This window comes from Salmo trutta, chromosome 2, assembly GCF_901001165.1.
Source record: "Salmo trutta chromosome 2, fSalTru1.1, whole genome shotgun sequence".
NCBI lineage: Eukaryota > Metazoa > Chordata > Actinopteri > Salmoniformes > Salmonidae > Salmo > Salmo trutta.
In genome coordinates, this window is record NC_042958.1 from 15,536,486 (window position 1) to 15,608,150 (window position 71,665).

At 45.4% G+C, this 71,665-nt stretch overlaps 2 protein-coding genes across 7 annotated transcripts in view; both read left to right on the plus strand.

The window, feature by feature from the left end:
• Window positions 1-4,822: 4,822 nt before the first annotated feature.
• On the plus strand, window positions 4,823-42,291 carry LOC115152006 (phosphatidylinositol 5-phosphate 4-kinase type-2 alpha). Of its 5 annotated transcripts, none has more exons than XM_029696443.1 (11): window positions 4,823-5,828; window positions 33,033-33,130; window positions 33,258-33,354; window positions 34,067-34,219; window positions 34,300-34,446; window positions 34,555-34,593; window positions 37,618-37,722; window positions 39,549-39,662; window positions 39,816-40,053; window positions 40,478-40,581; window positions 40,695-42,291. In XM_029696443.1, the coding sequence occupies exons 1-11, from the start codon at window positions 5,688-5,690 to the stop codon at window positions 40,773-40,775; spliced, it is 1,317 nt and encodes a 438-aa protein (XP_029552303.1). In that variant the 5' UTR covers window positions 4,823-5,687; the 3' UTR covers window positions 40,776-42,291. The 5 variants fall into 5 exon arrangements, with proteins under 5 accessions (XP_029552303.1, XP_029552293.1, XP_029552321.1 ...); XM_029696433.1 differs by having other exon boundaries at window positions 4,824-5,828; window positions 37,618-37,731; XM_029696451.1 differs by lacking the exon at window positions 4,823-5,828 and adding an exon at window positions 25,170-25,497 and having other exon boundaries at window positions 37,618-37,731.
• Window positions 42,292-66,555: 24,264 nt separating this feature from the next.
• Window positions 66,556-71,665, plus strand: part of mllt10 (MLLT10 histone lysine methyltransferase DOT1L cofactor) — a gene marked incomplete at its 3' end in the record, with an annotated part of 66,661 nt that continues 61,551 nt past the window's right edge. For both annotated transcript variants that reach the window (XM_029696480.1, XM_029696501.1), the window contains 1 exon segment: window positions 66,556-66,576. In XM_029696480.1, coding sequence (XP_029552340.1) covers window positions 66,559-66,576 — 18 coding nt within the window.

Here is a 71,665-nt window from a genome sequence, read left to right on the forward strand (position 1 = left end):
TGGTTCCATCGTACCGGGAAAACTCAAGAATTTGATGTATTTGACCCAGATTTGAAACCCACACTACGGGCAAAGACACACTCATGTCTGCCTGTTCCTCAGCGTCGCAGGCGAACGGCGAGGGCCTGCATGGCTCTGACAAGGGTGTGTGTGTGCACAGACTGCAGCGGCTCCAGGAGGGCGGTTATGACCCCGTGGGACAGGATGCTGCCGTGCAGGAATTCCTGTTCGGCCATGTTGGTGAGAATGACCACAGCGTGAGCCACCATACCGGGAATCATATGATGGAGCTTCTGAACTAAGCCAATGACACTTATTTAATGAAATAAAATGAAGAGATAACGGGGGTGGACATACACACACACTTAGCCCTTGCAGCTCTGAGGCACCCTGGAGATGGCCTTGACAACGTGTGTCTGAATGTCCAGCATGTTGGGAGTGGTGATGAACTGCAGTAACCTCTGGAGACCTCCAGTCTCATGGATCAGCTGGAGGCGGTCTCTGTCCTACAAACAGATGGAGACCACCTGTAGAGCTGCTACATGCAGATCACTGAACAACTACAAGACACAAACACAAGGAATGAGTCAAATTCTTTAAAATACTTGAGCTTTGCTTGATTTTGTTTACCTGGTAGAATGAATTCAATAGAAAGATCAAACTACAAGTTCGATCAAGAGCATGTTAAATACTTCACAACTACAGTACTTTCAAGTATGTGATAAATATAAATATATGACCTACACAGACCTTGTTGCAGAGGAACTCCAGCAGCCTGTCAAAGCCATGCTTCTCCCTGAAGGTGACATGTGTGTTATTATCCATGGTTACGCTTGCCGGGGTCCTCAGGCAAACTGCTGAATGACCGGGAAATCAGATCTCAACAGCTACAGGAGAGGAAATCGCCATTCATCTCATGCACAGACACGCGGCTGGGGAGGTCCTACACACATGTAAAATGGGGCTTTAGCTCAACAGGCTAATATAGTCTCGTGGCGAGCAGGAGACTTGAGTTCAAGCCCCATCGGTCACACACACAAAACACACACCTGCACCAGGTTGTAGATAGACTCCTCAGAGTTCCTCTTGACATCAGGGTCAGGGATGGATAGCAGCTGTATGACCGGCTCTAGTACTTCCTGGTCCGAGATCTGGACCTTACAGTTGAAGCCACCAACAGGGAGGCCAGGCACAACTCACAGACCACCACATCCTCTGGCACAGGAACACACACATATAAACACACACACACACACACACACACACACACACACACACACACACACACACACACACACACAGAAAGATACACACAGATACAGACAGATACAATGAATTGTGAAATGTCACAATGATTTAATGACTGGTGGAAACATATGATTGATACTCAAGAAGATATGAGAGCCACGCCGCCACCAAACGCTCAACCAGAGCATACTTTCAGGTGACAGCTTTCCGATGACAGAAGGAATGACATCCAGTTTCTTCAGAATTTTTTTTACATCACATTTCAAACAGAGCAGAATCCGAAATGACCTAATGTTTCTGGCAACAATCTTGTCTTCAGCCACAATTCACCATTGTGTACAGTGTGACCGACCCTAAATAACTGATTTCGTTACTGCATTGTGTTACTAATCCTATATCAGTAGTTGTTACTATCCTACTGCAGTAGCTAGAGAAGGGTTCCTTACTGTTGGCAGCCATGACCCCCAGGGCCATGAAGGCGTTGTGGTGGACCAGCTTGTCTTCGTGGGATATGAGATGAGACAGAGGCTCCACTGTCCCCAGCCCCAGCAGAGAGCTCCTGTTTTCATCACCTACCACCATGGGGAGACAGAGAGACAGGGAGATAGATGGTGGAGAGAGAGATTGAGAAAGAGCAAGAGTGAGAAAGAGATAGATAGATAGATAGATAGATAGATAGATAGATAGATAGATAGATAGATAGATAGATAGATAGATAGATAGATAGATAGATAGATAGATAGATAGATAGATAGATAGATAGATAGATAGATAGATAGATAGATAGATAGATAGATAGATAGGGCTTTATGCTCAATAGGTAAGCTGCTCCCAAGCTTTGGTCCAGGCTCAAATTAATATATCGCTTTCATTGCACAGCTTTCCACAGTCCAGTTTTTTCAGATAATGTGATTATTTCAATGAAGAAAGGATACCATATTGCTAAGACGTTAGTTCTCTCAGCAACATCAAGGGTAAAAACACCTTTCCCTGCAAATTTGTGGATGGCTTAGCAAGCTTTAGCCAAAACCTCTTCAGGGGAATTGAGCATGAGGACCACAGGGGCTGCCTTCTTACTCTTGATCGGCAGGGTGTCAAACTAGCAAACTAGAGAGGGGAAGAAGAGAGAGACTATTCAATTTGCTTTGGCAATGTAAACATATGTTTCCCATGCCAATAAAGCCCTTTGAATTTAATTGATAGAGGCAGAGATTAAGTTGCTTGACTTCTCATTAAATTGACCCCCGCCACCACATATCTTAATCTTCTTACCAGATCCTTAGATGGAGGCTCACTCTCTTTCTAAATTTTCTTCCCATCCTGAAAATACAAACAACATATTTTTCAGAAAACTTATTTACCCATTTATAACATGCTGTCAATGTTTACATGGGTGTCAACTTTGGCATGCACTGGCTGAACTTAGCTTGTTAACTAACGCGTTAACTAACCTGCATGCTAAGGTTGTAAGAGAGCTTGCTAACACAATTACCCAGGACGTCCAAATGAGGTTGCTTTTAGGAAATTTATGATGACCTTCCTGATTACCATTTGAATAATTAACCGTTTCTTACCTGTTGTTCAAGTCCGCCGACGATCAGTACCTAGCTATCTTGCATACAGGTTTTCAGCTAGTCTGTTAGCTAGCTAGCAAATGATGTTTTGGAAAGCAAGTTTGACATTTTGTTCCAAGACGACGAATGCCACATAGTTTTAGTCATAGAGATCCTATCTAATTCTTAGTTCAATGTTTTTTTGTGTGTGTGGTCTAAACTGGAAGCCAGAAGTTGGAAGATTTTCATGAAATGAAGGAAAGCCTTTGGTTTAGAATGTGCCACACTCTTTTATGTGAATAATAAAGATTTGGATTTTAATTCCTAATTATATGGATTGGACCACTAGCCAAAACATAAACAATAAAATGCATCCCATGACATTTTCACATGCAAGTTGCACTTGAAGTGGTGCGCATGGAATGTGCAACAAAAACGATAGAGTAGGTAGGTCCTTTATTTGGTTGATGATGACCATCATACAAAATAAAGATAGACTATATTTCATCAGTTAATTACTGCAAATCACATACTGTGGCTTTTTATCAACTGGTTGTTCTGGTAATTTGCCAACATCCTCAGCAAGATGTTAGCTTTGCATGCCTTCGCAACACAAAGAACAATTTACATTTCATAATATTTGCCCTGTGGCCTTATTTTGCATGCACAGCTTGTACAGTTAACACTGCTAACACAAAATAACAATTTGCAAAGCTTACCTGCATTTTTAGTGGCTTGGAGACTAATTTTGCATTAAAATAACAACCTGAACATTTTACGAACTGTTTGGTTAGGGATTATTGGTTTACCTTCATATAGGGCAATATACATGTGTGTCATTTTGCTGTTTTGTATTTATTTTACTGTCTGCCTGTCTGAATGTCACCCACACCCACTTTCAATTATATTCTATTCAGTAGTAATGGTGTGGCTGTGCCTTTAAGAGTTGGCTTGCCTGTCTCCCACAGCAGCAGAAGAGGCTCCTGGCATGAGGAGGGTGAGTCATAAACCAAATGAGCTCCACATCATCACCAGCAGACAGAGCGGGGCTTCCTCCACCACAACGACGCCCTGACACAGCACCGCGGCTGGAAACAGCACACTCTGCACTGCTCTGCACCAAAACACCCAAACGACCTCTAAAAGCATTAAAGCACCTCTGGCCATGCGGGACACTGTCATTGTCAGCGGCCTGCCTGCCCTGAGTGATACAGATTAATCTCAAATAAAGGTTCAAGATTAGGGGATGGGGGTGTGCAGATATTTTATAGCTTTTCACTATGTATTATTAAGGTTTGCAAAAGGACATGCATACAGTAGCCTACATAGACACACACACACACACATGCACACGGCTGAAAATATTACTTTAAAATAAAAAGGACCAGCATTTATCAATGTCCTTTTTCTAAAATGTGTCACATTTTGTATGAATACAGTATTTTATTTGACAGAAGGGAATCACACTAAAGAGAGGGCGAGAGAGAGACCATACTTGAGGAGGTTGGACTGCAGTGTGTTGGTGCGTTCAAGAACACTGTGAACTATGGAGAAAAAAAGGGCTCATGCCGCGTTCACGTCATGTAAGTTATTTGCGTGGAGCTTCCTGTTGGTTGATTCTGATACATCCCAAGTGGGAAACTCGGGTATCATTGTGCTTTCAAGACAACTGGGAACTTGGGAAAAAACGAGGACAAATCATGACGTCAGTGACATTCAGGTCAGAATGTCGGAGCTGTAGGAAGATGCCAGTGTTTCTGAAGTCGGAGGATTCCTAGTTCCGTGTTCTAAGTGGTCTTTAACGCAACATTAGCAGAGTGAAAGACTGAATAGAATGGGAACGTTCCAGGCCGCCTACATGACGCATATTATCATATCGTTAAGTCATATTGCTGGGGTTCTTGCAATGATAAACATTACCTCCGTATTTTTAGATATCTGATACAGATCTGTAATCACTAAAATCTACATAAATGCAGAACTGGATTCAACAATGTGGTCAATAGCGCAAGGCGTCTGCCAATTTAGGCTACCTGGAACGCTACTATTGTCCAATCTGTCTGCACGAGGGAATGTCGCTCTGGCTGTCATCCTTCCCTCGAGCTGTCAGTTGACAGTACAACACCGAGCCGAAAGCATCGTAGGAAAGAACAGTTTTGATAAAACGTAGATTTGAGATTTCTCCTCTTTGGCACTGGAACGGTTGGGCCACTGTCATATTTCGAGGCTGACCAACGAACGCGTAGGAGGGAGAAAAACCAAAAGGACTGAATAGCTAGCTAGTTAGCAAGCTAACGACCGTTAGCTTTGGCCAGTGCTGCCACTGCTCTGCTAAAGCGTTAGGTCGGAGTATGCAGTACCAGTAGGCAGGCGAGCTGCGTTGGCATTTTAGTGTAGTTCGTTGGAAAAATTATTGCTAAGGCTGCATTAACATTTTTATTTTATTTGACCATTGCGGTGTTAGCTTCCTAAATGTTTTGCCTGGATGCGTCCAGTCAGTTGCTTGGTTAGCCAGAGAGCAATGCTAAGTGACGACGTCGACTCGGTGAGGCTGTCGTGTCGGGGGTGAGGAGTTTGAGGAAGGAAGAGGTGACTTACGATGTTGGGGGGAAGTGTTGGGTTAATGAGCTAGTGGTGCGTTAGCTGACAGTGAAGGAAATAACGTTAATATTTTACAATACATTATCAACGACCGTCATATCGTTAACCAGCTAACTAAAAGCTAATGCAAATTAGAGAGGCTAGGTAATACAGAAAATACTGTTGTTTTCGGCTTGCTCGCAAGCTAAATGCAGAGGGAGGGTGATCATTGAGTGGCTACTCTCCCAGCTCCATAAATAACTGTCACTGACTGAGTGATATCCAGCCTATTTCACGAAACTAAAGATGGCTACAGCGAGCAGCATTGCCGCATCTATTGCGAGCAAGACGAAGACGAAGAAGAAACACTTTGTGGCTCAGAAAGTGAAGCTTTTCCGAGCCAGTGACCCTCTGCTCAGCGTCCTTATGTGGGGAGTCAACCATTCGGTAAGTCGGTCCATTGGGGTTGGTTGGTGGTGGGCAAATCGATGTTTCATGGCCCTGTAACGCTACTACTAAGTTAAACCTAAAGCTCAGCTAGCTAACAATAGTGTCATCTATGTGTCAGAATGTGGTTGACTGGCAAATCAGGGATGACGGCTAGCAGTGGTTATCGTCCTGTTAATGCAAATCAGCATCTGGTCACATTAGGCTTGATTTTGAATTGAAGTTTAACGTTAGTTGGTTTTCAATAGAGCTTTGGCAGAAATGCAATACTAACTAGGTAGCTAAGTGGGCATTCTCATGGTGTTGGGCTAGATTGTCAACCATATCATGAGTAATTTCTCCTACTCCACGTATTAAGACATACCACACTGCCTGGGGTAAATATGAATTGCTGATAGACTAATATTATGATAACTGTTCTATTTTGCATTCTCAATGTGACACTAAGTAGCTTACCCTCAGTGTTTTAATGTGTTTTTACTGTGTGTGTGTGTGTGTGTGTGTGTGTGTGTGTGTGGGATAAGCTCTCCGAGCTCCCAGTGTCATGAGAGAGCAGATATTTCCATGTCAGAGAGCTTATCATCACTCTCTGTCCCTTCCTCTATGTCATTCACTGTACACAGAAGGAAGTCTCAGTCAGAGCCATGTAGCTTAAGATTGGCTCACTGTCCCCATGTTTCATTACATAAAATACTAATTAGCATTTTTACTAGAATGTTATTATTTTGGATACAACGTTGAAGTTCTCAACCTCAAATGGAGTTTGCTTAATTCTTTACCATATGTCTGTTGAATAGTGTCTATGCAAAGAGTGAATGATCACCATATTCTGGGTATGTCAGCATTACAGTAGATTCTCTCTGCAATGCTACACTGGCTGTTTAAAATAATTGACATTTTTACTCACTGTATGCCATGTAAACATAAACTGAGGAGTTTTATATAGTGAGTAGAGGTTATTCAGTAGATGGACATGAAATTATTACTCCAGCCTAGCCAACAGAGTAAACCAGAGATTACATTAAACAGAAAAGAAGCCCAAGAATAAACCTTGGCTGTGTTACTGTAAAGGCGTCCGCATGCTTCTCAGCCGGAACAGTTTGGTAGAGTTTGTGCATATATTATGACATTTTGTGACATTTTTGTTTGTTTTGGACTTAAGTGATTTTTTTTTTTGACTGTTCGGACTGAAATTGTTCAGGACGCAAGCCAAAGTTTGGCGCCGAAGTCTACGCCCCTTCGTCGATGATTGGTCAACAGTAGGGATTCTTCAATAAAGTCTTTGTTGTCATTCAACGAGAGACGATTCATCATCATGCACATTTTTTTATTAAAAGATACTTCACCAAACACCTTAGTTAGATGTAGAGGTCGACCGATTATGATTTTTCAACACCTATACCGATTATTGGAGGACCCAAAAAAAGCTGATACCGATTAATCGGCCGCTTTGTTTTATTTATTTATTTGTAATAATGGCAATTACAACAATACTTAATGAACACTTATTTTAACTTAATATAATACATCAATAAAATCAATTTAGCCTCAAATAAATAATGAAACATGTTCAATTTGGTTTAAATAATGCAAAAACAAAGTGTTGGAGAAGAAAGTAAAAGTGCAATATGTGCCATGTAAAAAAGCTAACGTTTAAGTTCCTTGCTCAGAACATGAGAACATATGAAAGCTGGTGGTTCCTTAACATGAGTCTTCAATATTCCCAGGTAAGATGTTTTAGGTTGTTATTATAGGAATTATAGGACTATTTCTCTCTATACGATTTGTATTTCATATACCTTTGACTATTGGATGTTCTTATAGGCACTTTAGTATTGCCAGTGTAACAGTATAGCTTCCGTCCCGCTCCTCGCTCCTACCTGGGCTTGAACCAGGAACACAACGACAACAGCCACCCTTGAAGCAGCGTTACCCATGTAGAGGAAGGGGAAACAAATACTCCAAGTCTCAGAGCGAGTGACGTTTGAAACGCTATTAGCGCGCACCTGGCTAACTAGCTAGCCATTTTACATCGGTTACACCAGCCTCATCTTGGGAGTTGACACGCTTGAAGTCATAAACAGCGCAATGCATTGCGAAGGGCTGCTGGCAAAACGTACGAAAGTGCTATTTTGAATGAATGCTTACGAGCCTGCTGCTGCCTACCACCGCTCAGTCAGACTGCTCTATCAAATCATAGACTTAATTCTAATATAATAACACACAGAAATACGAGCCTTAGGTCATTAATATGGTCGAATCCGGAAACTATCATCTCGAAAACAAAACGTTATTCCTGTTACATTGCACAACCCTCAGTGTTATGTCATAATTACGTAAAATTCTGGCAAATTAGTTCGCAACGAGCCAGGCGGCCCAAACTGTTGCATATACCCTGACTGCGTGCAATGAACGCAAAATGACACAATTTCACCTGGTTAATATTGCCTGCTAACCTGGATTTCTTTTAGCTAAATATGCAGGTTTAAAAATATATACTTCTGTGTATTGATTTTAAGGCATTGATGTTTATGGTTAGGTACAGTCGTGCAACGATTGTGCTTTTTTGGCAAATGCGCTTTTGTTCAATCATCCCCCGTTTGGCGAAGTCGGCTGTCTTTGTTAGGAAGAAATAGTCTTCACAGTTCGCAACGAGCCAGGCGGCCCAAACTGCTGCATATACCCTGACTCTGTTTGCAAGAGAAGTGACACATTTTCCCTAGTTAAAATAAATTCATGTTAGCAGGCAATATTAACTAAATATGTAGGTTTAAAAATATATACTTGTGTATTGATTTTAAGAAAGGCATTGATGTTTATGGTTGGAGCAACGTGTACCTAAGCGATTATATGCAACGCAGGACAGGCTAGATAAACTAGTAATATCATCAACCATGTGTAGTTAACTAGTGATTATGATTGATTGATTGTTTTCTTTAAGATAAGTTTAATGCTAGCTAGCAACTTACCTTGGCTTCTTACTGCATTCGCGTAACCTCGTGGAGTGCAATGTAAAGCAGGTGGTTAGAGCGTTGGACTAGTTAACCGTAAGGTTGCAAGATTGAACCCCTGAGCTAACAAGGTAAAAATCTGTCATTCTGCCCCTGAACAAGGCAGTTAAGCCAACGTTCCTAGGCCGTCATTGAAAATAAGAATGTGTTCTTAACTGACTTGCCTAGTTTAATAAAGGTGTGTGTGTGTGTGTGTGTGTGTGTGTGTGTGTGTGTGTGTGTGTGTGTGTGTGTGTGTGTGTGTGTGTGTGTGTGTGTGTGTAAAATATATATATATTTATATATATATTAAAAAAAATTGGCGGCCAAAAATACCGATTTCCGATTGTTATGAAAACTTGAAATCGGCCCTAATTAATCGGCCATTCCGAATAATCGGTCGACCTCTAGTTAGATGTAGAATTGCGCAACTAAGATCTCTTCAGCAAAAACGTCAATGAATGACCAATTTATTAAGTTATCTAAAATTAATTCTGACTATTTTGAGGAAGTTTATACTGGCTACAGTGTCGCAAAATGGACAACCAGTACTATTGCTACTTTTTTCTCATTTTTCAAACAGTAATATTTTTTCATTTTTTTCTTTATTTCAAAAAATGTTTCACCCCGTTTTCTCCCCAATTTTGTGATATCCAATTGGTAGTTAGTCTTGTCCCATCGCTGCAACTCCCATACGAACTTGGGAGAGCCGAAGGTCGAGAGCCATTTGTCCTCCAAAACACGACCCTGCCAAGCCGCGCTGCTTCTTGACACACTGCTCGCTTAACCCGGAAGCCAGCCGCACCAATGTGTCAGAGGAAACACTGACAGCTGACGACCGACGTTAGCGTGCATGCGCCCGGCCACCACAAGGAATCGCTAGAGCGCGATGGGATAAGGACATCCCAGCTGCAACACAGCCCGGGATCTAACCCTGATCTGTAGTGAAGACTCTAGCACTACGATGCAGTGCCTAACACCGCTCCGCCATTCGGGAGGCCCCAAACAAAGGCCTTTTTAAGGGAGAATGCAAGCACACTCCTTCAGTTCAGCTAGCTGAGTTGGGCTAGGCGCCAGCCAAACGGAAGCATGCTCACGCCTTAACAGTGAAGTGTTGGCCAGACATGGTGGTCTCGCTATCTCTCTAGTGGTGTATGTGGTGGTCCTCTACTGTTCCAGACAGATGTTGAGCCCCCCCCACCCCGCTCAGTTGTTCTCCCTCATTCACGCTGCATCAGAGGCTGGTCAGCCCAGCTCAAACTTCTATAATAAAACAGTCTCTTTTGGTGCAGGGTTACTAATGTGAATGAGAAGAGGGGACACACACACACACACACACACACACACACACACACACACACACACACACACACACACTTTCTCTCATGGAAAGAGCCTTGATTGTGCTATGCTCTCCACTGCACAGGGCCGAAGGGCAATTACATGGTAATGGAATTATGCTGAGACTCAGATTTTTCTCTTTAAAATGTATACCAAACAAAAAACATCGATTTTAAAAGTTTAACCACCCATAGAATTTATGCACAAGGACTACTTTTAACAATTTACACAGAACATTTTATGGAAACACATTTACAGGAAGAACTGTACAGATACGGGGCAGCAGGTAGCCAAGTGGTTAGTGTTGGGCCAGTTAACGAAAGGTTGCTAGATCGAATCCCTGAGCTGACAAGGTAAAAATCTATAATTTTGCCCCTGAACAAGGCAGTTAACCCACTAGGCCGTCATTGTAAATAAGAATTTGTTTTTAACTGACTTGCCTAGTTAAATAAAAAAAGAATATTACAAAAATAAATTTGGTAACAGAATAGAACTGAGGGAGATTTTACCGTAAGTCTGTTACCAAACCTTGCATCTGTATAGTTTTTCCAGTAAATGTTTTAATTTTATTTACTGTGTAAATTGTTCAAAGTAGTCATTGTGCATAGAGTTGTATGGTATGTGAAATATTTTTTGTGAAAAATCTGCGTTTCAGCATAATTCTGTTACCATGGAATTGCCCCTAACTAATATCGTTGTTAAGCCAGGGAGGGGAACCAAGGGAGGTTACACAATAAGTGTGTCATGACCACAACAGCCTAGCCTAGATGGTATTCTATCCCACTGGTAGTTTACTGCATCAGGCTTGTGTGACGTTGTGACCACACCTGTGACAGGAATACTTCAATTAGCTCCCAGAGAGTTAATGCCCTAGGCTTTAGCTCAGTGGGCTAATGTTGTCCACTTTAGTCACACAGACAGTATCTGTGTTTGATTCCTGGCCAATGTGGCGTAGCCTGCATGTTCAAACTGCTCTTTTTGCATTTCCTGACAGGGTGACGGATAACCATGTTTTATGCCTGAAGCTGCTTGATTTACAGTTTAACTCCTCATGGTCGCAATGACTTAATCTTTCTTGCAGACTTGCAACAAGCTCTAAATTGGTCAGTTAGTGAGGGTGATAGTTAGAAATAGAAAGCCTGCTGATTGTGTTTGAGCTGATGTCTATGCCCCAGGTTTGAGTAGGGTTCAGATGTAATGTCTGCTAGTGACGGAATAATGGAATGGAGAGAGGGGAGGCCTGACAATGTGGTCCACCAGTAGAACTGTGCAGAGGCAAGACACACACACACTGAGGCAGGCAACTAAACAGAACCCTTATCTGCTCAGAGACACATGAATCAAACCCATCCACTCACTAGCACATCCTGGAAACTCACCAGCTCACTGCATTCCTGCAGCTCTAGTATCATGGGAAACCAGTGACAGGACTAGACAATTCAACTGTTAGTCACTAGACGGCCATGGTAGAAAGGACAGAGAGAAGTCACTAGACTACCTGGCTAGAGAGCTTTTCTTGATTTGCGGCAGCACCTCTACTGTAGTTGTTTGAGCACAAATTGCATTTGTGATTTTTAAAGTCCTAGCCTCCGCTGTGCCTCGGTCCTTCCAGCTGTGTGATTGGTAGAAGTGCATGAGTGACAGCAGCTAGACATCTCGGTCTATAATCCTTAATCTCCTTGTGTGGCGAGAGAACTAACTCAGTCTGACAGCCAAAGCCTCACAGACATCCCTACTGTCTTAAGGCCTTGAGGATATAGGACTTAGCTTAGAGAGAGACACTGACTGTTGACACGCAGCTCAGCCGTACAACAGGGACCTGTAGTGCTCCATCCATGGACAGGAGCGCTCTAGAATGTCAGTACAAATCTCTGGCGAATCATCATACATACAGCGGTTGGCTCTAATGGGCACGTTGTAGACATGTACTATTTCAGTGATAATTTGATGTGTAGTATCATTCTACATTATAAATCAGTGAAAGACTAGAGGAATGTACAGTCAGTCAGTAACCAAGCAGACGAAGTGAGAGAATGGATGTGGAGTGCTGTAACGCTTGGAATGATAAAAATCAAATCACATACACATATTTAGCAGATGTTATTGCGGGTGTAGCGAAACATGATCAAAGTATTCCCCCTCTCTCTGAGCCAGTGACTGTCTGGGTCTGTGTGTTGCATAAGAGGCTGTTTCTATTAATAGCCACAGGAGTGACCTGCAACTAATATGTGGTGAATATGGGTGAAGAACAGAATAGATGGGATCTCACAAAGTACCTGGAGTCCCCGGGGACCAGACAAGCACATCCACTGTGTGTGTGTGTGTGTGTGTGTGTGTGTGTGTGTGTGTGTGTGTGTGTGTGTGCATGCGGTCTCTCAGACACGCTTCTGCAGCATATGACTGTAGCTTGCCATACAACAGAAGTAAATATTATGCGTCATGTCTGAGGAGACGATGACATTGCATGATATTGATGTAAACTGAATATAGCTTAAACTGGCGATCAGCAGTTGTAACAATAACAATGCGTTCTCCCATGTTTTGGTAAGAAGCTGAGGGATGGGGCTGGAGAAATGTAACCTTTTGAACTAAGCTCATGAGGCATTTATAAGTCTTCATACATATAATTAATTTAAGTCTAAAAATGGACGCAGCATCTGCTGATTGCCACATTAAGCCACCAACAGTAGATATTGAAGCTGCAGCACACGTGTGCCCTCGTTGTCCTGCGTTGTCCTATCAATGTGTGTACAGTAGCCCCCACGAGAAGAGACGCGAATAGAGTGCATGTGTACATTCCCTATCATAGCTCAGCCCTAGTGGTGTGTGCTCATTAACCCTCTGCTGTGAAGGGGAAACAAGGGAGTAATGAGAGAGATGGCGGAGAGAATGAGGTGAGAGGAGCCTGCTAAATTAGCAATGTTTTAATAAGAACAGCTACTGCAGGGCTGCTGACCCTGAAACAGAAAGGGTTCCTTCCTTATAGCCTCACAGGATTAGCCTAGCTAGCAGTTAGCTTAGTTTAGCCGGCAGGACCCTCATACTCCCCTAGCCAATACAGACCTTTCTCCTCACTCACATCATATCAGCCAGGAACTAATAAAACAGATGTACTCTATTGCTAATATGATTTATACCTCTAATGAGTAATCTAGTTAATCATGGAGTGATAAGAGCAGGGCAGGTTCCTTGTATTCAAGTTGTTAACATTGTGATGGGGCTCCCGAGTAACGCAGCGGTCTAAGGCATTGCATCTCAGTGCTAGAGGCGTCACTACAGAGCCTGGTTTGATTCCAGGCTGTATTACAACCGGCCGTGATTCCCATAGGGCGGCGCACACCCGGGTTAGGGTTTGGCCGGAGTAGGGCGTCATTGTAAATAAGAATTTGTTCAACTTGCCTAGTTAAATAAAGGTAATAAAAATAATAAACAGGTCATGTTGAATGGTGATTGTCTATAGGGCCTATGCTGTCTACAGCCTGTGACGATGAATAGGCTAATGTACAGTAGAGGCTGATGAGGTAGTGGTCCCATTGTTTAAAGGCCAACCAGGTCCCCTGGTTTCTATACAGTTGTAATCTGCGACCTTTTAGAGCCTCATTATCTTGGCTACTCCCTAAACATGTCTGGTGAATTGACCATTCAAGTTTCTCTGCATGTGACATTTTAGCCACGTGTTTTTTCCCCACACACTCAAAGAAATCATACCACCAACAAAGCTTTAAAGTTAGACTCATCCATATGACATCATCATAGACTGCGAGGCCCGGGTTTTAGTTAGGTGGTGGGTGTGGCAGGGAGAGCGGTTGGCACGGCTGAATTTTAGAGGCCCCCCATCTTGGCGGTGTAGACATGTTTGCATTTCAAACACTTAGGAGGCCTGCCCAAGACTTTTCTATGCAGAAAACAAACAAATTCTAATCATTGGTGCATACCTTAACCTGAACCATGACAGTAGTGTCACAAATGCCCCTGATTTCCTTTAAAAGTACTATATGAATAGGGTACTGACCATGAAATGGTGTGTTAGTGGGGTGTGTATATCTTATGTAACTGAGGGTGTAATTAGTATGATAGTGTGAAATTGTTCCTGATTTGATTTATTGCAGGCAGTCAGAGAGAATTAGGCTATACCCCCATGAAAAGGCTAGTACTAATACAGTACAACCACACACAGGGTTAATCATTTAATATATTACATTTGTAAAGTGCTTTTCATTATACAGAATAATCTCATTGCATAAAATAAAAAACAACTATACACGGAAACTGACATAAAGAACACCACTGATGCGACAAGAGACAAGGACACCAAGGAGCACAGCTATCAACAGAAAGCCTTCCTAAAGAACAAGGTCTTCAGGCCCCTTTTTAAGGAGCCCCGAGTCTGTGGTGCCTTCAGGTAGGGCTGGGCGATATGGCCTAAAAATCATATCTACATTTTTAGGGGGGGGGACTATTCAAGATATCTCGATTTTCAAACAGTCAGCAATAATCCTAATGAATTCAGGGCTTGTGAAGATATACCTAAGTTAAACGTAAGCCTTCCACAACCATAAGACCCAGGGAGGTTGGGTTAAAATGTGGAAGACACATTTCAGTTGAATGCATTGTTGTATAACTGACTAGGTATCCCCCTTTCCTTTCCCTGTTCACTAGACAATTATTTAATCAAAATAGTTGACCCTGCTTTTTTGCAATCACTGATCTGGGTTTCAAGTCTGTTCATGAAAATGCACTTTTTTGTTACAAATGTAACCATTTAGTGGTTAAGAGCGTTGGTTCAATAAACAAAAAGTTGCTGGTTCGAATCCCTGAGCCAACTAGGTAAAAAAAGCTGATGTTCCTTGAGCAAGGCACTTAACCCTAATTGCTCTGGATATGAGCATCTGCTAAATAACAAATACAAAATACAAACATTATGCACATTCAGTAATAATTACTCATTTCTTGTGACAGGCATTTGGCTATAGAAAATGAACACAGGTCTAATATAAACATTATCTCAAGCATAAGCCCACATGCTAGTGAGTAGCCAGCTAACCTGTATATGTCAAGTTTAGCCAACTTGGATCTTTTTGCTAGCTAACAAGGCAGAACAGTGGTTGTTATGAACGCACCATACTGTCTGTCTCCAACTGTTTGAACAGCATGTTAGCCTGTCCACTTTGTTCAGATGTTGAAATAAAGTATCCTTCCTTATTTATCAGAATGAGAACGAGTTGCCAATTCCTTATTTTGTGTTTTATGCTTATTGCGCGTTTATAAAACAGACTAGTCAGCTAGTATAACAGTCTTTGGCTAAAATGCTGCTAGCGGTACTTGGTACCGCAATGCCGCACACAACAAACTGACCTTTCATTTTCCAGACTCAGTGTTCATTGATACTTTCGTTTTAGTAGTGTCAGTAGAAAGGTCAACTTCTCCTCTATTACAGTAAAATAATGTCTCCATGTGTTTCTGTGTCCATATGACCCATTCTGTTGGACCAAACCTCAAATGCAAATAGCGCGTTGAAACCGCATGTCAGAGAGGAAGACGTGATCTCTCATCTTTGTTGTTGTCAGTGGCATGGAGAAGGGCTTGGTGTGTGTAAACCAGAGAAAGAGGCGACGCGTGAGCTTTCACTCTGGCAAATAACTGTCAAATATGCCCAATGGGTTTATTTTGGACCTAAGCTTGTCTCCTGACTTCCTGCCTTTGGGAGAAAGACTCCCATTGTTCAGGCGGAGACATGTGCATCTCGTCATTATATACAGATTTCTGGTGTAAATGGGAAGGTGCACAGAAGGAGCAAAGGAAACGAGACCAAAAAGACAAGTGAACATAAACGCTTAACATTTTTTAAAATACTTTATTCTTGCGATGCAGGCATTTGGAATATTGCGCAAAAACATTCATTTGAATGAATTCGATATATCGCCCAGCCCTACCTTCAGGTGGTCTGGGAGGGCATTCTAGACGCTGAGGGTGGTCGAGCTGTAAGCCCATTTCGCCAAGCAGCCCAGCTTGTTTCAGGGGGCGTGGAGAAGCAGGTTGTCGCTTGACTTGAGGCTGCAGGTGGGCTTACGGGATTTAGGGAGACCGATAATTGAATTCTACACTAAACGCAGTGATGCGTGTTTCTCTTCACATGATGGTGACTGAAATGAGACTAACATGCTGAATTGTTAACCACCACAAGGCCTGGGTTGTCTGTCTGTTTTTGAGATGTTACGGTTGGGGGGTGCAGAAGACAGATTGAACAGGATTTACCCTATTGGATTCATCACATCAAACTATTTTGTTCCAAGACACACAGTGGTGGAAATACTGCTAACTAGCCTAACTGTGCATTCTGCATCCTTTCATGTGATATGCCTGATTTGTACACAATTGACTCATGAAATGTGCTGGATCTCCATGTGCTTAATATATCCACTAGCCTTGACAGGTGTCATCCAGGTTTAGAGCAGTATATCTCTGTTAGTGCTACTAGGAGAGATTACATACCAGGTACACTTACTAAATCTGTCCCTTTTAAAAGTCAAACATCAAATCAGTCACTAAGCAGTAAGCACCAACTGCTATTGTAGGCCTATGTACTGTGACTGTACCATAGAAATGTCTAGCCTACATGCTCTGTTTGAGTATAGACTGGTTGTACTTGTTAAATCTACCATACATGTAACAACATGTTATCTTGACTTAAGTACCAGTGATCTGTCAGCAGGTACACCAGCCAGCTGTCAGTCAGTCAGTCAGGGCGGTGTGTGTGTGTGTCTGTCTGTCAGTCGGTCAGTCAGGGCGGTGTGTCTGTCTGTCAGTCAGGGCGGTGTGTCTGTCTGTCAGTCAGGGCGGTGTGTCTGTCTGTCAGTCAGGGCGGTGTGTCTGTCTGTCAGTCAGGGCGGTGTGTCTGTCTGTCAGTCAGGGCGGTGTGTCTGTCTGTCAGTCAGGGCGGTGTGTCTGTCTGTCAGTCAGGGCGGTGTGTCTGTCTGTCAGTCAGGGCGGTGTGTCTGTCTGTCAGTCAGGGCGGTGTGTCTGTCTGTCAGTCAGGGCGGTGTGTCTGTCTGTCAGTCAGGGCGGTGTGTCTGTCTGTCAGTCAGGGCGGTGTGTCTGTCTGTCTGTCAGTCAGGGCGGTGTGTCTGTCTGTCTGTCAGTCAGGGCGGTGTGTCTGTCTGTCTGTCAGTCAGGGCGGTGTGTCTGTCTGTCTGTCAGTCAGGGCGGTGTGTCTGTCTGTCTGTCAGTCAGGGCGGTGTGTCTGTCTGTCTGTCAGTCAGGGCGGTGTGTCTCTGTCTGTCTGTCGGTCAGTCAGGGCGGTGTGTCTCTGTCTGTCTGTCGGTCAGTCAGGGCGGTGTGTCTGTCTGTCTGTCGGTCAGTCAGGGCGGTGTGTCTGTCTGTCAGTCAGGGCGGTGTGTCTGTCGGTCTGTCAGGGCGGTGTGTCTCTGTCTGTCTGTCGGTCTGTCAGGGCGGTGTGTCTCTGTCTGTCAGTCGGTCTGTCAGGGCGGTGTGTCTCTGTCTGTCAGTCGGTCTGTCAGGGCGGTGTGTCTCTGTCTGTCTGTCGGTCAGTCAGGGCGGTGTGTCTGTCTGTCGGTCAGTCAGGGCGGTGTGTCTGTCTGTCTGTCGGTCAGTCAGGGCGGTGTGTCTGTCTGTCAGTCAGGGCGGTGTGTCTCTGTCTGTCAGTCGGTCTGTCAGGGCGGTGTGTCTCTGTCTGTCAGTCGGTCTGTCAGGGCGGTGTGTCTCTGTCTGTCAGTCGGTCTGTCAGGGCGGTGTGTCTGTCTGTCTGTCGGTCAGTCAGGGCGGTGTGTCTGTCTGTCTGTCGGTCAGTCAGGGCGGTGTGTCTGTCTGTCAGTCAGGGCGGTGTGTCTGTCGGTCTGTCAGGGCGGTGTGTCTCTGTCTGTCAGTCGGTCTGTCAGGGCGGTGTGTCTCTGTCTGTCAGTCGGTCTGTCAGGGCGGTGTGTCTCTGTCTGTCTGTCGGTCAGTCAGGGCGGTGTGTCTGTCTGTCGGTCAGTCAGGGCGGTGTGTCTGTCTGTCTGTCGGTCAGTCAGGGCGGTGTGTCTGTCTGTCAGTCAGGGCGGTGTGTCTCTGTCTGTCAGTCGGTCTGTCAGGGCGGTGTGTCTCTGTCTGTCAGTCGGTCTGTCAGGGCGGTGTGTCTCTGTCTGTCAGTCGGTCTGTCAGGGCGGTGTGTCTGTCTGTCTGTCGGTCAGTCAGGGCGGTGTGTCTGTCTGTCAGTCAGGGCGGTGTGTCTGTCTGTCAGTCAGGGCGGTGTGTCTGTCTGTCAGTCAGGGCGGTGTGTCTGTCTGTCAGTCAGGGCGGTGTGTCGGTCTGTCAGTCAGGGCGGTGTGTCTGTCGGTCTGTCAGTCAGGGCGGTGTGTCTGTCGGTCTGTCAGTCAGGGCGGTGTGTCTGTCGGTCTGTCAGTCAGGGCGGTGTGTCTGTCGGTCTGTCGGTCAGTCAGGGCGGTGTGTCTGTCGGTCTGTCGGTCAGTCAGGGCGGTGTGTCTGTCGGTCTGTCGGTCAGTCAGGGCGGTGTGTCTGTCGGTCTGTCGGTCAGTCAGGGCGGTGTGTCTGTCGGTCTGTCGGTCAGTCAGGGCGGTGTGTCTGTCGGTCTGTCGGTCAGTCAGGGCGGTGTGTCTGTCGGTCTGTCGGTCAGTCAGGGCGGTGTGTCTGTCGGTCTGTCGGTCAGTCAGGGCGGTGTGTCTGTCGGTCTGTCGGTCAGTCAGGGCGGTGTGTCTGTCGGTCTGTCGGTCAGTCAGGGCGGTGTGTCTGTCGGTCTGTCGGTCAGTCAGGGCGGTGTGTCTGTCGGTCTGTCGGTCAGTCAGGGCGGTGTGTCTGTCGGTCAGTCAGGGCGGTGTGTCTGTCGGTCTGTCGGTCAGTCAGGGCGGTGTGTCTGTCGGTCTGTCGGTCAGTCAGGGCGGTGTGTCTGTCGGTCTGTCGGTCAGTCAGGGCGGTGTGTCTGTCGGTCTGTCGGTCAGTCAGGGCGGTGTGTCTGTCGGTCAGTCGGTCAGGACGGTGTGTCTGTCGGTCAGTCGGTCAGGACGGTGTGTCTGTCGGTCAGTCGGTCAGGACGGTGTGTCTGTCAGTCAGTCGGTCAGGGCGGTGTGTCTGTCAGTCAGTCGGTCAGGGCGGTGTGTCTGTCAGTCAGTCGGTCAGGGCGGTGTGTCTGTCAGTCAGTCGGTCAGGGCGGTGTGTCTGTCAGTCAGTCGGTCAGGGCGGTGTGTCTGTCAGTCAGTCGGTCAGGGCGGTGTGTCTGTCAGTCAGTCGGTCAGGGCGGTGTGTCTGTCTGTCTGTCGGTCAGGGCGGTGTGTCTGTCTGTCTGTCGGTCAGGGCGGTGTGTCTGTCTGTCTGTCGGTCAGGGCGGTGTGTCTGTCTGTCTGTCGGTCAGGGCGGTGTGTCTGTCTGTCTGTCGGTCAGTCAGGGCGGTGTGTCTGTCTGTCGGTCGGTCAGTCAGGGCGGTGTGTCTGTCTGTCGGTCAGGGCGGTGTGTCTGTCTGTCGGTCAGGGCGGTGTGTCTGTCTGTCGGTCAGGGCGGTGTGTCTGTCTGTCGGTCAGGGCGGTGTGTCTGTCTGTCGGTCAGGGCGGTGTGTCTGTCTGTCGGTCAGGGCGGTGTGTCTGTCTGTCGGTCAGGGCGGTGTGTCTGTCTGTCTGTCGGTCAGGGCGGTGTGTCTGTCTGTCGGTCAGGGCGGTGTGTCTGTCTGTCGGTCAGGGCGGTGTGTCTGTCAGTCTGTCGGTCAGGGCGGTGTGTCTGTCTGTCAGTCGGTCAGGGCGGTGTGTCTGTCTGTCTGTCGGTCAGGGCGGTGTGTCTGTCAGTCTGTCGGTCAGGGCGGTGTGTCTGTCGGTCAGTCGGTCAGGGCGGTGTGTCTGTCTGTCTGTCGGTCAGGGCGGTGTGTCTGTCTGTCTGTCGGTCAGGGCGGTGTGTCTGTCAGTCTGTCGGTCAGGGCGGTGTGTCTGTCAGTCTGTCGGTCAGGGCGGTGTGTCTGTCTGTCAGTCGGTCAGGGCGGTGTGTCTGTCTGTCTGTCGGTCAGTCGGTCAGGGCGGTGTGTCTGTCTGTCTGTCGGTCAGGGCGGTGTGTCTGTCAGTCTGTCGGTCAGGGCGGTGTGTCTGTCAGTCAGTCGGTCAGGGCGGTGTGTCTGTCTGTCAGTCGGTCAGGGCGGTGTGTCTGTCTGTCGGTCAGTCGGTCAGGGCGGTGTGTCTGTCTGTCTGTCGGTCAGGGGGCGGTGGTCTGTCCTGTCCTGTCGTCAGTCGGTCGGGGGCGGTGTGTCTGTCTGTCTGTCGGTCAGTCGGTCAGGGCGGTGTGTCTCTGTCTGTCGGTCAGTCGATCAGGGCGGTGTGTCTGTCTGTCTGTCGGTCAGTCGGTCAGGGCGGTGTGTCTGTCTGTCTGTCGGTCAGGGCGGTGTGTCTGTCTGTCTGTCGGTCAGTCGGTCAGGGCGGTGTGTGTCTGTCTGTCGGTCAGTCGGTCAGGGCGGTGTGTGTCTGTCTGTCTGTCGGTCAGTCGGTCAGGGCGGTGTGTGTCTGTCTGTCTGTCGGTCAGTCGGTCAGGGCGGTGTGTCTCTGTCTGTCGGTCAGTCGGTCAGGGCGGTGTGTCTGTCTGTCTGTCGGTCAGTCGGTCAGGGCGGTGTGTCTGTCTCTGTCGGTCAGTCGGTCAGGGCGGTGTGTCTGTCTGTCTGTCAGTCGGTCAGGGCGGTGTGTCTGTCTGTCTCTGTCGGTCAGTCGGTCAGGGCGGTGTGTCTGTCAGTCAGTCGGTCAGGGCGGTGTGTCTGTCAGTCAGTCGGTCAGGGCGGTGTGTCTGTCAGTCAGTCGGTCAGGGCGGTGTGTCTGTCGGTCAGTCGGTCAGGCGTGTGTCTGGGTCGGTGTCTGTCAGTCAGGTCGGTCAGGGCGGTGTGTCTGTCTGTCTGTCGGTCAGGGCGGTGTGTCTGTCTGTCTGTCGGTCAGGGCGGTGTGTCTGTCTGTCTGTCGGTCAGTCAGGGCGGTGTGTCTGTCTGTCTGTCGGTCAGTCAGGGCGGTGTGTCTGTCTGTCGGTCGGTCAGTCAGGGCGGTGTGTCTGTCTGTCGGTCAGGGCGGTGTGTCTCTCTGTCGGTCAGGGCGGTGTGTCTGTCTGTCGGTCAGGGCGGTGTGTCTGTCTGTCGGTCAGGGCGGTGTGTCTGTCTGTCGGTCAGGGCGGTGTGTCTGTCTGTCGGTCAGGGCGGTGTGTCTGTCTGTCGGTCAGGGCGGTGTGTCTGTCTGTCGGTCAGGGCGGTGTGTCTGTCTGTCTGTCGGTCAGGGCGGTGTGTCTGTCAGTCTGTCGGTCAGGGCGGTGTGTCTGTCAGTCTGTCGGTCAGGGCGGTGTGTCTGTCTGTCAGTCGGTCAGGGCGGTGTGTCTGTCTGTCTGTCGGTCAGGGCGGTGTGTCTGTCAGTCTGTCGGTCAGGACGGTGTGTCTGTCAGTCTGTCGGTCAGGGCGGTGTGTCTGTCTGTCAGTCGGTCAGGGCGGTGTGTCTGTCTGTCTGTCGGTCAGTCGGTCAGGGCGGTGTGTCAGTCTGTCGGTCAGGGCGGTGTGTCTGTCAGTCTGTCGGTCAGGGCGGTGTGTCTGTCAGTCTGTCGGTCAGGGCGGTGTGTCTGTCTGTCAGTCGGTCAGGGCGGTGTGTCTGTCTGTCGGTCAGTCGGTCAGGGCGGTGTGTCTGTCTGTCGGTCAGTCGGTCAGGGCGGTGTGTGTGTCTGTCTGTCTGTCGTTCAGTCGGTCAGGGCGGGGTGTCTGTCTGTCGGTCAGTCGGTCAGGGCGGTGTGTCTCTGTCTGTCGGTCAGTCGGTCAGGGCGGTGTGTCTGTCTGTCTGTCGGTCAGTCGGTCAGGGCGGTGTGTCTGTCTGTCTGTCGGTCAGTCGGTCAGGGCGGTGTGTCTGTCTGTCTGTCGGTCAGTCGGTCAGGGCGGTGTGTCTGTCTGTCGGTCAGTCGGTCAGGGCGGTGTGTCTGTCTGTCGGTCAGTCGGTCAGTCGGTCAGGGCGGTGTGTCTGTCTGTCGGTCAGTCGGTCAGGGCGGTGTGTCTGTCAGTCAGTCAGTCGGTCAGGGCGGTGTGTCTGTCAGTCAGTCGGTCAGGGCGGTGTGTCTGTCAGTCAGTCGGTCAGGGCGGTGTGTCTGTCAGTCAGTCGGTCAGGGCGGTGTGTCTGTCTGTCGGTCAGTCGGTCAGGGCGGTGTGTCTGTCTGTCGGTCAGTCGGTCAGGGCGGTGTGTCTGTCTGTCTGTCTGTCGGTCAGGGCGGTGTGTCTGTCTGTCTGTCGGTCAGTCGGTCAGGGCGGTGTGTCTGTCTGTCTGTCGGTCAGTCGGTCAGGGCGGTGTGTCTCTGTCTGTCGGTCAGTCGGTCAGGGCGGTGTGTCTGTCTGTCTGTCGGTCAGGTCGGTCAGGGCGGTGTGTCTGTCTGTCTGTCGGTCAGTCGGTCAGGGCGGTGTGTCTGTCTGTCTGTCGGTCAGTCGGTCAGGGCGGTGTGTCTGTCTGTCGGTCAGTCGGTCAGTCGGTCAGGGCGGTGTGTCTGTCGGTCAGTCGGTCAGGGCGGTGTGTCTGTCTGTCAGTCGGTCAGGGCGGTGTGTCTGTCTGTCAGTCGGTCAGGGCGGTGTGTCTGTCTGTCAGTCGGTCAGGGCGGTGTGTCTGTCTGTCTGTCGGTCAGTCGGTCAGGGCGGTGTGTCTGTCTGTCTGTCGGTCAGGGCGGTGTGTCTCTGTCTGTCGGTCAGTCGGTCAGGGCGGTGTGTCTGTCTGTCTGTCGGTCAGTCGGTCAGGGCGGTGTGTCTGTCTGTCTGTCTGTCGGTCAGTCGGTCAGGGCGGTGTGTCTGTCTGTCTGTCGGTCAGTCGGTCAGGGCGGTGTGTCTGTGTCTGTCGGTCAGTCGGTCAGGGCGGTGTGTCTGTGTCTGTCGGTCAGTCGGTCAGGGCGGTGTGTCTGTCTGTCTGTCGGTCAGTCGGTCAGGGCGGTGTGTCTGTCTCTGTCGGTCAGGTCGGTCAGGGCGGTGGTGTCTGTCTGTCTGTCGGTCAGTCGGTCAGGGCGGTGTGTCTGTCTGTCTGTCGGTCAGTCGGTCAGGGCGGTGTGTCTGTCGGTCAGTCGGTCAGTCGGTCAGGGTGGTGTGTCTGTCGGTCTGTCGGTCGGTCGGGGCGGTGTGTCTGTCTGTCTGTCGGTCGGTCGGGGCGGTGTGTCTGTCGGTCGGTCTGTCGGGGCGGTGTGTCTGTCGGTCGGTCTGTCGGGGCGGTGTGTCTGTCGGTCGGTCGGGGGGCGGTGTGTCTGTCGGTCGGTCGGGGGGCGGTGTGTCTGTCGGTCAGTCGGGGGGCGTTGTGTCTGTCGGTCGGTCGGGGGGCGGTGTGTCTGTCTGTCGGTCAGTCGGGGGGCGGTGTGTCTGTCTGTCGGTCAGTCGGGGGGCGGTGTGTGTGTCTGTCGGTCAGTCGGGGGGCGTGTGTGTGTGTCTGTCGGTCAGTCGGGGGGGCGGGGTGTGTGTGTCTGTCGGGGGGCGGTGTGTGTGTGTCTGTCGGTCAGGGCGGTGTGTGTGTGTCTGTCGGTCAGGGCGGTGTGTGTGTGTCTGTCGGTCAGGGCGGTGTGTGTTTGTCTGTCGGTCAGGGCGGTGTGTGTTTGTCTGTTGGTCAGGGCGGGGTGTGTGTGTCTGTCGGTCAGGGCGGTGTGTGTGTGTCTGTCGGTCAGGGCGGTGTGTGTGTGTCTGTCGGTCAGGGCGGTGTGTGTGTGTCTGTCTGTCGGTCAGTCGGTCAGGGCGGTGTGTCTGTCTGTCTGTCGGTCAGTCGGTCGGGGCGGTGTGTCTGTCTGTCGGTCAGTCGGGGGGCGGTGTGTGTGTGTCTGTCGGGGGGCGGTGTGTGTGTGTCTGTCGGTCAGGGCGGTGTGTGTGTGTCTGTCGGTCAGGGCGGTGTGTGTGTGTCTGTCGGTCAGGGCGGTGTGTGTGTGTCTGTCGGTCAGGGCGGTGTGTGTGTGTCTGTCGGTCAGGGCGGTGTGTGTGTGTCTGTCGGTCAGGGCGGTGTGTCTGTGTGTGTCTGTCGGTCAGGGCGGTGTGTCTGTCTGTGTGTCTGTCGGTCAGGGCGGTGTGTCTCTGTCTGTCGGTCGGTCAGGGAGCGGTGTGCGTCTGTCTGTCTGTCGGTCGGTCGGTCAGTGAGCGGTGTGCGTCTGTCTGTCTCTGTCTGTCGGTCGGTCAGGGAGCGGTGTGCGTCTGTCTGTCGGTCGGTCAGGGAGCGGTGTGCGTCTGTCTGTCTGTCTGTCGGTCGGTCAGGGAGCGGTGTGCGTCTGTCTGTCTGTCTGTCGGTCAGGGAGCGGTGTGCGTCTCTGTCTGTCTGTCTGTCGGTCGGTCAGTCAGGGAGCGGTGTGCCTGAGAACGGTCGGTCTGTCTGTCTGAGAACGGTCGGTCTGTCTGTCTGAGAACGGTCGGTCTGTCTGTCTGAGAACGGTCGGTCGGTCTGTCTGTCTGAGAACGGTCGGTCGGTCTGTCTGTCTGTGAACGGTCGGTCGGTCGGTCTGTCTGTCTGAGAACGGTCGGTCGGTCTGTCTGTCTGTGAACGGTCGGTCGGTCGGTCTGTCTGTCTGTGAACGGTCGGTCGGTCGGTCTGTCTGTCTGTGAACGGTCGGTCGGTCGGTCTGTCTGTCTGTGAACGGTCGGTCGGTCTGTCTGTCTGTGAACGGTCGGTCGGTCGGTCGGTCGGTCGGTCTGAGAACGGTCGGTCGGTCGGTCGGTCGGTCTGAGAACGGTCGGTCGGTCGGTCTGTCTGTCTGAGAACGGTCGGTCGGTCGGTCTGAGAACGGTCGGTTCGGTCGTCGGTTGAGAACGGTTCGGTCGTCTGATCTGAGAACGGTCGGTCTGTCGTCTGGTCTGAGACGGTCGGTCTGTCTGTCTGTCTGAGAACGGTCGGTCGGTCTGTCTGTCTGAGAACGGTCGGTCGGTCTGTCTGTCTGTCTGAGAACGGTCGGTCGGTCTGTCTGTCTGTCTGAGAACGGTCGGTCTGTCTGTCTGTCTGTCTGAGAACGGTCGGTCGGTCTGTCTGTCTGTCTGTCTGAGAACGGTCGGTCGGTCTGTCTGTCTGTCTGAGAACGGTCGGTCTGTCTGAGAACGGTCGGTCTGTCTGAGAACTGTCTGTCTGTCTGAGAACGGTGTTATGAGAAATTAGGCTCCCTGTGCTGAGTTCCTCTCCCACTTCCTGTCCACTGGGGCCACGGAGCACGCTCACTCTGCTCCGAGGCGGAAACCCCAGACTCCGTCACTAAGGCAACGAAGAACAGGAAGTGGAACTGTGAAAGTTGGCCAGGCTGAGATAGAGAGAGAGCGCGCTGCAGAGAGATAAGAGCCATCATCAAAGGAGAAGGAGATTAAACACAACATAAACATGAGAGCTCCACTCTGCACCACTCAGCTTCACTCTGAGGTGATAAGAACAGGCCAAGGAACACAGTGACTAGAATAATAGGATGCATCCCAAATGGCACCCTATTCCCTTTATAGTGCCCTACTCTTGGACCCTGGTTTAAAGTGTACTATAAAGGGAATAGGGTGCCATTTGGAACATCTCCTGTTGGGGTATTCAAAACCTGGAGGTCCGGGTAATGCTGTTCTAAGTGGTTCTCTTCATTTTGGGCTAAATCCTGCCTGCCTGACTATATGAATGCTCCATGATATAATTAGACAGAGAAACTAGTAATCCTGCTTCCTTCAGGGGAGATGTTTATATTCTGTCACCGTCAACCCCCAGAATACATTGCTGCCTGCCTCTGTGCTGTCCTCCTGGTTGGCCGTGTGTGTGTGTGTGTGAGTGAGAGGGGGGGGACTGACAGACTACTTTCACAGAGGTCATGTCTCTCATCTCCCCTGTGATGACAAGGGAGAGCACCACCTGCTTTGCATGTGTATCTGATCAGTTACAGGAATGAGAATGGAAGTGTAGGTGTGTGTGTGTAGGGGCATTGTCGTCTTTCCTGCCTTTGTAATGTGTGAAATAGAGGTTTGTGATGTGGGGACTTCTTCTTCTGATGTACACAGGATGCTGACAGTCTCTGAGTGACGTTGTTACCTGGCACCCCACATCACTGACAGTCTCTGAGTGACGTTGTTACCTGGCACCCCACATCACTGACAGTGTCTGAGTAACGTTGTTACCTGGCACCCCACATCACTGACAGTCTCTCTCTCTCTCTCTCACTCACTCACTCACTCACTCACATCTATCAAGTTCCTGCCCCCTCCTGAAGTCCACTAGCTTCCTTACCTTGTCTCCTTTCCTCCTGTGCCAAGCTGCAGTCTCTCTCTCTCTTGCATGCTCTCTTCCCGGATGTTATCACACCTCATTTGGTCTAGAGGCGGAGGAGAGTCCTGCTGAGACCATATTCTACACCATCTGTTGTTGGATCCTTCAGCATTAGGCGAGAGATGCAGGCTTCAATCCCACATGACAGGGGCATATTGGCCCACCGCCTATTGAAACAGAATGATATGAAAAGATGATACCGATACTTTTAGTTTATATTGGATTACAACATAAACGCTTAGCTATTGCACATTTTTTTGATCAAGTTCTCACAGAAATGGCAGACTATAGAATCAACTCTGGGCAATTCCACGGCAACAGAATTGCACTGTGTACTACTCCCTTCACAGAACAGCGCAAACTGGCTCTAACCAGAATAGAAAGAGGAGTGGAAGGCCCCGGTGCACAACTGAGCAAGAGGACAAGTACATTAGTGTCTAGTTTTGAGAAACAGACGCCTCACAAGTCCTCAACTGGCAGCTTCGTTAAATAGTACCCGCGAAACACCAGTCTCAACGTCAACAGTGAAGAGGCGACTCCAGGATAATGTCCAGTGTCTGTTATTTTGCCCATCTTAATCTTTTCTTTTTATTTACCAGTCTGAGTTATGGCTTTTTCTTTGCAACTCTGCCTAGAAGGCCAGCATCCCAGAGTCGCCTCTTCACTCCATTGCTCCAGATACTCAACTAGTCTAAAGAAGGCCAGTTTTATTGCTGCTTAAGTCAGAACAACAGTTTTCAGCTGTGCAAACATAGTTGAAAAAGGGTTTTCTAATGATCAATTAGCCATTTAAAATGATAAACTTGGATTATCTAACACAACGTGCCATTGGAACACAGTAGTGATGGTTGCTGATAATGGGCCTCTGTACGCCTATGTAGATATTCCATAAAAAATCAACCGTTTCTAGCTATAATAGTCATTTAAAACATTAACAATGTCTACACTGTATTTCTAATCAATATGATGTTATTTTAGTGGACAAAAAAATTAGCTTTTCTTTTAAAAACAAGGACATTTCTAAGTGACCCCAAACTTTGGAACGGTAGTGTGTGTGTGAGATACATATACACAGACAGAGAATGATTTATTTCAGCTTTAATTTCTTTCATCACATTCCCAGTGGGTCAGACGCTTTGCTCGCACACGCTTGCAAATCCTTTGCATAAATTGCCTACATTACTACAAATATTAATAGCTAATTATGGAAATTAAGAAACTGGATTTTTTAAATATATATATATATATATATATATATATATATATATATATATATATATATATATTTAAAAAATCCAGTTTTTTAAATATAATGTAATTTTTATTTTTTTAATTGATAGCTATAGATAATACAAATTGAGGTGAGGGTGATGGAAATGCATTTGGCGGTTGATCTACTTCTGATCTGTAAATGGGCTATGGGATCCGGGGGGTCGGGGGTGGTCTGCCGGGCATTGGGATGACAACCCAACTCGGGATGAGGAGGGCTTTTAGTGGGTGGAATAGTGTGGACCAATTGGAGGTTTACTTAGTGGCAATGCAAATATCATGGTACAGCTATATAGACACTCAATCATCATGTTACTTTTTAATGGTACGTTTATAAACATATTTTGATAAATAGAATTCAAAGTTGTCTCATTACGGTAAGTGGTGAAATAAGTATAGCCACTTACAACTGTAATAGCTTAGCCGATAATAAGAGAAGACGATCAGTATTTACCTGGCTTAAAGAGAAGGAATATAATATCTATTGATTACAGGAAACTCATTCAACAATTTTAGTTTTACATTACCGTGTAGTTTACCAATTAAACGGTCTGACGGAGATGTGGACATACTTGGAATACATATCCCAAAAGAAAGAAATGATCTCACTCCAATAAATGTTTATAGAAAGTTAGCAGAAATATATAAGATCTTGCTACCATGGAAAGGAAAATAACTGTCTATTTGTGGGAAAATCACTCTGATTAACTCTTTAGTCATATCTCAGTTTACCTATTTGCTTATGGTTTTGCCTACACCTAGTGACCTGCTTTTTAAATTATATGAACAAAAAATATTCAATTTTATTTGGAATGGCAAGCCAGACAAAATTAAAAGGGCCTATTTATATAACGAATATGAATTCGGGGGGCAGAAATTATTAACGCATTAGACTAAAGGCATCAGCATCTCACTAAAGGCATCAGTCATACAAAAGTTATACTTAAATCCAAACTGGTTCTCTAGTAAATTGGTAAGAATGTCTCATCCTATGTTCAAGAATGGCCTTTTCCTCTTTTCAGATTACACCTGCTCACTTTCGGGTTGTTTTGAAAAGGAAATAATCTCCAAAATGTCGTTATTTTTTTAAACAAGCCTTAGGAAGTTGGTTGCAATTTCAGTTTAATCCACCTGAAAAGATATAACAAATAATACAACAAATATTGTGGTTAAACTCAAATATACTAATTGATTAAAAAAAATACACTGCTCAAAAAAATAAAGGGAACACTTAAACAACACATCCTAGATCTGAATGAAAGAAATAATGTTATTAAATACTTTTTTCTTTACATAGTTAAATGTGCTGACAACAAAATCACACAAAAATAATCAATGGAAATCCAATTTATCAACCCATGGAGGTCTGGATTTGGAGTCACATTCAAAATTAAAGTGGAAAACCACACTACAGGCTGATCCAACTTTGATGTAATGTCCTTAAAACAAGTCAAAATGAGGCTCAGTAGTGTGTGTGGCCTCCACGTGCCTGTATGACCTCCCTACAACGCCTGGGCATGCTCCAGATGAGGTGGCGGATGGTCTCCTGAGGGATCTCCTCCCAGACCTGGACTAAAGCATCCGCCAACTCCTGGACAGTCTGTGGTGCAACGTGGCGTTGATGGATGGAGCAAGACATGATGTCCCAGATGTGCTCAATTGGATTCAGGTCTGGGGAACGGGCGGGCCAGTCCATAGCATCAATGCCTTCCTCTTGCAGGAACTGCTGACACACTCCAGCCACATGAGGTCTAGCATTGTCTTGCATTAGGAGGAACCCAGGGCCAACCGCACCAGCATATGGTCTCACAAGGGGTCTGAGGATCTCATCTCGGTACCTAATGGCAGTCAGGCTACCTCTGGCGAGCACATGGAGGGCTGTGCGGCCCCCCAAAGAAATGCCACCCCACACCATGACTGACCCACCGCCAAACCGGTCATACTGGAGGATGTTGCAGGCAGCAGAACGTTCTCCACGGCGTCTCCAGACTCTGTCACGTGCTCAGTGTGAACCTGCTTTCATCTGTGAAGAGCACAGGGCACCAGTGGCGAATTTGCCAATCTTGGTGTTCTCTGGCAAATGCCAAACGTCCTGCACGGTGTTGGGCTGTAAGCACAAACCCCACCTGTGGACGTCGGGCCCTCATACCACCCTCGTGGAGTCTGTTTCTGACCGTTTGAGCAGACACATGCACATTTGTGGCCTGCTGGAGGTCATTTTGCAGGGCTCTGGCAGTGCTCTTCCTGCTCCTCCTTGCACAAAGGCGGAGGTAGCGGTCCTGCTGCTGGGTTGTTGCCCTCCTACGGCCTCCTCCATTTCTCCTGATGTACTGGCCTGTCTCCTGGTAGCGCCTCCATGCTCTGGACACTACGCTGACAGACACAGCAAACCTTCTTGCCACAGCTCGCATTGATGTGCCATCCTGGATGAGCTGCACTACCTGAGCCACTTGTGTGGGTTGTAGACTCTGTCTCATGCTACCACTAGAGTGAAAGCACCGCCAGCATTCAAAAGTGACCAAAACATCAGCCAGGAAGCATAGGAACTGAGAAGTGGTCTGTGGTCTCCACCTGCAGAACCACTCCTTTATTGGGGGTGTCTTGCTTATTGCCTATAATTTCCACCTGTTGTCTATTCCATTTGCACAACAGCATGTGAAATTTATTGTCAATCAGTGTTGCTTCCTAAGTGGAAAGTTTGATTTCACAGAAGTGTGATTGACTTGGAGTTACATTGTGTTGTTTAAGTGTTCCCTTTATTTTTTTGAGCAGTATATATATTTTTCGAATACATTTTTTAAAAATATATAATTTTAGTGAATGATATCAAAAATAGGACTGGTGGAGTTATGTCACACATGCAGCAAACAGACAGACATATGGAAATGTCTGCTCTACCCAAAATTACAACCAACTAATTGCAGCATTACCACAAAAATGGAAGAGGCAAGTAGAAGGGGAAAAAAGTATGGAACTTGTATGTCGGCCCTGTATTAAAGAACATAAATGGTTAAAGACAAGTGTGGATAAATAAAAACATTTTCCAATTTCATTTAAGGAACAAAAAACTGACAGCTGTGCCATATAAATTGCAAAATAGTTGGGAAGAGATTTTCGATGTACCCATTCCATGGCACTTGGTTTATGAATTGATACGCATAACAACGCGGGATTCAAAACTTTGAATTTTTCAATTTAAATTACTATACAAAATTCTTGCAACTAATAGAATGTTATATATATATGGGGGATACAATCTTCCCAGCTCTGCAGATTTTGCTGTGAGGAGGCAGAGTCATTAGATCATTTATTTTGGTATTGTCCATATGTAGCTCGTTTTTGGTCACAGGTCCAGGAATGGCTGACGAATTGCAACATTTGCCTAGAACTAACGCTGCAGATAGCAATACTGGGTGATTTTAAAAAGCCATAATCAATAATAGAATAATTATTTTAGCAAAAAAAAAAATTTTTAATTTACAGTCTAGAAGCTATGAGAATAGAAAGGTTCAGTACTTTTGTGAAGCATCACAGCACAGTTGAAAAATATATGGCAAATAGAAATCCAAAATGGATGGTGTTGATAGATGGGAGGGGTTGAATGGAGCTGAAGGGTGGGACTAATAACAAGATAACCAATGTAAAACATACAGGGTCTGTAAAATGTATATAGGTTCAGAAATTGTCAAATAGCACAGTTACAAATAGAAATCAAACTGGACGGACATCAGAAATAGAGGAAGGACTAAAAACAAACAAAATATAACTATTGTAAAATAGATTGTCTGTACAATGTGTATAAGATGTATATGTATGTGCATATGCATGCATGCTGTACCAGTCAAAAGTTTGGACACACCTACTCATTTGAGGGTTTTTCTTTATTTTTTTGCTATTTTCTAAATTGTAGAATAATAGTGAAGACATCAAAACTATAAAATAACACATATGGAATCATGTAGTAACCAAAAAAGTGTTAAACAAATCTTAAATATATTTTAGATTCTTCAAAGTAGCCACCCTTTTGCCTTGATGACAGCTTTGCACACTCTAGGCATTCTCTCAACGAGCTTCATGAGGTAGTCACCTGAAATGCTTTTCCAACAGTCTTGAAGGAGTTCCCACATATGCCGAGCACTTGTTGGCTGCTTTTCCTTATCTCTGCGGTCCAACTCATCCCAAACCATGTCAATTGGGTCGTCGGGTGATTGTGGAGGCCAGGTCATCTGATGCAGCACTCATCACTCTCCTTCTCCTTCTTGGTCAATTACCCTTTGCACAGCCTCGAGGTGTGTTTTGGGTCATTGTTCTGTTAAAAAAACAATAGTTCCACTAAGTGCAAATCAGATGGAAAGGCGTGCGCCCCATGGAGGATTTGAACTTGCACCGCAAGTGGCAATAGATGTCAGGAACTTGGCCCCATACCACTGTGATCTAACCGTCCAGAGCCGTCGACGCTTGTAATTCACAATTATATTATCAGAGCGTGCCATTGGACTTCTGGTAGGTATGTTTTAGTGAGAAAGAGTTGATCAGAAACAACTACATTTACCCTCCCCCAAAATGTATATTTATGAGCAATTCCCCGAACCCCCAACTTCTCACCTGAATGCATTTTGGTTTTACATTTGAAGGGGTTGGGCAAAGGCTGAGATTGGGGTTGAGACTTACTCTTTTACTTTTTCTGCTGGATGTTTTTTCTAAGACCCCTTTTCCATCTGTTCGACCAGAAATGAAATGTTTTGGGTGAAAAAATGTATAATGCCTTAATGTCTCAAATATAGACTCATTATGTTTGTAACAGACCTATAAGACTAGATTGGCTGCTATAGGAAGTAGTTAATGAAGTAGTTAATAAAACCATAGACTGTGTGGACCTGAACAGCCTTTCAGCATGACACACGCACATGGTGACACACAGAGCTGGAAACTGATTATGACAATCTGTCTCCAGCCCCATCCCTCAATCTGTGTGAGTCACAGCCACTGATGCCAGCAGGCAGGCAGTTCTAAAGAGCCCTGCTGTCTTGAAGCTAGCTAGACTACAACCCTGTCCCTGCCTGCCGCCGCCTCCCCACACACTCTCTGTCTCGTGTTGGTTTCACATTTCTTGCAGTAGAGGAAATACAGAATGTCTAGTCAACGTAGTTGTTAAGGTGTTTTAGTACTGTGCTGAAACAAAAGCCTGCACAACCAGGAATGATGGTCACTGAGCTAAAGAGACAGATGAAGGGGGTGTGAGGAGTATGGAGGTCTGAGGTGCTGTATGCTCATCTTGACTAAAAGAACAGGCCTCTGGATTTGACTAACATTAGTTCAATCTGATGGGATGTTTATGTTTAGTCATTACTCTACAATAACACTATGCTTTCTCTTTCTCTCGCACTCAGATCAATGAGTTGAGCCATGTTCAGATCCCTATCATGCTGATGCCTGATGACTTCAAGGCCTACTCCAAGATCAAGGTGGACAATCACCTCTTCAACAAGTAAGTGTACAGACACACACAAGACACACTAATCAAAATGCTCTGATGTTAATCAAAATGCTCTGATGTTAAATGTCTATCTCAATAACAGCTTGTACTGTGTGTGTGTGTGTGTGTGTGTGTGTAGGGAAAACATGCCGAGCCATTTCAAGTTTAAGGAATACTGTCCTCTGGTGTTCCGCAACCTTAGAGAACGTTTTGGCATCGACGACCAGGATTTCCAGGTACATGCACGCAGAAGCAGACTGAACTCCTCTCGCTCTGTCTTCCTAATCTTGCTATATTTCTTTCATGTTTATTGCGAAGTTTCTCTCTCTTTGTCTGTCTCTGTGTGTAACGCTGTATTCCCAGGGTAGAGTGTGTGCTCTGTGTTGGCATTAGGGAGGGCAGTGTGTTCTGGTCCTCTGAAGCTGTCTCTTTGTCTCATGTTTATATCACGGTGGAGGGAGAAGGAGTGGGTGAGGGTAGGAAGAACCACACATGGAGGGGAGAAGGGGTTACAGAGAGGAGTGGGGTAGGGAAGTGATCTGTCTCTGGGGTTGCTCTGGAGGGCATCAGCTGTGTGCTGGGGGCAGGAGGGTGGCACACACCCAGGGGAAGGAGGGGTGTCTGTCCACACACACACTAACACACTCGAGTGCACACACGGTGGCTGGGCTGTTGCAGGGTGTGAGAGAGGGATAGAAGGGCCTTAGAGGCCTGCCTGACTACAGCTGTCTCTGACAATCTCTCTCTCTGTCTGTCTGTCTGTCTGTCTGTCTGTCTGTCTGTCTGTCTGTCTGTCTGTCTGTCTGTCTGTCTGTCTGTCTGTCTGTCTGTCTGTCTGTCTGTGTCTGTCTGTCTCACAATTTCTTGCTCACATTCTCTCTGTAGATTCAAAAACAGTTTCAGATTTTTACAGAAATGTGTGATTCACTGCTCTCTCTCTCTTTGTAGAACTCCCTGACCCGTGCGGCTCCGTTAAACAGTGATTCCCAGGGTCGGAGTGGGGCTCGCTTCCACACCTCCTACGACAAACGCTACGTCATCAAAACCATCACCAGTGAGGATGTGGCTGAGATGCACAACATCCTCAAGAAGTACCACCAGGTACACACACACACACACACCTCAAGAAGTACGAAAGTGAGTCTTAATCAAACTCTCCTCCAATGCTTCTATTTCTCTAGTTCATAGTGGAGTGTCATGGCAACACGCTGCTGCCTCAGTTCCTGGGGATGTACCGCCTCACAGTGGACGGAGACGAGACCTACATGATCGTCACCAGGAATGTCTTCTCCCACCGCCTCTCTGTCTACAAAAAATATGATCTCAAGGTAGGTAGGTAGCTTGGTAGGTAGCTAGGTAGGTAGGGGTGGGAGGGAGGGGATCATTGGAGACTTTCATAAGGAAAAAGGAATGTCTGACATCTTTCTGTCTATCAGGGCTCCACTGTGGCCAGGGAGGCCAGCGACAAGGAGAAGGTACAGTAATTTACTCTCACACACACAAAACAACCAGACCTATACATGGTGTGTTTTAGTGTATTGATATAGACACTAATTATGGAGTTTGATTCTGATTCCTGGCCACTCCCTGTCCTATAAAATCCATGAGGGGGGGGGAACCGAGGAAGGGATGGACTGACGGACGGAGGGGAGGAACCTGATGGAGGGGGGAGGGACTGACTGACGGGAGGGGGGAGGGACTGACGGAGGGAGGGAAGGACGAAGGGAGGGGAGGAAGGGACGGACGGAAGGAGGTACGGACGGAAGGAGGGAGGGAGGGACGGACGGAAAGAGGGGGGGTACGGGCGGACGGAGGGGAGGAGGGAACGACGGGGGGAGGGAGCGGGAGGGACCGACGGGAGGGGGGGGACCGACGGAGGGAGGGACCCAAGGGGGGGAAGGGAGGGACTGACGGACGGACGAAGGGAGGGAAGGGAGGGAAGGGAGGAACCGAGGGACCGAGAAAGGGAGGGGGAGGGACCGAGGGAGGGGGAGGAACCGAGGGAGGGGGAGGAACCGAGGGAGGGAGCTGTGTGTTAACACCTGGTCCATTAAACCAACAGCTTCTGTCCATTACCTACCTGCCCTTCCTTATGTCATCAACTACATGGCTCCACTTCTACTGAGCTGGTTTGCTTTGGTTTTTGGGGTGGGAGTGGGGGGGTAGTTCAAACTGTTCATCTTCTTCTGTTAAGACCCCTGCCCATTACACTCACCATACTCTTGCACGCTCCGTGTTTCTTCAGTTTGCTGCTGCTACAGCAGTCCCATTGCTTCCCCTGCTTGCTGTCTGTGTGTGAGAGACAGAGATGTGTGTGCCAAATGCTTTGTTTGTCTTCTAGAGAGTGAATGTTTTTTTGTGTGCGTTTCCATTCCTGGATTATTTGATCAGATGCTCTTTGTTGTATGCGGCAGTTTTCTGATAATAAGAGCAGACTTTCTCTGAGAGTGAATGAGTGAATCAGCCCAGAGCTGTGTGGTCTAAATATATGGCTTTGATGGCAGTTGTACAAACAGAACACAGGCTTTGTGATTCTGCAACCTTCCCTGTTGGCAGGAATCTTCCCTGCAGTGTGGGAAAGTGTGGTGTGAACTGGTGTGTGAGACTGAACTTTTCGGCATATTTGGACGTTGTGTGTGTGTGTGTGTGTGTGCGCGCGAGCGAGCGAGTTTGTGCGAGTGTGCGTGTCTGAGTAGCTAGATCATCATTTGACCCCGACAGGCCGGATCTTTCCTCCTAAAACTGTAGAAGCTCGGCCGGGTGGAACACCAAAACCAGCGGGGCGTTGTAACTTCGGGGAACCCCTCAGTCTAAATATAGCCCTCTGAGGAAGAGAATAGGGACTTAAATGGAAGTACAGAAGCTGTTGATCACACACTGTACTACACAGTAAGCTCTCTTCTCTCAGCTTAATGTGTCACTATTACAGAATGCCAATCGTTTTTTCTGACAGATCAGCGATAACGGACTAGCCAAGATGTGGAACGACTTGAATTGTTCAATTTACAACCACAACGGCTGCAGTACTACTACAACAAGTACCTACTGCTGCTGCTTTTACCACAGGCCTACAGCATTCACAGGCCTACAGCATTCACAGTTGTAGACTGTTTTTTCCTAAAAGTTTGACATACAGTGTGTACACACACACACACACACACATTGTATGCGCACGGAAATCCGTGAACAGGCATGCCATGACCACCCACCATCACTGTTCAATTACATGACTTGTGAATGAATTAAAGGCCTTCTCACATTGAGCAGTCGTGTGTGTGTGTGTTCAGGCATGACTACTTCCACTATCATGTTTCATCTCTAATGGCAGACTGGCTTTAGAAATACACATTTTCTACATTTTCAGGTTAGGTTGATTCATTGGTTAGTTGGTAAAAAGCTGTGACTGAGTGGTATCCATAGGCACTGCTGTGTATTCGTGAATACAGGAGGGGTGAATGGAGGTACAGGGTATTTGGTGTGTGTTGAGGTACATGGTAGTTAGTATGTGTTAGGTGGTGTAATGTAATGTGCGTAACAGCCGTATGGTGTGTAGTGTTTCACACACAAACAACAAGCACTCTTGACTGACTGCATGCCCCCCCCCCCCCCCCATGCACGTTCTCTGCATGGTCCTACATCTCTAGGTTCGTCTCCAACACCTCCACCAACCGCTCTGTTCTGCATGCTGTAGACTCACTTGGCCTACTGTCCTCACATGGACCTGGGCTTTTATTTCTCATCAACATATTCATACTTTACAGCCAGGGTGGGCAATGGGGCTGCAGTATGCACTGTGCGGGGTTTTGTTCCAGCTCTTAACACACCTAATTCAAGTGATCTAATCACAGTCAATGTTTAGACCATGAATAGTGATGTGATTAGGAATCAGTTGTGTTAATGCTGGGCTGTAACAAAAGCCTGCACTCCCAGCTTCTCCCTGGTTCCAGAGATTTGTCATGGTACCTGTTTACCACTATAGATCTCTGCTATCTAACGTTGTTGTTTCCTCTCCCTGGGCTCCTCCTGCCCGCTGGTAGTGATGTTATTAACACTGTTAGCTACCGGCTGGCCTTCCGTACAGGCGACATGGCTTTTACCTGACATAGTCTGTCTTAGCAGCAGTCTAAAAGAACACCTGAAATGCCACCCTAGCTGTTACAGCGCTTTCTTATGCGCACAAAACCGGAGGATATGCAGATTCTGTTTACACTTAGCAGATGCTATATCCAAAGAGATTTGCAGTACAGTGAGAGCATACAATTTAGTATGTGTATGTGATCCCTGCGGGAATTGAACCTGCAACCTTAGCTTTTCTAGCAGCACTTGCCAGGCTGTACGCTCTTTCAGAAGCTCTCTTTCCTTGCCGCGCTTTAAACTAGACTAATGCAGTTTGTATATTTCTTAAACACTTGCCTTTCCTTAAAACTTCCTTCCTTCCTGTCCCCGGCTCTCTCCTCTCATCCTCCTCCCTCCATCCCTCCCTCGCTCCCCTCTTCTAGCAGCCACGCCCTCCTGAGGATGCGCCACCGCGGCCCAAATCTAACGTTCAGCAAAGGCTGCAAACGCTGCGGATCGCCACGCGCTTTTACTGCGCCATGAAACACGTAAGAGACGTAAGGAACAAGGCCAGGCATGCTCAAGCTATCTACCTATCAAATCATATTATAAAACCAAGTCCAGGCATGCTCAATCTATCAGATCAATCGTATCTCATTTTATTTTCATAGCTTTTTCAGATTCATGTAATGACGGATACAGGACACCTGCAATGGACTGACATGTAGGAAACAGGCAGATGGGAACTGGCTTATTCTGGAACAGTTTTTCAGACTGTTGTTTTTTCCCCCTTTCCTCTATGGCTATTGACCCACAACCAATCACTTTCACTTCCTGTCCCTCACAAATACACACACACAGTGTAATGATGTTGTACCTCAGGGAGTGTGTCTGCGTCTGAAATGGCACCCTATTCCCTATATAGTGCACTGCTTTTGACCAGGGCCCATCAGTCCCCCTGGTTAAAAGTAGTGCGCTATATAGGGAAAACGGGTGCTATTTCAGAGACAACCTGTGTGTAGCTGACCCAGATTCCCATTCGGTGTTGACGAGCAAGCAGAGAGAGACACGTGACTGGTTAGAACAGCTGTTGTCTGAGCATGCCCAGAGCACAGCACCACTGAGCTGCAGCTGCTCCCCACCAGGCCTGGCCTCTCCATTCCTCTCCTGTCCTTCCTGACCAATAATCACAATCCTGCTGTACTATCATCACACCAAGCTGTTTCACTGACCGCTTTTGTTTTTATTTACCTTTTATTTACCTGGAGGTTTGACTGTATATTTTTTGATACTTCAGTTGGTGACCTGTTACAATTCTCCTGTTCTCTCTCGCCAAGCTGAGACAAATTCACTATCGAGCGACCTCACTCACATCCAACGTACCACAAACTTCCTGTAGCGCACTGGTAATGATGTTAGAGCCCAAAGAGATCCTTCATGTCATTCTATGATGATGCCGTTCAAAAAACTGCCTTTGGTCACCTGAGTGAAGGCCTTGTGCAATGGCCCTCTGATCGATCTCTTCTCTACCCTGCTCTCATTGTCTCTCTCTCATTTTCTCCCTCCTTCTCTCACATTCTCTCTCTCTCTCGGCTATTTTCATCTCACTTCATCTATTCTGCCTATTACTGCTACTCTACCATGTCAGCCCAGTCTACCTCTGAACCACAACCATTACGTACAGTACCTGATCTACTGCTTGTATGAGATGCTCTATACTTTCTCTGATATCTGAACTGATCATTGAGCGATTTAGTGGTTGATCAGGAAGAGGAGTGTTTGGGAAGAGATTGAGGATGCATAGAATGGGTGGATGGATATTTGCAATGTATATTATTTTCAGGATGATGTCTGTAGCTGGTACTAGTGTGTCTCTACCTGCTGGTTGACTATCCACATTATTACAACGTTCACCTATTTGAGTGTGCAAGGGAGCCTCGGCCATTGCAGAATTGTTTGTGGTCTTTGTTGCTATATGTGTGTGGGTTTGTGTGGCCGCTTTTCTCGTGCTGCCGTAGAACTGCTTCTGTCAGCTCTCTGAGCAGTGCTGCTGCTGTGACCTCATTTCCTGCTCACTCCTTCCTCTGTGTGCCACAGAATAACGCCCCCTCCTGACACCCCCCCCCCCCCCCCCTACAGACCACAGGCCACACATGGTGCTGTAGCCAGATGGCTCATTGGAAACTCACAAGCCTCCATACAGCTCCCACTGTCTTTAACTGTTATGTGTCACAGATCACTTTATTCAATGAGTCGGTTAGTTAGTTGGATCATTTTAAAGAGTGTACATTCGGACTCCTTTCTAATAATGTAATTAGTTATAAAGTCCAGGTGTGTCCTCTGCTGCCCTGACTGTGTCTGTGTGGTGTGTCAGGCCAAGGAGCTGCCCACCTACAAGGACAACGACTTCATCAACGATGGACAGAAGATCTACATTGACGATGACAACAAGAAGATGTTCCTGGAGAAACTACGTAAAGACGTGGAGGTGTGTGTGGTTCTGTTATTTCTTCTGGTGTGAGTGAATAAATACTTGGGTTGGATTCATCCTGGTCTCACTCTTACCAAAAATGTAATTCTCCCCTTTTACTCTGTCCATTACTTTATTCTATGTCTCCTTCCTCCCTCTCCCTCCCTCCAGTTCCTGGCCCAGTTGAAGCTGATGGACTACAGTCTGCTGGTGGGGATCCATGACGTGGAGCGGGCTGAGCAGGAGGAAGTGGAGAGTGAAGATAACGAGGGGGATGATGAGGGGGAGAGTGACGGAGGGATTGGCACTCCCCCTGACTCCCCCAGTAACACCCTGGACAGCACCAAGCCCCTGTCCCCGGGGGAGTTTGACCCCACCATAGACGTCTATGCCATCAAGAGCAACGACAGTGAGTGGAGAGGGGCAAGGAGGGCGGAGAAGGAAAGGGATAGAAGGAGGGGTACAGGAGACTAAAAAGCAAAGGGTTCACTTCAAAACAGTGGGTCAGAAATACCAAATAGATGAGCAGTGTGGTTGTAGCCCTCTGGTGGCTTCATGTTATATAATTAAGCAATATACCACGGCTAAGGGCTGTTCTTATGCACGACGCAGCACGGTGTGCCTGGACACAGCACTTAGCCGTGGCATATTGGCCATATACCACAAACACCTGAGGTGCTTTATTGTTATTATAAACTGGTTACCAATGTAATTAGAACAGTAAAAATAAATGTTTAGTCATACCCGTGGTATACGGCTCTCAGCCAATCAGCATTCAGGGCTTGAACCACCCAGTTCATAATATAGGGATAATCCTGTGTGTCTGTGTCCAGGTGCTCCTAGGAAGGAGGTGTACTTCATGGCGGTCATTGACATTCTGCAACATTACGATGCCAAGAAGAAGGCTGCTCATGCTGCTAAGACCGTCAAACACGGGGTGTGTGTGTGTGTGTGTGTGTGGTCGCATGCCTACTTCTCTGTTGGTGTAAATGTTGTGTGTTTGGGTTTCCTCCCTTGACTGACTGTCTTCCACCGTGTCTCCCCCTGCAGGCGGGAGCTGAAATCTCCACAGTAAACCCAGAGCAGTACTCCAAGAGGTTCTACGACTTCATCACCACCATTCTCTCATAGCCCCCAGGGGAAGGGGAGGGGGCACTTAGGGAGAGGAGAGATGGAGAGAAGGGATGGTTGAGGGTGGGGGTATTGCGCTCTATCTCTCCGTCAGCAAGGGTGTCCCTCTCAGCAGCTAATACCATCATTCGTTTACATTCATCTTCTCCTCTGTTACTTTGATCTCTGTTACATTGAACAGGGGAAATGGTATTCTAGGTTCCAGTCAGTACTTTTTTATTAGTTTGTTTTGTTTACTTTGGGAATGTTTTTTTTTTTACTGCCTCTTAACACCACGTCCTCACCCTGCATTGTTTTTGTTTGTTTGTTGTTCTGCATTCCTGTTGGGGGGGGGGGGGGGGTTTAGAATGAGGATGAACAGGGCTGTGATTGGATAACAATAGTGCGGTCACTCGGAGTAAATGGTATAGGATGAAGTAAACAGGAAGTGCACCTTGAGGCTTATCCAATCGCTCATCTTCAGGAGGTATGAAGCAGTCTTCCAATTGGCCTTCAGCCAGACCATCCAATCGCCATTTAGTACAGCCCTGCCCCAGCCAAAGCTACTTTCTTATTTGTCCCATCATCCATCACTTTCCCTTTAGACCCTCCTCCTGGCAGTGGATGTTACTCCTCCATTCTCAACTTACACTGCTATCCTCCTGTCACACACACTGCTCTCCTCTACCCCTCCCTCGATATACAAGATAAGTTAAGATGAGTTGTGTTTAGTAAGACAGGGAGCTGGTCAGTAGCGCTGGGTTTAGTAAGACAGGGAGCTGGTCAGTAGAGCTGGGTTTAGTAAGACAGGGAGCTGGTCAGTAGAGCTGGGTTAGTAAGACAGGGAGCTGGTCAGTAGAGCTGGGTTTAGTAAGACAGGGAGCTGGTCAGTAGCGCTGGGTTTAGTAAGACAGGGAGCTGGTCAGTAGAGCTGGGTTTAGTAAGACAGGGAGCTGGTCAGTAGAGCTGGGTTTAGTAAGACAGGGAGCTGGTCAGTAGCGCTGGGTTTTAGTAAGACAGGGAGCTGGTCAGTAGAGCTGGGTTTAGTAAGACAGGGAGCTGGTCAGTAGAGCTGGGTTTAGTAAGACAGGGAGCTGGTCAGTAGAGCTGGGTTTAGTAAGACAGGGAGCTGGTCAGTAGAGCTGGGTTTAGTAAGACAGGGAGCTGGTCAGTAGAGCTGGGTTTAGTAAGACAGGGAGCTGGTCAGTAGAGCTGGGTTTAGTAAGACAGGGAGCTGGTCAGTAGCGCTGGGTTTAGTAAGACAGGGAGCTGGTCAGTAGAGCTGGGTTTAGTAAGACAGGGAGCTGGTCAGTAGAGCTGGGTTTAGTAAGACAGGGAGCTGGTCAGTAGAGCTGGGTTTAGTAAGACAGGGAGCTGGTCAGTAGAGCTGGGTTTAGTAAGACAGGGAGCTGGTCAGTAGAGCTGGGTTTAGTAAGACAGGGAGCTGGTCAGTAGAGCTGGGTTTAGTAAGACAGGGAGCTGGTCAGTAGAGCTGGGTTTAGTAAGACAGGGAGCTGGTCAGTAGAGCTGGGTTTAGTAGACAGGGAGCTGGTCAGTAGAGCTGGGTTTAGTAAGACAGGGAGCTGGTCAGTAGAGCTGGGTTTAGTAAGACAGGGAGCTGGTCAGTAGAGCTGGGTTTAGTAAGACAGGGAGCTGGTCAGTAGAGCTGGGTTTAGTAAGACAGGGAGCTGGTCAGTAGAGCTGGGTTTAGTAAGACAGGGAGCTGGTCAGTAGAGCTGGGTTTAGTAAGACAGGGAGCTGGTCAGTAGAGCTGGGTTTAGTAAGACAGGGAGCTGGTCAGTAGAGCTGGGTTTAGTAAGACAGGGAGCTGGTCAGTAGAGCTGGGTTTAGTAAGACAGGGAGCTGGTCAGTAGAGCTGGGTTTAGTAAGACAGGGAGCTGGTCAGTAGAGCTGGGTTTAGTAAGACAGGGAGCTGGTCAGTAGAGCTGGGTTTAGTAAGACAGGGAGCTGGTCAGTAGAGCTGGGTTTAGTAAGACAGGGAGCTGGTCAGTAGAGCTGGGTTTAGTAAGACAGGGAGCTGGTCAGTAGAGCTGGGTTTAGTAAGACAGGGAGCTGGTCAGTAGAGCTGGGTTTAGTAAGACAGGGAGCTGGTCAGTAGAGCTGGGTTTAGTAAGACAGGCAGCTGGTCAGTAGAGCTGGGTTTAGTAAGACAGGGAGCTGGTCAGTAGAGCTGGGTTTAGTAAGACAGGGAGCTGGTCAGTAGAGCTGGGTTTAGTAAGACAGGGAGCTGGTCAGTAGAGCTGGGTTTAGTAAGACAGGGAGCTGGTCAGTAGAGCTGGGTTTAGTAAGACAGGCAGCTGGTCAGTAGAGCTGGGTTTAGTAAGACAGGCAGCTGGTCAGTAGAGCTGGGTTTAGTAAGACAGGGAGCTGGTCAGTAGAGCTGGGTGTGATTTATGACATCACTGACTGATCTGGTTTGTGTCATTCTGGATATTAGGAAGTTGGTGTGTGACTTCCTGTGGGACAGGGCAGGGCGGTGTTGTGATCTTTCATGGACCTTTTGATCCTGCATTGCCATCAGCACCTTAAACAAATCATTGCACTTTTATGTTGTTAAACATAGGATTTTTTTGTTCCGTCACATGTGCTGCAACAAAAGCACTGTTTGAAGCTATCGAACTGTGCCCCAAGATTTCTGATGGGGGTGTAGTAGGGACGAGGGAAAGTGTCTAGGCTGGAAGGCACTAGGGAGTAGGAGGGACTACAGGTGGGTTTGGGACAGGGCCTGAATGTAGTGAGCAGCAGAGAGAGAGGAGGGGTGTGTTCAGGACAAACAGCCCAGTGTTTACCTCTGGCATCGTACCAGCCTGAACCAGAGTCTTACCCACATCTGTCTGTCTCGGGTCTCCAACCCCGGCCCTGAAGAGGTACTGGGTATGCAGGCTTTTACTCCAGCCCAGCACTAGCACACCAGATTCAGCTAATTGTGGTCCAGACTGAAGACCTTGATTAGTTGGTTATTTGAATCTGTATGTGTAGTTATTATGGATCCCCATTAGCTGCTGCCAAGACATCAGCTACTCTTCCTGGGGTCTGGCACAATTAAGGCAGTTATACAATTTTAAAAACATTACAATACATTCATAAGAGATTTAACAACACACTGTGTGCCCTCAGGCCCCTACTCCACTACCACATATCTACCAAACAAAATCCATGTATGTATAGTACGTATGCATATGTCTGCGCCTATGTTTGTGTTGCTTCAGGTGTGTTAAAGCTGGGCTGGAACAAAAGCCTGCACACCCAGTAGCTCTCCAGGACCGGAGTTGGAGGAGCCTGAGACATACAAAGATCTCTGCATATGTTTCAGGCCTGAATCGGACGTGTGTCTCAGGGTTTCATGAGAGAGGAAGAAGGGGAGGGTGGGGAAGAGGTGCTGGGTTGTAGAAAAATATGCTTTTGTTTAAGTGGTGATGTCATGCCAACCTGTCAACCTCTCCTTTTAACATTGTCTGCCTGTTATTCAGACTTGTTGGTGTTTTTGAAAGGTTGTTTATCTCGGAATTTGGCAGGTTTGAATTGACTTGGTAAATTTGTATATTTTGCACAAAAAGGAACCAAATGTTATGCATACGATCCTGACTGGTTGCTGTGGTCTTAACAAGGGAAACACAATGTCATTATACCTGTACCAGAACCATATACACAGAGTGTACAAAACATTAGGAATGCCTACCTAATATTGAGTTTCACCCCCTTTTCCATCAGAACAGACTCAATTCATCGGGGCATGGACTCTACAAGGTGTCGAAAGCGTTCTACAGGGATGCTGGCCGATGTTGACTCAGGCTTCCCACAGTTATCAAGTTGGCCGGAAGTCCTTTTAGTGGGGGACCATTCTTGATACACATGGGAAACTGTTGCGCATTTAAAACCCAGCAGCGTTGCAGTTCTTGACATACTCAAACCGGTGCGCTTGGCACCTACTACCATACCCCGTTCAAAAGGCACTTCAATCTTTTGTCTTGCCCATTCACCCTCTGAATGGTACACATACACAATCCATGTATCAAGGCTAAAAATCCTTCATTAACTTGTCTCCTCCCCTTCATACCCTGATTTTAAGTGGATTTAACAGGTGACATCAGTAAGGGATCATAGTGTTCACCTGGATTCACCTGGTCAGTATGTTATGGAAAGAGCAGGTGTTCCTAATGTTTTGTACACTCAGTGTATACGGTTTATGTGTCATTGTCCAAGAGAGCCATATATATGTATGGCTCTGACTTGTACCAAGTGAAAATAGTTTGTGGTGTTTTATCTGTGATGGGTAACCAACTAAAACCAGTAACATCGTCCTCTACTATTCTATCCCAAGCAAAAAGCTTCCATATTGTTTTAGATGCATAGATTATATTCACATATATTTTTACATTGCATTTAAGTCATTAAATATAATTGTATTTTAAAGCACCACCCATTGAGTGAATGACAGTGTTGTGTTATATGAAGAATGATACTGCTTGAATTTGTACAATGCTTGTACGTACTGTAAAAACAAAACAAATGCATGTTGCAGGAATACGGTTTCTTCCTCCTGTCTATGGCTGTTTATATCCATTGTAGCTCTCCTAGACTTAACCCCATCTGAGTCTCTCCTTACCATGCTTTAAACTGTGTTTGTATCATATACACTGTGTAAGAGGTGTGCCTTTATACTCCAAGTTATTTACATTTTTACTTTTTTTTGTATTCTTTTTTTTTTTACAAAGTTTAAAGTTTATTTTAATAATAGGGTGGTTACTTTGAGATGTATCCCCAGCTTTATTTTCCACCTTTTCTCCCTCCCTGTGTAGTAGGTGTTTTCAATCTATTATTGTTATGGAGTCAAATTGACAATTTTATTGACTTTCAGTTTTCAAACAAAACTAAAATGTCAGTCTCTGTTGTGGTAATTTTATGGGTAGAACTTAGTCATTAGGCACTGATCTAGTTTACCTTCCCCAAATCCTAACCTTACCATCTGCAAATCTGAACATAGATCAGTGTCTAGGGACAACGTCTACCTCCTCCCTGGTGTGGAGATGGCATCTGTGCTGATATTAACCCTTCGTTCCTCGCTGCTTCTGTCTCAGTAGAGACCTGTTTGTTTGTGTCGTGGCAGTGGTGTGTGTCTGTGACTGTCGTGATGGTGTTTGTCGTGCTTGTCCTCTGACGGCTTCCTCTCAAGTTTGAGTGTGTCTGAAATGGCACCATATCCCCCATAACAGTGCAATTATTTTGACAAGAGCCCACTTAGTGTTAAGGATTAGGGTCAGATGGGTTCTGGTCATAGATCGTGCACTATTTAGGGAATCGGGTGCTATTTCAGACGCGGTCTAAACTCTTAGGAGTTGCTCCCCCCTGTCCACCATCTTATGTTAACGTCACTGCATCGTCACTGCTCACTAAGCCCTAACCTTTTAGGTTAAGGGGAAACGTCCCACCCACTGGCTAGCTCTCACTTTCCTCACGAACAGGACTCAAAAAGAGGATACAGCTCTGTTTGGCCTTGATGGCTTCCTGTAGTCAAGGTGAGCACACTGAGAGAAAAACAGAGCGTTGTTTTTGCTCTAGGAGGATGAAGGCTGGATCCATAGAGAACATGCTGCCATGTCACAGACTTGGACAATGACACATATCCTTACCCACTGAGCCCCAGTCCAGTAGGATATATAGGTGGCTGGTTTTGTCCATCGTTGGCTGGTCCTTCAACCCTCACCCTCTGTGTAAAGGCTTCAATATCCCCCTACTAAACCTACCATTTTGCCAAAAGCAACTTTTCCTATCTATGTGCGTTCATCTACAGTCAAAACGACCCCACATATTAGCTTTAACATATTGTAAGGTGTAAATGTACCGGTTTGACTGAATCTGTACATTTTTTAATGGGAGTGTGCGTGTGTTACAGATGGGTGTTTAATGTTCACAGCTGTTGGGACAGACTAGTGTGAGGTTTATATGTGGAGTTTTAACTGTTTTGGGAAATAAGACATGATGACTTGGGCTTGACAGAATCTGCAGGGGCAGAATTTTCTCAATTTCTCCTCAGAAAGGATTTGAAGTTGATAATACTCATGGAATCAACTCCAATAAAACAAAATACTGTTACAAAATAAATAAGTTTGTTGGACTTAATAGGCAGACAGACTAGATGACTATATAGGTTTTGGTGAGAGATCTTCCCTGCAGATTGTGTCCGGTCTGTAATGATGACCCAGAGTCCTTGCTAACTGTTGCTAAAGTGTTGTGTGTGTGTGTGTGTGTGTGTATTGCTGTCTACTGGTGGTCAGTGGGAGTAAACTGTTGTGTGCTGTGAGGGAGGCTAACTCATGTTCTATGATGTTTATTGTTCAACACAACGATAATAATAAACTCCATTCCATAAGCATTTGCTCAAATACAATAAAGCACTTTGTCTGCTAAACTAAAGTCTGCTTAGAATACTGTGCTTTTCCATTATTTTCACCATCTGACTGTCTTTTGGGCTTTGTTAATTCATGTGTCCTGTATTTTTCAAGGTAGTGCCATTGAGAAGCGTTTTTTTTCGGAAGAGGAAGTGTTAAAGCGGCCACACACACAGGACACCACTACAACTATATGCTACTTAAAGGAGATTCAAAATTGAATCACAAATGATATACAAACTCTTCCAACTGTGTCACAGGCACATTCTATTACACAAGCTAGTCCCTGCATACGGTTTGCCCTGTTGTATTTGACGAAAAATATTGCATCCTTTAGACTTTAGGGTGGTGTTTAAAAAGGTATATTATTTTTAATTATTACGTATATTTCTCTACGTCTTCGTTTATGAAAGGTGGGCTTTTTTCGCGTAAGTTAAACATTCTGTCTGAAATGGGTGTTAAATTCCACCATGTGGCATAAATATCAGGATCAAATACAGGGACATGCAGAAACGAAATACACGTGCTAATGTTCACAAAATAGTTAGTTTTGATTTTTATTTATTTATTTAGGAATTAAGTATAATTTGTTTATTTTGTCAAAAGTTTTCTTGGTTTATTTTTAAGAATTAGCCAAGGCTCATAGAGTTTTTGCCATTTGCTACTGTAAATCTCTTGCCCCCAAAAGACAAGAAAACTAATCTCCAGTTAGTCATTGATCTAGGTAGGCTGGATCTGAGTAAATTCATTTAATTTAGCTAATTGAATTGATTGTGACTTGTGTTGAGCCCAAATCCTGCATCACACACGTTTAATCCAGCGTCCATATGCAGGTAAAGTGTCCCAGTGGTTGAGTCAACCCCAGAGCAGCGGAGGGAACCGGAGTTGAAAGTCGGATGTGAAATACACACACCTCTAATGGTTGGCTGTGTGTCTATATATATATATATATATATATATATACTGGCTATCATACACTATAAGAAAACGGTTTCCAAATTGGTTATTCGGCTGTCCCCATAGGAGAACCCTTTTTGATTCCACGTAGAACCTTCTGTTAAAAACAGAATAATAGTAAAATGAAAAAAAAAGCTTATTCACAGGGTGAGGATAGCCGAAGAACCCTTTTGCCTTCTTGATAGACCTAGAACTTTTTTTGGTAATTGTGACCCCCTTTAGAAAGACTGTAGGCTACTTTTTACAACAAAAACATTCGTAATGTTATTTCGATTATCCTATTCGAGTCGGTATTCTTCTCCTGCTTTTATGCCTACACAGTTCTTTCGAATTCTGATGTGAATTTATTTTGAATAGGCCTATTTGTCTTTTTATTTAACTTTAAGAACAAATTCTTATTCACAATGACGGCCTATCTGGGAACAGCGGGTTAACTGCCTTGTTCAGAACGACAGATTTTTGCTTTGTCAGCTGTATTCCATCCAGCAACCTTTCTGTTACTGTCCCAACGCTCTAACCACTAGGCTACCTGCCGCCCTTAGCATACATTACCAATAGCTTCCATAATAATCTGTATGACCGTTTTGGTGGAGAGTATAGGCTAGCTAGCTAAATAGACTAGAGGAAAATCACATGAACAAAGGAAATAGTGACTGAGATTACGTTTATGCACAGAGCCTTATATTTCTCAATTGCCTCTGGCTGGCCTTGGTGTCGTTTCTGTTATTGATAGTGACGGGCGGGGTAGCATAGGGCAGGGATCATCAACTAGATTCAGCCGGAGGCCGATTTTTTTGCTGAGCGGATGGTCGGGCCGTAACATAATTACAAATCATTTGTAAACTGCAAACTGACCGAAAGAAGCCCAAACAAATGTGGTTGGCGAAAACATTTTTTCAATTGTTATTTTACTAAAACATCATTTCAAACCTTGCTTACATTTGTATACAATCACGTGCCTCTCTATTATGCGTGGGAATACTTGGGAACAGATTTCTTACATTCAAATCACTTGGAGCTGATTTCCTGGTGTTTTTAGTCTATGTCCAATAATAAAAAAATGGAATGAAAAAAATATGTATTTTTTTTTTCTCAGTAAACTTGGTGGGCCAAATTAAACAACCAGCGGGCCAAATTCGGCACGCAGGCTGCCAGTTGGGGAACCCTGGCATAGGGGATCACTTCTGCGCATCATTTAGCTTCATGCAACAACATCTAATATACTGCCATGCACTTATGAGCAGTTCATTATTTATAGACCCAAGATTGAAGCTTGAATAGTTTCAAATCCATCAGCAGCTAATGCACACTGCCTACTCAAACACGGCAATGTTACAAATGTCAATGTGTCGGTATAAAACACTAAATAGCAAGAAACATAATACTACCGTGGCATGACACCAACTCTCTCACGGCTCTATGGATTCCTTGCGAAATGCTCCTGTATCTCCCCCGTTCCACCTTAAATTTCATTTCTGGTATCCTGACATCCCCTTTAAGAGGGCGTGCTACACCCTTCTGTGGCCGGGAGGGGGCGCTCGTAGATTGTGTCATCGCCTACTAAGGACTGGGGAATATCTGTGTGTTTAATTTCCGAGTGGAAGCCTAATTTTATCCTCACTGTTAAAAATTACATTTTTAATAGAATTAACACCCCGTATACGCCATAGGAGAAAACCAACGAATAGTCTAACCGCAGACAAAATCAAGTCCAAATAATTTAGCTGTTAGGCAATTCGTTGTCCTTGCTGTTTTTTTTGTTGTTGTTGAATTATACAATATTACATAATCTGTTAATTATCATCCCACCAAGGCTCACAAAACAAACCCTATCTAGGGGGGCAGAGTGCAGCACCCACGCAGAGAGATGCATCTTCTCCGTGTAGACTTCTATGACACCACTGCTCGGAGCACAGCAGAACCGTTCTCTCTCACGCGGTAGAGAAATATTGTATTACTGCCTTATGTAAGCGTTGTTTACGTTGCACAGAGAACGTGTAACAGCTGATATCCCATTCAAGTGTTCTAATGTATTTTGAAAACAAGGATGCAGGCCTTTTTTAAATGCGTGAGATCTGCAGACAAATTGTCAGGTTAAAGTTATGCAACAATGCATTGTGTATTCATCTGTCACCCTTTCCTAGGTGACAAAACTGGGCATGATAACGACGTTTTTTTAATATTTTAAATGAATGGAAAATATATTAACATATTTCAGAATGTGTACGTTTGAGTAGAATTGTATGAACTTTTATCAGTATTAACTGAATTAATTGACCGTGTCCACTAAGCAACTATCAATGCAGTTTTATTTTCAATAGTTATTTCAGTCATCCATCATTTTCCTAAACAATTCGTTTCTAATGTTTCATATAAAGGACTGACCACATTACAGAGTATTTTCTAGAACACAATTGCAGAATGTAACACCCCATATAGCATGGGAACAATATGACTACCGGTAATATGAAACACGGATCCTCTCTCAACTCCCAAGTAAACACGTCTCAAATAATCTGCTCAAATAAACAATATAATGACGTGCAAATGAATCCTTACCTTAGTCGTGATGTATCTGGTTTTGATATGGGTAATAATTCTGAAGCCAGGTTTCTCCCTATTCTTATTGTTCCTCAGCATGCCATCCTTTGTTTCACAGATTTATTTATACACCTGATCTGCCTGCTTATTCAATTAGGATGAATGAAATGATTTACCAATGCCAAAACACTACCATAATATGATGATTTAGAACTAAAACGCTAATATAGACTCACTCTCAGTATACGATTTAGATTTAGTAGCATAATTTTCCTCCAATTTCCCACGCAGAAAGACTTTTTTGTTTGTTTTTCTTACAGAAGACAGGACTGCTAATGGGGGGGGGGGGGGGGGGGGAGAAGAGCAGCCAGTTATTCACAGACTTAAAAAAAAGAAATTGGTGGAGGTTGGTATTTTCATGTCAAATGAGGTTTGAAAGTTAGGGTTAAGTTTTAACTAAAAAATACATGCCAACACCTTCAAGTTGCCGTTTATGCATTACATTAAAGATGTTGTCATTTAGCAGACGCCTTTATCCAGAGAGACTTAGTGCATATTTTTGTACTTTTTTCCCGTGGGAATCGAACCAACAACCCTGGCGTTGTAAGCGCTGTGCTCTACCGACTGAGTCACATTGGACGGAGCCTGTATCACTTTGGTAACCAGCCTTGTTAGCCTGCAGATCAAAGCTATGCACGTATAACAAAATTGAATTGTAATAAATGGAAACTGTAAGCCCTACACATTGTTTATTAAAAGAGTTACAGCTACTGTATGGATATGCATAGGCTACACGAAACCACAAGTAATCTAAACTAGTCTGCTAAAGCGTAAAAATGTTGGCATCAAACTTTTGTCTTGTTTATGCTATTATATAACTTGAGAAAATGTAGTAGGCATATTCATTTAAATGACCAAGCCAGTAAAGGACCAATGGGGTAGTTTAAATGACCAAGCCAGTAAAGGACCAATGGGGTAGTTTAAATGACCAAGCCAGTAAAGGACCAATGGGGTAGTTTAAATGACCAAGCCAGTAAAGGACCAATGGGGTAGTTTAAATGACCAAGCCAGTAAAGGACCAATGGGGTAGTTGAGGTGAAGGCACTGCAACATTTCAAGGTTTCAACCAAAGTGCATTATCTTAAATAATGAATCAGATTGTCTTATTTCAAAAATCATCTCAATGGACCAGCCTTTTTTTTCCAGATTTTACATCACATCCCTGATTCCTAATCGATTTGATGTTTTACTGATCAATATTCAATTGCTTTAATTGAACAGGGAAATAATTAGGCCTACATTTTGACTTAACTTTGAACACTTTTCGATAATAACATATGTCAACACAACCTCCAAAAGGATCACGTTCTTCACTAGCTAGTCCCTGAATTGATATCATAGGCTATATTTTTTCCAGCATGATAATTGCTTGATTGGCTTCAGACACCTCTCACCATCAGCCTGTTTCGGGAACACATCAAAGAATAGCCTGTATAGTTTGACGTATGGGTGAGTATTATACACTATGAGTACCTTCACAAAACGGCTTGACTTATTTTCAGCAGGCGTAACCTGTATGCATTATGATCCATGGATATTTCGTTAGCCATATTGGATTCCAGCGAAAGCTTCCTACATATTTTGAAGTTCCACATATTTGAAGTTTTGGGCCTATAAACTGTTCGACTAGGTCCGTTGACGCTCCGTGTCCCACGGCGTTTGGGTCCGGGTCGGATTACCCTCCAAACAAGTCCCAATCAAACCAAACCAAACCATCCACCGTGACGTGCAGATCTTATCAAAACCGGAACGCCGGGAGGATCAAGTCACGTGGTATTATGAGGATTTAATTCATTCATATAACTCCTGTTTGATTTCGTGGAGCGTAAACGAGGTGGGTTGAATGGCCGTTGCTTCACAACAGGTATAGGCATCCCGTCCCCTTAAGGGTTAAATACAATGCGGACTGAATCCCTTGCTTTTCCCCTTTCTTCCAGACCCAAATAGACAATGGTCCTATTGTGTTTATTAAAAAATATCACTTTTAAAGTGAAAAAAGGGAGCTTTTCCAATGAAACATGTATTTGGCATACAGTATCAGCCTGCTGCACTAGTAAGTGTTTGGCTTCTATGAGTTATAGCATCTCTCTTTTCTCACAAATCTGCTAGGCAGAGAAATGACATTTTTATGTTTCTCCTTTTATTTCGTGTTCAATAGCCTACCCTTTTCCGTGACACTCCTTTTCAGACCTTACTACATGCTCATTCCAAAGGTGATGAATTGACTTCAATTACTTTTCAGCAACTCAATTATTAATTAAGAAAAAATTAAGATAGAAAGTAGGCCTAATAAAATATAATTCATCTCAAAATGAAGGGACTGTGGCAAGGTTGTGTCCATGAATTGGACGTTGCTTTGGAAATGTTTCCAAATGTTAGGCCTAGGCAAGCCTATTTGTTGCTATGAATGAATGAATAAATATGAGCTAATCATTTGTTTTGCTATAGATCAATAGACTGTCTGTAGCTATATAGGCCTATTCGTTGGTGTGTTCGTGGCATTCACCCAGCGCATACCGCAGAGCCTGATTCCGTGGTATGAGGGGCCAAAGGTCACCGCTGGACGAGATTGTTCCTAATAAATCCCCGCAGGCGGGCATGCGGGCGCGGCCACGTCCACAGCCTACCGGACAAACAATGGCGTTTATCAATGACGAGAATGCTCGTGTTTGAACTGTCATTTTAGAATGCAGAATGGAGCGACATACTTTTTTGTATTAGGCTATTTGTCAATTAAAATTTGTACGTTTTATCCTTTTGTCCAATGGAAGGTAGTCAAAGTAAACCGGTGCATTAGGCTACACTAGTTCAGTGGATTCTGTTGGGAATATTGTCTGTAGCTGTTGTTGGCCTACATAACAATGTATAGAATAATATTAATGTATTGTAGCCTAGCCTAGCCTAGGTCTATACCTCATTTATATTTCAAAGGCAATTATGAACAACAATTCTGAACATATTTAACTTAGCTTATATTAAGCCTCAATAGATATTCCTGTGTAAGAGGCTATAGGCCTATTCCCTATTAAGTCATCTGGCATAAGTGATTCCAAACATCACAGGGCAGTTTAGTGTGATTTGATGTAGGACTATCTCTCTGTGCAATAGCCTCATTTTTTCCTGTAAATTCTATAGCCTATATGTTACGATGTCAATGATAAACATTGACAATTGTTGTGGACTATTTTTCGTAAATACAATGATTTAGCCTGAATAAATAAAATGGTTGATCGCAGCCCTGTTATATAGATTTCAGCTATAATCAAGATAAACATTATAGACTCATCGACCGTGGCGCTTCAAGAGAGAAGAAATACTTAAGAGAAATTACTATAATAATTTCAGCTGCTATAGTTGGACATTTAAGTCAGTTGTTGAACAGCTGTTCTGAAGCTATAGTTTAAAATAAGCGAGTCCTCTCATTCGTGTAAAAGGATTAGAAATGGACTAGAGGAATTTAAACTATAAATTCAGATAGGTCAAATGTGGACCGTACGAGAATAATAGTCTATACCTTCAACAATGCTTCAATAATATGAATAATAATTATAAGTAATTAGAATAAAAACAGGGACTACTAAGCCTATAGATTGGTATGGTAGCCTATAGTTTATGCCTGTTTGGGGTTGTTGTGAAACCAGTCTTCTAACCCCGAAGGAGGTCACTCGGGGCCAATCCGCTTCAGATGTATTCAGAAATGGGATTGTTCGGAGAGGACGCGAGGCAGCCCTTTTTTCCACGGCTGTAACTTTCATGAGCAACACTTTTGCTGAAGGTCTGAACTGATTAGGTTTATAGTTTATATTAGTAAAATGTTTGTAAATTATTAGCCTATGGGTGATCCTGTTATTGTATTCATTACCAATATAAATAGGCTACATGTAGCTGTATAAATACAAAGACCTGAAACTTAATGATAAAAAAGTATAAATCGAATATGAATGCAGGTATATACTTAGGCTAATTAAACCTAATTATACTTAAAGGCCCGGTGCAGTCAAAAACGTGATTTATCCTCTGTTTTATATATTTTTCCACCCTACGAGGTTGGAATAATACTGTGGAATTGGGAATTAGGATAATTTCCTTTTCGTGTAATAGCTATTTGAAAAGACACCTGACATTTCAACCTGTTTTGGTGGGATTGAGTTTTGGCCTTTAAATTGGTTAATAGACCAATAGGAAATAGAGTTCTAAACCTCTCTGCCAATAACATCTAGTTTTTTAGTTTTCCTCTCGCCACTCAGGCCCCTCCGAGACAGTCCCAGACAAATTCTTACTTGAGAAACTGCTCTTGCTAAGGAGCTATTTTTGTTTATTTTTGACCATGTTGATTGAAAACAATCACAGTAAAGTACTTAATTCTTACCCAGAAATGATTTGATATTGAGATTATAAGGGCTGCATTGGGCAGTCTAAGCATATCCTCATAAATGTTAACTCGTTTTTATTTATGCTTAACTATCTAAATACAACCTAGGCTATAGGCCCTTATGGGATCTCTCAGCACCTGGATATATGTATAGCCGAAGCTTTAAAGATTAGTGCAGAATAGGCCTACAGCAGTTTTATGCGGATTTTGTGCTGAATCATGAGGCTGACGTTTTGCATGGAGTTTAGGCTTAACACATTTGCATTTTCAAATGTCCATGTCCTGACCTACACAAACATGCACTTGTAATAAAGCAGTGGCTTCTTGACTTGAAATTATATTTTCATTTATTTTCCTTGGGGGTCTGTTCTTCATTATTTTGTCCTTCATATATATGCCTAATTATTTTACAAGGCCCGTTCTATCAAACAGTCTACACTTCAAATATAGGCCTAAAAGTATACGTCTATTTAAAGATTGAATATAGGCAAATCTGCAGCTCAGTCTAGACTATTTTCCTGACATGTTCCTTGTCCTCTCCGCATAAGAAGCTTTAAAATCGCTCTGGGCTCCATGACCAAACTCAAGCCCTCTGCCAGGCGGTTTCCCCCTCGACCCACGAGCCCCATATGCAGCCCCGCTCCCTCGCGGTCGGAAAAGCCTCTCCCTGCAACCTGTCGAGGATATTGCTGAAGGCTTGGGGTGCTTCTGAAAACAACATGATTTCACAAATGTCTTTGGATCACGTCATTTTAACCAGACGAATACAGGCGCCTTTGAAATATGCCCTAGATAAGTTGGCTTCATGAACTCATTGGCTGCAATATGCGAGCAAGCGTTCAGCTTCACGCTGGAGGTCTTTTGTGTCTTTTGACGCATGCATCCATGCGTTGTTATATAATTTGAACCATGTTACATAATTTGGACTACTTCTCATGACATTATTCTCTCCAATTTTGTTCGAGGCCTGTTTGTATTGGACTGAAATAGCTCATTATAAAACCTTAATTGAAATCACATTAAGAGCTATGGTTATTTTCAACATAACTGTGAACAGGCTATATATTTTTAAATATGACTAAAGAAAACTCATATTACCTCCGCTCGTTTATCCTTTAAAATTAGGCCTAGTGAATTTAAAATTAGATACAATAGGCCTATGTTCATTGAATATGTTGTCATTATAGTAACAGTGCATCACAGGCAAAATAAGGAAACTAGTCAGTAACACTTGCAGTTTGAACTAGGCGTTTCGGCCTTCACCTGGGATTGCAGTATGCCCTAGGCGTTTCAGCCTTCACCTGGGATTGCAGTATGCCCTAGGCGTTTCGGCCTTCACCAGCGATTGTAGTATGCCCTAGGCGTTTCAGCCTTCACCTGGGATTGCAGTATGCCCTAGGCGTTTCAGCCTTCACCTGGGATTGCAGTATGCCCTAGGCGTTTCGGCCTTCACCAGCGATTGCAGTATGCCCTAGGCGTTTCGGCCTTCACCAGCGATTGCAGTATGCCCTAGGCGTTTCAGCCTTCACCTGGGATTGCAGTATGCCCTAGGCGTTTCGGCCTTCACCAGCGATTGCAGTATGCCCTAGGCGTTTCAGCCTTCACCTGGGATTGCAGTATGCCCTAGGCGTTTCGGTCTTCACCTGGGATTGCAGTATGCCCTAGGCGTTTCGGCCTTCACCTGGGATTGCAGTATGCCCTAGGCGTTTCGGCCTTCACCTGGGATTGCAGTATGCCCTAGGCGTTTCGGCCTTCACCTGGGATTGCAGTATGCCCTAGGCGTTTCGGCCTTCACCTGGGATTGCAGTATGCCCTAGGCGTTTCGGCCTTCACCTGGGATTGCAGTATGCCCTAGGCGTTTCGGCCTTCACCTGGGATTGCAGTATGCCCTAGGCGTTTCGGCCTTCACCTGGGATTGCAGTATGCCCTAGGCGTTTCAGCCTTCACCTGGGATTGCAGTATGCCCTAGGCGTTCCAGCCTTCACCTGGGATTGCAGTATGCCCTAGGCGTTTCAGCCTTCACCTGGGATTGACAAAAGAACACGTTATTCTATAGGCCTGTCATAAACCCATGAATGGATATTTATCAAGCTTTCTCTAGCCGAAATAAATGTAGCTACACCGCGGTGGAGAGGTTAAGGTTTACCGCAGAAGGAGGAGGATGATCAGGCAGCCATGTTTACTGGATTGTGGACTAGGCTATGGGAAAAGAAATAAACATAAAGATGGGTTGTATTTACAATGGTGTTTGTTCTTCACTGGTTGCCCTTTTCTTGTTGCAACAGGTCAAATCCTGCCGCTGTGATGGCACACTACGGTATTTCACCTCATATATATGGGAGTTTATTAAAATTGGATTTGTTTTCAAATTCTTTGTTGGTCTCTCGCCACAGCAGAAATGTGTACAGGGTAGGCAGTCTTTCAGTTCTCACAGTCTCATATGTTTCTCGAACTTCAAATTTAGGATAGGCTTAAAACAAAATCTCAGAAACAAAAACAACTGTATATGATTTGATTCGAACAAGGCTTAAAACAAAATATCAGAAACCAAAACAACTTCATATGGTTTGAGTCGAGCAAGCAACCCGCGGCTCCAGAGGCGGACGTTTACGCTAATCCGCCATCCCGTTCACACAGCAAAATTGCAAACCTACTTCAAACTAATAGCGCTCACTTTTGCCTCTAGTGGCCGTTTTTTTCACGTCATTTCCTTATGTCCTCAGACATGGATGGACGTCGAATACTGATTTGTCTCACGGGTGACCTTGCTGGGCAGTCCACAGCATCTCTCTGGCCTCAGATGAACAGCCTGATGCAACTCTATGGGATCACACTATAGTAATTCTGCGTGCTGTAACATGCCACTGAGAACTTTAAGAATAGAATGACAGTATAAGCAAATATATACTCAATAACTCCTTCCACGGGAGAACTGTGAAATGTGAGTCAAGGGTTGATTTTTCAACAAAGGGCCAAAGAAAAACTTTTATTACACTATAGTAATTCAAGTGAATAATGGGATTTAAATCAAATTAATGCAAAAGTATTAAAAAATCTGAATGAAGCGTGCTTCGATCTGGGACACATTGTGTCCTGCACAATAAACCGCAAACACATTTCCCCGCCACTATCTTTTCTATGTTGAAATTGCATAAAAAATGCTAGATATTTACTTTCCTCTTCAGCTCTCATTTACTCGCGACCAACATCAACAGAAGAAAAAGTTTTAACTTAATAACAGAAAATTGCTGAAAAGATTGACCTTTCACCAATTTTGCAAAAAGGGATAACATGAATTTATACATTAGTTTAGGTATAGACACAGACTTTGGAGAATTACATCAATCGTAGATTTAAATCACGAGTTGCCTAAAAATAAAAAATGATGCCCACGTTTCGTCTTCCCTCTTCGCCTCCACTGCAGGGTTGCATGCAGGCTTCAGGCAGTCAGTCTCATATGTAAGCGAATAGGAGATGTGCTGTTATGATCACACCTCTGTTATCATGGCTGCTAACTCTGCTGTTCTGTCAATGGAGACCAACCAGCGTGTTTACATAAGTCAGCGTTGTAAAACAGACACCCGTCGGTTAAGTAAATAACCACCATTGTCAGTGAGACAATAAAAGCTATGGGTATTTCACTTATACGGTCTTTGAATGATACGGACTGAAGTGAAAACGTTTGTTCTGAGAGAGGTTGAGTTTCTATCGGTGAAATGATGGCTCGTGGTGTAGCGGTTTAGCCTATACATTCGTCTGTTTCAACGGGGCAGGCTGGTACAAATCCCAGGGTCCTCGAGCTTTCGCTTATGTAGTAGGTTATATAGGTCACACACACGCACGCACGCACACACATGCAACTCTATATAGTACGTTCTTAAAAGACTAGCTCATTATAATATGAGCGAGAGTGTAATTCAGAAACCATATCCCTCACCTCCAGAAGACTCTCCAAGCCGTTACGGTAGCAGGGTTGAAATGCAGGGTAACGGGTCGCCTATATAGAGCTATGGATGTGAAGAGGATAACTGCATTGGGTGCACTCTCCAATAATGTGGAGGCTTTTTAGAAGTTGAAGTACAGGCTTCAGCATCATCATGCGTGACAGAGTTGGATTTGTATAGTGACTAAGGCAGCAGTGCTATTTCTTTCTTGCTATAGCAACATGATTTGGTGATTTCAATATCTATTCATTTGAAAATAATTCTACTTTTAATGATATAATTATTTCAATTATTGAGCTAATCAAATTCGTCGATGGAATTAGCATTATTCAGTAGTTAGGTCATTTGATTCAGACGTTGGTGCAACACCCTGCATGACCAAATCAGTTGTGTATTTCTGGTGTACATGGTCAACTAGGGCCTAGTGCTGTACGATCACATAGTCTTACTTTGGTCTGGCTGCATTTACCGATGGAAAATCATGAAATAGGCCTAATAGAAGTGTTGAAAGTAAGCCTAGGCCTATTACTATTCCATTAAGACTATTGGTCATTTGGACAATTAAGTGCACAAAATGCATATCGTAACTTGGCCAAAGGATAGGCTATGTGATTTCTGGTCTTCATGGTGTGTAGGACAGGCTTTATCAGACTGCATGGGACGGGTTATCACCGGCAGCATTTGCCTATTGATTACAGCCAGTGTGGATGCGTCCAAAGTTATATATGCTCGCCTAACACGAAATCTCCCATTCATATAAATGCAGGATTTTACTATGAGATCGAGATACTAAATGTGTGTCAATTTTATCGTTATTTAACAGTTAAGAACAAATTCTTATTTACAATGACGGCCTACCCCGGGCACTGCATTTCAGTGCAAGAGGGGTCACTACAGTACCTGGGTCGAATCCAGGCTGTATCACATCCTGCCGTGATTGGGAGTCCCATAGGGCGACAGACAATTGGCCCAGCATCGTCCGGGTTTGCCCGGGGTAGGCCGTCATTGTAAATAAGAATGTGTTCTTAACTGTTAAATAACGATATAATTGACACACATTTAGTATCTCGATCTTATAGTAAAAATACTGCATTTCAGTACCTGGGTCGAATCCACTCGAGAGTATTGGTGAAGTATTCATAGACAAAGATTATATAGCCTATACCTATGTGGAGAGATGCAGATGGTTCGAGGGTTATGTCTCACTATGGCTGTTCGAACCCGCGACTATGTGCCTCAGAAACAGTTCCCGTGATTTGCATGTTCATTTCACAATTCAACGATGTAACCTGGATTCGAACTAGGTACTGCAGTGACGCCTCTTGCGTTGAGACGCACTGGGAAAGTATAGCAGCAGGAATTATTTTATGTCAAAGTTTTTGCGTAATTGACACAATTGTTTCCCACAAGCACTAATGAAAACTAGCCTATATATAGATTCAAACGTATTTTACTGAAGCTAGTAACTTGTGTGTGTGTGTGTGTGTTTTCTATCGGCCCTATAAAACTTCAAATATAAATCATTAGACTAATTAATTATATTATTTATTTGTTCATTAATTCATATAAGTATTTTGAATTATGTGATTTTGAATAGTCTTTTCAATTAACTTTTGAGAGGAAATGAATGACAGGCAACAACATATCTATTTATATTTTTTTGTACAGTTGAGAGATTTAATAATAGAGTAGTGACAACTTTGATCGGTCTTTCGTATTTAATTGTCTGATAGCTCAGTGCGTTGTGCTGACCCTGATTCAGGCTGTGTCCTTCAGCGTCAATCTTTTAACTTGTTTTTCTAAACGAGGACAACAGGGAGAATACTGTATTGAGTGCCTTGGATGCAATAACTGTCCACGCAGCGATGGCGCAAGATAGAATAGTCAACGCCTTTTGTAAATTGCTTGAGTTTTTTCTTGATCCAATTAGTGGTTTAACTCTTTTAATCCCTCTCTGCCTATCTCTTGTTATTGTATAGAAGTTACAGTCTATTGGTTCGCAATCCGCACTGGAATTTATCTCCAATAGTCGTCTGTTGCAGCCTACTGGCTAACCTCCACCCGTAGGCTACCGCGGGGCCTCCAGGCAGACAGGCCTAGGTTAGACAGCCCTCTACCCCGGGGTCCACCCATCAACCTCCTGGTTTACCATACCATAAAATCCCATTCATCAAAACCGCAGCAGAGAAACAAACATGACGGATGAGATGTTGTCGGTTGTGAGTGGGTACTATGCACTACGAGTCGATCATATATTCCTGTGGATATCAATGGTGAAACCCTTCGTACGGCCTTAATGGCACTCACAAGCCCACATGTGTACTACAGGTTTGTGTATAGAAGTGCGTGTACTACTAGACGTTTGTACTGACTTGGCCTATATGTTCACTAGGCCAATATGTCCATAATTACGTAGAAGTAGACCTATAGTGTGTATCAAACATGGCAGTGTAATATCTCTGTGGGTCTTAGTTACATTTCAGTAATGGATAGTAAAAGTCGTCCCTTGCACCAATATATCCTAATCCAAAATACGCGCTGAGTTACACATTTGTCCAAATAACCAATTCTCTGCCAATATGGTATCCTCTTGATGAAGTTTCAGTCTATGTAGGCATACAGTGTAATACCAATATGAATGAAGTGTGTGATTGTTCAACTCACAACAAAGAGAATGCAGCGTCACTCACACTCAGATGTCTTTAATGAGTCATTCATAACTCGGAAGAAAGGGAAAGTGCTTCAGAAATCCAACATTCAAGGTTTTCATTTCGAGTGCATTATCCTAAACAACAATGATATACAAAACCCAGTAATTCACAAAAATAAATATTCCGTTTTTTATATAAACAGCCAGTGACTTCAAATTTCATGTCAAAACCCTGACCTCAATTAAGCATTGTATCAAAAAGCTAAGATAAGGATTGGAGCTGAGAGGAAAAGCGAGAGGGAGAACGAGAAAGAGCCCTGTGCCTCGAGCTGCTACACCATGCAATTATTTACATTGATTGCGTCACTGTCAGAACTCTTTTAGTCTTCCCTAAACGCCTCTACCACCATCTCCTTGCCCGGGTGATGTTCTCTGTGATCGGCGTGAGAATTGGCGAGTACCTACAACGGGAAGTATGTGTGTGTGTGTGTGTGTGTGTCCTGTGTGTGTGTCCTCTTTAAACGCTGGGCTGTATATCCCTCCTCTGGCCCAGTTCACTTTGACGCAAGGATTACGCGGTGGAAGCTTCCCTCGTGCAACATATGAATCCCATCCCTCCCCTCCCCATAACTCCCTCTAGGTTGGAGAGAGATTACGTCATTTTCAAATGGAGATTAAAATGGCTGTGTTTAGTTTGGAGGCAAATGTGCCATTTTTAAGTGCTTCTCTACCTTCGCTACAAAGGAAGTGCGCACTATGGTATGGGAAGCCTACAGGCTTGGGGTGGTAGAGGTGCATGTCACACACAGATCAATCTATACAAACTCTGAGCATTGTGTGAAACGACGCTTTTTTCTCTCTTAACTACAATCACCAATCGAATGGGCTTTTGTTTCTGTCTTTGCTGCTGATGTTGATGTGAGAATCCTAACATCATCAGGCATGTTGTTTGTGGTTATGTGCCAGGCTGGCTCGGACTCTCTTGTCACAGGGAGAAAAGCTAACTCTTAGCCACAACTTCACCAAATCAACATTTTACGTTGGTGGAAAAACATCGATTTTTAGGTGCAACTTCAGTTAAATTTGACGGAATTTTATTTTGTATTTTTTGGTCTATTCTTAGTTTATTAATTAGCAACATAAGGATATAGGATCAATGGGAAAAGTTTGACATATAGGCCTATACATTCATCACGCGTAAAGGCTAGATTTATACATGTTTATGTGGCAACATTAGAAAATATTTTTCTGACTTGATTCATGTGAGAAAACAGCGTAGAGACTATATCAGTTGAAGTGGAGACATGGAGAAGGACATGGCCTTTTGTGGAAAACAAGTGCAATGCTTTCATAACAAAGGGACACAATCAGCTTTGTGTTTGGGCCTACATTTTCGACTGACTGTATAGTCTATTTTAATAATTTTGTATGACTGGAGATTTTCCCAGGTCAATTCAGCACCGTGGGCTTCACAGCAGAATTGAACAGGTACTTATGCATTTACCCACCGAGCTAATAGCTAACTATTCCACAGCAACGTGCTGTGCTGGGCATTTGATTCATTCTTGCAGATGTAAGGATACAACAAACAACTGATAAACTGCTCTAAGACCATGTTGACCCAAATAGAAAATAATTCAACCTCATGTGGATGGCCACAAATAACCAATTATACATTTATACATTTTAGATGAAATTCTTTAAATGGACATAAGCTAGTAGCCTACCTTATCTTTTTATTTTATTTGAACTTCTCTCATAATGTAGGCTATCCTACAATCGTCAAGCGGAAATGGGACCCTACAGTGTGTCAAAGTGCAAAGCATGTAGGCCTACCACTTGTGCTTTCATGTGTTGTTTCTAAATGAAATTACATTAGGCTCGGTGTGTTGTAAGACATCGTTTTGGTGTGTTTGGGTTTTTGTGATGCAAACCCCAAACTGCTATTAAGCCAGCGTCTTGGACAGGAGTGTAATTTTCACTGTTTTTCTCATGCTTTTTTTCGTGTAGGACATTGCGAATGTTTTAATTGACAAATAAACGTGTAATATAAAGGAATATGTCCCACCAAAATGCTAAAAAAAAAGGCAAGGCTGTCCAGGACGTGTGATTTTTCACTGAAAGGCTTGATCTGTGTCGGGCCTGGGCCGTCTCTCTCTGTGTGATTGTCTGTACATAAGGCCTGCAGTGTTTTGGGGCCTTTATGGGTGCTGGCGACTGTCTAACTACAGCCAAACATAAGTTTACCAGGAAATACTCTCATAAATACAAACAACGCTGGAAACCATATCACAAACACTCTGAAAATCTGCAAGCACCAGCCAGACCAGAGTAATGGTAATTTCCCTCACAATTCTTCCTAATTCAATATAGCCTGTCCAAAGAACATTATGAATTTGGACTTTCTTGGATAAATTAATTGACATTTGAAATCGAATTCAAAAACAGTTATCTGAATTAGATACCATTTAGATAAAATTTACCCAAACTCTGGCAAGCATAAAATAAAAATTGAAATGAGGGTTTCTACAAGGTTTAACAAATCCTATAGTGGAAACAAACAACCACGGCTCATAATAGGACTAATGTGACAGACAATAGTAGTAGGCCTAACCATGAATCTGTTGATTAAACCCAATTTTACCCAAGTTAAAGCTGAAGTTAGAAAAATACAGTAAAGAAGACCAACATATAGGAGTGCTGTGATTTTTATGAGAGGGAGTCTCCCCCTCTCTTTCTCTCACCACAAAGGGAGCAGGCCTACAGCACAACAAAATGTTTACTTCACTGAAACCCTGGTACAATCCAACCGCTCGAGCGTCAAGGCGATGAGAAAATAGATCCGAGAGAAAGTCATGTAAACCCATTTTGCCAAACCGTGTAGCCTATTGCTTATGGTAGATAGCTTGCTTAGAGTTAGTTAGTCAGAATAAATCCATGAGGAGGGATCGTCTAGTGGCATGGGTAGAGAGTCTCAAATATGGTCCGCGCGATATGGAGAATAGCAGTGTATATAACTGATCTATAACTCCACAACGAGGAACGTTTTAAATCCACTACATCATATAAAGGATATAATTTAAATAAAAACAACGGAAGGACGCAAGCCATTAGAGCCTCCCATTCAGTTTAAGACTCAAGTTGTAGTCAACGTAGGTTTCCATCCAGGTGTTTTTTCTTTCTCTTGTTTTTGTCAAAGAAAAAAGCGTGAACATTTCCTGATTCTCTGAGCGGGTGGGGGAGGGACAGGCAGACCGCCAGGCTGCCATCGCCACACCGGGTGAGAGCGAGGGGGAGGTCGGGGTCCCCCCAGAGAGTTCAGAGAGTAAGCAGGGCTTAAATCCCCGTCGCTGCCCACTAACAGGGACGGAGGAGCGGGGAAATTCGCCATGAAGCTGAAAGGCCGCTTCAGAGGGGCTGCTACATTACTGGACGCGCGTTTTCGTTTAGTCGCCCCTGTTAGATCCTCAGTATTTCCCTCACAAATCTCAGCTTTGCCCACGGGACGAGAAGATAAAGTCCTGTCAACTTTAGACACGTTCTGTTTCGGTTGCACCCTCGAAATTCCAGGCTTCTTCCCCAGCACCAGACTCCTGTAGTTTTTCCTGACCCCAGCTCCGTTTTTATACTCCCCCTCCTCAGGACAAGGGGTTTCTTGAGTGCTCCCGCATTCCTGCAAGCCGGAGGAGAACTTGGGAGCCCCAGCAGAACTTTCAATGGCTTTGGTCTCGTTGTTGAAACAGCCAGCAGCTTGTTTGATGTCGCCGCCGTGGTATTGGCCATTGTTGATATCCGCCTCGTCTCCTTTGCATTGGAAACCAGAGGCCTGGCTGTAGTATTCGTATTCATCATAGCTCTCCTCCACTTTGATTTTCACATTCTGCAGGTTGAAGGGGGGAGTCTTGATCGCCCTGCTGCGCTCTGGGAGGGGACCCGCGGCCACTGATAGCTCCTCCGGCTCGGTCTTAATGGTTTTGAGCAGAAAGGGCAGTTTCAGGTTGGGGCTGATTCTCACCTCACTTTTTAGATTTGTCGCTAATGAAAGCTTGTTGTTTGTAGGCTTGGGGTACTTTGTGTCTTTGTCAGGCGCGGAGTGTGAGCTCAGGACTGGGGGGCATTTGTTTGCGTGTCCCGTTGTCCTGTGTGGAATAACCGCTTTTATCCCGTTGGGGTTAGATGAGGGGCTCAGTGCGTACACTTTTCTGGACACAGGCTCGGTTCGCTGTATCTCTCGTTGGGTCTGGACCTGGGACTCAGGAACCTTCCTGTCTCTCCTCTTAGTGAAATAACTCCCCTGGGTGACAGGCGAGCTGAACCTGTGTGTGTGTGTGTCCTGCTTGGCCTCCCTGGCTGTAAAGTCATATTTCGGTTGTTTCTTCGGAATGTCATAGTCCACCTGGCTGGTTTCAAACTGGCCCACCGGTTTAGATGGTTGCTGCTGGTGGCTGTAGTGGAAGGTAGGCTGCAGGAGCAAAGGTGCGTTAGTGTGCGATATAGTTCTACTGTTGGATAGAGTCCTAGAGTTCGACTGATTTCTAGTGGTGGAGAGAGACTGAGCATTAGGCAGAGTTCTAGTGGTGATATTTTTGGTGGTGTTGAGAGAGGGGAACCGGGCCCTCCTGAAGCGGATAGACTGGACAGACACTTGGCTGGACACAGAGCTGCTGTCAGACTGAGATGAACTCTCCTCATCAGAACTGACCTCAGAGCTCTCCAATGGGCTCTCCTCTTCATCCTCCTCATCAGAGGTCCCAGAGTTGCTGCTGGTCGATAAACTGGAGCCGAAGTCGGAGTCGTTGTTGAGCCGCTCTGAGTAGCAACTGGACTCCGTGTCACTGCTGTAACTCTCCGGGAACCCCGCCACATGTTGATGCGGCTGACGATGATGGTGAGCGTGGTGGTCGAGGTAAAACTCGTGTCCAATGTCAGAATGGCTCAGAGTTGTCCGGTTGTGGTTGTAGTGTGTGTTGGGCTTTCTGCAGCACTTGGGCTGCACGAGGAGCACCGGGTGGTGTGTGTGAGAATAAGTGTGTGAGTGTGTGTGTCTGCTCCTGCTCCATGACTGCCTCGCGCCGCTGCTGCCCATATCCCTGCCGCCGCCCCCCTCGCGCCTCCTCTTCCTTTTGTGAAGTAGGTCGCCGGTTGCAGAGAGCCTGGACTGAGCAGCAATGGCGGACTGAAACAACACTGGTTGCCGGCTCACCACACTCCGGAAAAACGAGTGTCCCTGGCTAAACGCGACGCAATTGCTCGGTATTTGAGCGGTTTCATAGTTTTTAAAGGGTTTACATGATGATTTGGTGACAGAGGAGTAATCCCGACCAAGGGATTTATTGTAAATTTGAGGTAGATTGGAGTCGGGGTGCAAGGTTGGTTGTTCTCTCCTGCCGGCTTTGTTTTTGAGGGACAGAGTCTGTGGAACGCTGTGCAAACTTAACCAAACTTTCTCCCTCCATAACCCGGCAGGGTGCGTGTCTGCGTTGAGCTTGCCTTCGCCCACACCCTCCGGTAAACTGGCCTTCTTTGCTTTTCTTTTGTTGGATTTTAACACGCGCTCCGTTTTGCAGGAGAAATAAAGCGCCTCTACGTCCTCTCGTGATATCAGAGTACATTTAGCCGCGTGGAAAGCAATAGAATTGATTGCTTTGAGCTTTCTTAACTCCTCCAAATCACAGTGGTGTTTTTTAACGTTCAGGTGATCCATGCGTTTGTGCACGGTGGTTCGGGGAATATTTTTCAGCAGGTCGGTGAAGACCTGGGAGAGGGCGAACATTTGTTTTCCTTTTATCAGCAGGTATCCCAGTCTCACTCCCTGCATTTTCTCAAACCCAAACTTCAGGTCTCCCATGTTGCTTTTCACTCTCTACTGTAATAATCTCAGCATTTAACTCGGTCAGTTGTACTCATGCAGCCACGAAAATAAAGGAATAAACTCCCTGTTTTGAGCTCAAGGCATTCTGACGCGCCGGCCGCTGCTGATGCGTCCTAGTAGCCTACCTCCACGCTGCGTCATGAACAGGCAAACTTTGAGATGCTGAGTTAAATGGAGTGGTATCGGATGGGTTCACAGCATCAGTCCCCGGGTGCTGCCCCGGACCAGGCATGGTGGAGGAACGCGAGGGATTAACGCCAGGCCGGCTGCTGGCTGTCTGCTATCCCCTGTCTCTCCTCCTCTCCGGCTCACTCCCTCTGACCGGCAGCACGACAGGAAGGTGTATACCACTGCCACAACCAGAGGATAAAAAAGAGAGAGGGGTAGGGAGAGAGCTACACAGAGAGAGGGAGGGAGAGAGAGAGAGAGGGGGTGGGAGGGATGGAAGGAGAGAGAGAGAATAAGAGCCAAAATGCAGCTGCTCTCCTGGATTCGGGGTTAGCCACAAATAAAATGACAGAGGGGAAGTGCACGAGCCCGGAGACACCTTCATCAATTAATGCCCTCAGACTCGAAGCTTATTGGACGCCGCTGACAGGTGACGCAATAAAAATGGATATTCCACCCCATGACACCCCCCTCTCAACCCCCCCGGTTGATTACCATACTATTGTACCTCCACCTCCGTTTGTTAAGCATGCTAAATAATGCCGCTATGACAAGTTCATATTTCAATATTGTTTTTTAACAGACGAAGTGGTATAGCTGAAGTTGCTGAAACGCTCAAGTCGTCTTCTATATCCTGCTAGTAGGCCTAAATACGTTATGCCTATATCGCTGTCAGTCAAACAACGTGGGATTATTGAGAGCACAAATATAATTTCAAAGAAATATAGGCCAATAGATGGCATATAATTCCCATGGTTGAATTCAGACATGTTTGAATTCAGACGTCTGTCAATCTGTCTAACCCCCTTGCTAATTCTATTGTGAAGGTTTGTTGTAACCTTCTTTCAAATGGACTCAGACAAAGAGATTTACATTTTTCACCTGAGTAGAACGCTGTTTGAACTCCCAAATTTAGAGTTATGTCGGGGTACTCGAGGAAATTATTCTTAAGCATGAGCTTTTTTAGTCATTTCGTGAATTTCAAGGGTGAAAGGAGATCTCATTCTAAGAACGATTTAGCCAAACCTTTACGCATAGCGACACATATATGCATGTGTGGCTTATTATTTCAGAATGAATACAAACATAGGCCTACATACACCATTTTGTCAGATTTGATTGTTACATTTGATTAGTTTTCGAAACCATTCTACATTTTGCTGAATGCATTTAGGTTGCAAACTTGGTGAATGGTCAGTGTGTGTGTCTGTGTGCCCTCCTCTTACATTTTGTATTTATTAAGGATCCCCATAGCATGGGTGTGCGTATGCGTGTGTGTATCTCTTCACAGTCCGCGTTGTTCCATAAGCTGTATTTGTATCTTTTCAGGCTTGGAGAGACATTGGGTCAGCGTGCATTGACGTTCACCCCAGTATTAATGGTCAGTCTTTCTCGCGCTCCTATTCTAAACCGATAGATATGCTATTTCTATCCCAGCCACCGAGTCTGCTGTTCCCTGGTCCACCACGATAAAAACATGAACAACGTGACAGACGATTAGCCGGGGAAAAGCTCTTGCTTTCACTTGCTGTAAAAGTGCACGCTCAGAGTTGCTTTTCCCCAAGGCCTCTTCTGCAAACGTGATAATAATTAATATCAGGTTTTATTATAGGCCTATTGAACATAGGCATATCAGTATGCATTTTGGTAAAACACACACACACACACACACACAAGGCTCTATCATGCACATGTTGATAATGGGTTGATATTCTGAGAGCAGAGCGGGGTGAAGCTGAGAGGAGAAATGTCACACTGTGCCATATCATCACTCAACTGCGCCCTGCTCCTAATGTAAAGAGGCCTGTAATGGGTTGTTAATTGTTGCTGTTGTTGTTGTTGGTGTGTGTTCGTGTGAGACAACAAGCATGCATAGGAGATATATATGATCATTAATGATGACGGTTTAATCTGTACAAGTATATTTCCCTTAGTTTTGTCGCTAATTTTGGTAAATGTACGGTATAGGCCTATGCTTCGCTGCCGAGCTGCAGCTCTCACGGAGCACGCAGATGATCTGGAGAAATGACCGGTGATGGCGCTATACGGACTCGTTGAATTGTGAAATTAGCGAAAAGAGAACGTGCAAATCATGGGAAATGTTTCTGAGGCACATAGTCGCGGGTTAGAATAGCCATAGTGAGGCATAACATTGGTATAGGCTATATAATCTGTGTCTATAAATACTTCACCAATACTAAACCAATACTCCCGAGTGGCGCAGCGGTCTAAGTAACTGCATCTCAGTGCAAGAGGCGTCACTACAGTCCCTGTTTCGAATCCAGGCTGTATCACCTCCGGCCGTGATTGGGAGTCCCATAGGGCGGCGCACAATTGTCCCAGAGTCGTCCGGATTTGGCCGGGGTAAGCCGTCATTGTAAATGAGAATGTGTTCTTAACTGACTTGCCTAGTTAGATAAAGGTTACAATTTTTAAATGTAAAGTTGCAGAGGATTGTGGTGAGGGGAGGAGGTAAGAAAAGGGGCGAGGGGGCGTGAGAGAGAGGGGAGAACTTTGGAATTCTACATCCTGTCCTTGCAGTTTAATTCCATAACAATATAAAGAACGCATTGTTGGTTGGTGCTTTTCCACTAAGGAGCTCCAATGTACTTCGGTTATTTGTGAAAAGTAGGCTATATTGGGTAGTGTTTTCTTTGTTTATTTATTTAGCCTATTTGTTTGTTATTGTTATATAGGCTATACTGTCAACGAAGTGGTTGTTGTAATTGTGATGATTTACCCTATTCAATGGATGACTCAGTCATATTACCGATATAAGAACTCCAGTCTCACCTCCACAGAAACTCATTTTTTGTACTACTCTGCTTCAGTCCTACACAGCCGGTTCTATGGGCCATATATTATCAAGTCTTTAGGCGCTTCTAAACCACTATTGCACATTCATTTACGTGTGTTTACTTAGCAGCCTGTGATCCAGGGCCAGGTACAAGTGGAAGCACATCCCGGCCTGTAGCTCCCTGCTGAGATCGAGGGCTGAGCGGTGTCAACAGGCCGCAGAGTCGGGAGACCAAATGGCCTGATATTATTATCGATGCTGAACTGTACGCACCGTCATTAAGAGGTTTTCGGTTCCACCTGAATTGTGTGTGTAGCGTATATACGTGGTAAGTAGCCTATATGTACTAAGCAGGCAAGGAGGAAGGCACAATATGCATGAGATACTTGGTCTTTCACCTCGCTGCTAGTGTGTGTGTGTGTGTGTGTGGGGGGGGGGGGGGCAACTTTAATCCAACCCAGCCCACATCATGACTTTTCCCAATTGTACCATCTTCAGTGAACCGAGTTATCATGCATAAAGTATTCTATAGCTTTTGAGGTGTGTGTGTGGATAATTGTTTTGCCTTCGGATGGACAAAGGAGAAGGGTCCTCTGTTAGCTGAGCTCCACCCTGAGGCATGATCCGTGGGGATTACGGCTCGACCTCTCCAGCTCTGCCCGGCCACAGAGAGCCAAAGATAGCCGGGCTGGAGAATGTTTGGTTGGACGTTCTATGCATTTACCCGCGCTATGGCTACGCTGCAGATAAAACATATGGTTTGATCTCGCCTTGCAGATATAAAAACGTTCATAGTTTCATCAATACTTTATACAGATGTCATCACTGTTCTGTTCGGAACATTGTCTGAAGTCACTCGGCCTGAAGAAGTTAGCAGACAGACCGAAATATAAGGCCTGTCTGTTGTCGGGTTGAGGGAATGTCGCCATAGCAAATCACGGAGTTTACAGGCAAACAGAATAAATCTAGTCTGATTGGACACTGGACGTTTTTAGCCCTTATAACACAAATGTTTGCTGTCATAGGTTAACGATCCTGTTATGAATAAAACAATAATAAAGTAAAGTGACACGTTCACAGGGTCAGGGGGAATCATGTATAGGGCTATCAAAAAGTATGCAGAAATTGACACGATGATTT

What these genes read in the sequence shown, in the direction of transcription:
- LOC115152006 (XM_029696433.1), top strand. Translation starts at nt 5,688, where the DNA reads ATGGCTACAGCGAGCAGCATTGCCGCATCTATTGCGAGCAAGACGAAG. An exon ending in GACAATCACCTCTTCAACAA is followed by an intron (nt 33,131 to 33,257) that starts GTAAGTGTACAG and finishes GTGTGTGTGTAG; the next exon opens with GGAAAACATGCCGAGCCATT. An exon ending in ACAAAAAATATGATCTCAAG is followed by an intron (nt 34,447 to 34,554) that starts GTAGGTAGGTAG and finishes TCTGTCTATCAG; the next exon opens with GGCTCCACTGTGGCCAGGGA.